At 33.3% G+C, this 72,089-nt stretch overlaps 5 protein-coding genes across 8 annotated transcripts; 4 read left to right on the top strand and 1 right to left on the bottom strand.

The window, feature by feature from the left end:
• The first annotated feature begins 10,980 nt into the window (after window positions 1–10,980).
• On the top strand, window positions 10,981–12,109 carry LOC114367132 (lectin CPL-like). The gene has a single exon (XM_028324237.1). It carries the CDS (start codon window positions 11,012–11,014, stop codon window positions 11,927–11,929), a length of 918 nt encoding a protein of 305 aa, XP_028180038.1. The 5' UTR covers window positions 10,981–11,011; the 3' UTR covers window positions 11,930–12,109.
• Window positions 12,110–32,471: 20,362 nt separating this feature from the next.
• On the top strand, window positions 32,472–35,160 carry LOC114367395 (subtilisin-like protease SBT1.3). Its single transcript, XM_028324569.1, has one exon. It carries the CDS (start codon window positions 32,604–32,606, stop codon window positions 34,947–34,949), a length of 2,346 nt encoding a protein of 781 aa, XP_028180370.1. The 5' UTR covers window positions 32,472–32,603; the 3' UTR covers window positions 34,950–35,160.
• Window positions 35,161–37,468: 2,308 nt separating this feature from the next.
• LOC114368604 (glycosyltransferase family 64 protein C4-like) lies at window positions 37,469–41,349 on the top strand. Its single transcript, XM_028325817.1, has 5 exons — window positions 37,469–37,925; window positions 38,878–39,274; window positions 40,019–40,182; window positions 40,290–40,360; window positions 40,985–41,349. The coding sequence occupies exons 1-5, from the start codon at window positions 37,660–37,662 to the stop codon at window positions 41,143–41,145; spliced, it is 1,059 nt and encodes a 352-aa protein (XP_028181618.1). The 5' UTR covers window positions 37,469–37,659; the 3' UTR covers window positions 41,146–41,349.
• A 9,281-nt stretch (window positions 41,350–50,630) lies between these two features.
• On the top strand, window positions 50,631–53,718 carry LOC114368603 (receptor-like serine/threonine-protein kinase At4g25390). 2 transcript variants are annotated; one of them, XM_028325815.1, is made up of 2 exons: window positions 50,631–52,913; window positions 53,409–53,718. In XM_028325815.1, the coding sequence occupies exons 1-2, from the start codon at window positions 50,860–50,862 to the stop codon at window positions 53,701–53,703; spliced, it is 2,349 nt and encodes a 782-aa protein (XP_028181616.1). In that variant the 5' UTR covers window positions 50,631–50,859; the 3' UTR covers window positions 53,704–53,718. The 2 variants fall into 2 exon arrangements, with proteins under 2 accessions (XP_028181616.1, XP_028181617.1); XM_028325816.1 differs by having other exon boundaries at window positions 50,633–52,913; window positions 53,395–53,652.
• Window positions 53,719–55,602: 1,884 nt separating this feature from the next.
• Window positions 55,603–60,868, bottom strand: LOC114366866 (transcription factor bHLH118-like). Of its 3 annotated transcripts, none has more exons than XR_003657063.1 (5): window positions 60,370–60,868; window positions 59,733–60,071; window positions 59,464–59,641; window positions 58,453–58,523; window positions 55,603–55,928 (listed from the first exon to the last, which is right to left on the bottom strand). XR_003657063.1 is itself a non-coding variant. In XM_028323884.1 (3 exons), the coding sequence occupies exons 1-3, from the start codon at window positions 60,766–60,768 to the stop codon at window positions 59,558–59,560; spliced, it is 822 nt and encodes a 273-aa protein (XP_028179685.1). In that variant the 5' UTR covers window positions 60,769–60,868; the 3' UTR covers window positions 58,886–59,557. The 3 variants fall into 3 exon arrangements, 1 of the variants encoding a protein (XP_028179685.1); XR_003657064.1 differs by lacking the exon at window positions 55,603–55,928 and adding an exon at window positions 56,563–56,770; XM_028323884.1 differs by lacking the exons at window positions 55,603–55,928; window positions 58,453–58,523 and having other exon boundaries at window positions 58,886–59,641.
• Window positions 60,869–72,089: the final 11,221 nt, after the last annotated feature.

Genomic DNA, 72,089 nt, shown 5'->3' with positions numbered 1-72,089 from the left:
AGATGGAGTTTTGTATATGCAATGGTGGCCGATAACCCATTTATTTTCACAATGATAGCAAATGTTGAATAATATAAACTTGATTCAGCCTATTAATCAAGTGTTAGGCCCATTAAGTTTGTACTACTACTCCAAAGAAAATTCTAGAGAAGTGTAGAAATAAGTAGAAGTAATGTTTAATTAGAAGAAGTGTGTGAAACTAAGTAGTTGGGAGAAGTGTGTAGAACTCTCCCTTAATGTATGTTGAATCTTTCTTGATGTATCTAGAATTTTCCCTTGAAGCCTATAAAATGGGAAAAGGCTGCCATTTATAAGTGAACCCAACGAAGCCAAAATAAGCCAAAGCAAAAGCATTTCTTAAGTCATAAAAACTATCTAGCCTTCTTTCAAATATTCTCTCCTCCTTCATTTCTCTCAATTACTTCCTAAAATCTTCTCCTTTCCTACAGCAAAAGCCTTTGTTGTGATGAACAACCATGTTGAGCGCTTAGTGCCCAGTCACTTACTCACGCTTAGCGTGAAATCGCGAAAACTCATATTAGGATGGCTTTTAAGTGAAAAACAAAAGGGGAAAAAGGGCACTTCTAATAGGGAGCACAAAGCATAATCCTAGAGCTCGAGGAAGAAGAAGAAAAACACCAATTGGGAGCCATTGACTACCTCCACACCCATCTACCTTCCATTCCTCCACACATTTTCATCTTTTTTTTTGTATAGTTAAGTCTCTCATGACAATGAGAGGCTAAACCACCCATTGTTGGGGAGCTTTCCACCAAACTATCTTGATGTAATGACTCTCACTATCTATTTAATGTTATTTCTAGTTCATTGTATCTTTTTGTGCTTATTAACATGTATTTGGATTGATCACCCATATATATGCCATGTTTAGGGTTTATGCAATGGAAAATGTTTTTAATCCTTAGAATGGGAAAAAACATCTAAATGCTTTATTGTTGGGGATAATATAAGGTTGTTCATCTTGTTTATGCATCTCCATTAGTCATGTGGCTCAACTAATTTAGTTCTTGAGGGATTAAGAAAGAAATTAGGGGAATTAGCCTCTCTCATGTGAGGGATCACGATTAGAGTATATTAATAGATGTAGGTGATAACTAGAGTAATATTAAATAGAGAAAAATTAATTATACCACATCAAAAGTAGTTTCAGTAAGAAAGCCCCCAACATATTTAATCTTGCATTCACTATCCTTTACTACTCACAATGTTTGTTTTTCTTACTTAATCATAGCGTAGAATAGTATAGTTTGTTTACTTTACCAAAATGACTCAAATTGCACTTCTTAAATCTATTCATTAATTGTACAAAAATTAGGTATGCATCGTCTTGAGTACAAACAAAATCCCTGTGGAAGCGATACCCGATCTTATTGTTTTAAATTACTACTTGGACGAATTGGTGCACTTGCCAATAAGTTAACAATAATATCACACTATTTTGTCTCTTTGCAAATTGTGAACTAGTGGACTTTGAAGAAGTTGCGCAAGATAAAAGATGGGGAGATGCAATGGAAGAAGAAATTAGATTTTTCAAGAAAAATGACACATTGGAACTCTTCTCCCTTCCAAAAGGAAACAAGGCTATTAGTGTCAAATAGGTGTACAAAACAAAGAAGAATTTCAAGAGAGAAATTGAAAGATAAAAGGCAAGGCTAGTTGCAAAAGGTTACAATCAAAAGACTGGGATTGATTATGATGAGGTGTTTGCTCCGGTCGCTCGCCTGGAGACCATAAGATTCTCTCTTACAGCTCAACACAAGTGGAGAATTCATTAGATGGACATGAAGTCTGCCTTCTTGAATGGAGTCCTTGAGAACGAAGTGTACATCGAGCAACCATTGGGATACAAGGTGAAAGGAGAAGAAAACAAAGTTCTGAATCTAAAGAAGGCACTTTATGGACTAAAACAAGCACCGGGAGCATGGTATAGTCACATTGGCAAGTGTTTCCAAGAAAATAACTTTACAAAGTGCCCACACGAGCATGCCCTTTATGTCAAGATCAAAGATGGAAATATCTTGATCGTGTGTGTATATGTGGATGACTTGATCTTCACAGGAAGTAATCCAAGTATGTTTAAAAAGTTCAAGAAAGCAATGCTCAAGGAGTTTGAGATGACCGATATTAGACTAATGTCATACTATCTTGGCATTGAGGTAAAGCAGAAGGAAGATGGAATCTTCATTTCACAACAAAACTACGCAAAGGAGATGCTCAAGAAATTCAAGATGGATAGTTGTAAGCCAATTGGAACACCGGTGGAGTGCAAAATGAAGTTATCAAAGTTCGACCAAGCATAAAAGGTGGATGCTACAAATTCCAAGAGTTTGGTGGTTAGTTTGCAATATTGGATGTCCACAAGACCAAACATTCTATAAGCTACTAGAGTCACCAATCAATACATGGAGACTCCAACCATTACTCATCTCAAAGCCGCAAAATAAATTCTTCGCTATATCAAAGGAACAATCGACTTTGGCTTATGGTTCTCAACAAGTAATGACTATAAGCTTGTAGGTTACAGTGGCAACGATTGGGCTGGAGATGAAGATGATAAAAAAGGTACCAGTGGGTTTGTGTTTTTCACAGGGAATACAACCTTCACTTGGATGTCAAAAAAACAACCCATAGTCACTTTTTCGACTTGTGAGGCAGAACATGTAGCAGCTACTTCATGCGTTTGTCATGTAGTCTGGCTTAGGAATTTGTTAAAAGATTTAGGCATGTCATAAGAAGAGTCGACCAAGTTCTTTGTGGATAATAATATAGCCATTACTTTACCAAATAATTTAGTGTTCCATGATCGAAAAAACATATTGATACCTATTAGCACTACATAAAGGAGTGCATGGAAAGAAAGGATGTACATGCATAATATGTGAAGTCTCAAGACCAAGTAGCTGACATCTTCACCAAGCTGCTCAAGCAAGAAGATTTTATCAAGTTAAGAAGCTTACTTGGAATGGTAAATCAAGTTTAAAGGGGTGTTGAATAATATAAACTTGATTTAGCCCATTAATCAAGTGTTAGGCCAATAAGTTTGTACTATTACTCCAAATAAAATTCTAGAGAAGTGTAGAAATAAGTAGAAGTAATATTTAATTGGAAGAAATGTATAGAACTAAGTAGTTGGAAGAAGTGTGTAGAAATCTCCCTTGAAGTGTGTGGAATCTTTCTTGATGTATTTAGAACTCTCCCTTAAAGCCTATAAAAGGGGGAAAGATTGTCATTTGTAAGTGAACCCAAAAAAGCCACACAAAAAAAAAGCCAAAACAAAAAATTTCTCAAGTCATAAAAACTAGTCTTCTTTCAAATATTCTCTCCTCTATTTCTCTCAATTACTTCCTATAACCTTCTCCTTTCCAACAGTAGAAGCCTTTGTTGCGACGAATGACCATGTCCTTCGATGAGAGGCGTTTGATAGGGATCTTAGGGTTGGAAATCACAAAGGACCCCGACAGTGGGTTTGACGGAGGGGGAAAGTGGAATTGAGCTCTAGAATGGAGACAACGGTCCAAGATATTGTCCTCTTGAAGCTTAGTCAGAGCGGTCGCCAGGGGAAGAGAAAGAAGCTGGAGAACCTAAACTTCACACCACAACTCTGGGTTCAAACTGGAGACAAACCAATTGAGAAGAAAAGGTGGAGCGAGACCTACAATTTTGTTTACGAGTCTCTCAAACTCTGTCAGGTACTGATTAATGGAGCCTCAATGAGAAAGTTTGAACAAGGCTCCCTAGGGTGTTGTCATAGAACAAGGGGGAGAACCAGGATTCCAAAGCTTAGAGCATCGTCGACCAAGACGCGAGAAAACCATTCCTCGACATCCATTGATACCAATAGAGGGCAGGTCCTTCCTAGTAGTCAAAGAACTGAGATATTTTAAATATCTTGCCCATGGGGTCCTGGCCATCGAAGCGTGGTACCTCCAGCTTCATGTGAAGGCATGATAGTGTGGGAAAGGTGGGTGTTTGTGGAGATTTTGGTGAAGAGAGGGTAACTGGCAAAGCAGGTAATCATTCCAGAATGGAATCAATCTTGTTGTTCATGGTCATTTGGGCTTGCGTGAGAGCGGTGTGGTTCTATGCCAAGGTGATTTGGCTTTGCGTGAGGCGGTCAGTGGTGGTTTGGCGGGTATTGTGGTCGAGCATGGCAGGTCAGATCAATTGATAGGTAAGCTTCTATACCAAATTTAACTAAGTAAATATGAGGGAAGTTTCTCTACTCATTTCATTGCTTATTATGGTATTTATAATGGATACAGGTGAAGGATGATATTGCCAATCATTGGCCAACAGGGGAATTCATAATAAAGCATAAAATAGCAGAGTGATAACAAAATTGGAGGATTAGAAATCTAAATTGGTTATAACAATATAATAGAATTGTTAACATTGCAATGAGTAAATATCCGACAACCTTTGTCCTTTTCTGAGCCTGAACTACATGAAGTCATTGAGGTAATTGGACCTCTTATGTTTCCTTTTGGGCCTAGTAGAAGTTGGAGTGTTGCTATCGCTCAATCTGCAACATTTGTAGCTTTGTCTTATGCTCCTAAAGGTAAATTTTGTACCAAGTTTTGTTTCAAATCAATAATATTTTTTTTCTTATAAAAAAAATTACATCATTTGATTCCTTATTAGAATTCCTTTCATCTTTTTTTTTATATTTTAATCTTTAACAGGCGAAAAAATTATATTATGTTACCTTAGTGAAAGATATATAATATGTTATCAAAAAATATTTATACATCATAATGGGTGTAATACAACAGGCAACACACACTAAGTTTGTGAGGAGAAAACTTGAATTCAATACTCGTAAAATACACTTTTGGGGAGGAACGAAAAAACTTTAAGTGTACTAATGATTAATTTCATAGCCGGTCCAAAGGACCAAAACTTGTAGGAATACTTTAACGCATCACTAGGAGTCTATAATCTTAATTACGAAACTACTAAATCAAAAAATCAAAAAATATTTATTATAATACTGTTCATGACACTAAAGAAAAGAACATAAATTACAAGGCAATTAAAAATGTGGTACTAATTTTGTTTAAATAAATTCCAGCAATAGCACAACATGTAGACCATGCATGCTTCCAATGTCCATTGTCAATTGCACACACTATAAATACAAGTTCCAACTTCCAAACTTCAACCAATAGCACATCCACCTCTCTTCTTTGCTTCCTATACAACATAAATTGGTTCTCCAAACTTCATCTCTAGATTTTACTGTAAGGAGAAACCCACAGAACTAGTAGCCCCAGCAAACCCCACTCCACGTGAGCTTAAGCTGCTATCAGGCATAGATGACCAACATGGCCTGCGTTACCAACTTCCATTTGTTCAATTCTATCGTTACCAACCTGCAATGACAGGTAAAGACCCTGTTCAAGTCATTAGAAAAGCATTAGCCAAAACACTTGTGTTTTATTATCGTTTTGCTGGAAGACTTAGGGAGGGTCCTAATGGAAAACTAACGGTGGATTGTGATGAGGAAGGTGTCTTGTTCATTGAGGCAGATGCAGATGTGGCAATTGAACAATTTGGTGACAATTTTATGCCCCCATTTCCTTTCTTCGATGAACTACTTTACAATGTTCCTGGTTCTGATGGAATCATTGAATGTCCACTCGTGCTTATTCAGGTTATCTCACGTACATTCTTGTTTATATTGAAATATATTTTCATGAGTTTTATTTTTAATTTCATAAACAGGTTTTATTATTTTTTTTAAAATATAAATAATCTAATCTAAACCGAAAATTAATATATCACGTAAATTGTTAACACTGGGCTAGAAAAATCCTATCTATATCTTTCATTCGGAACTTTAACTGCGTACGTGTACGTACGTAGATATATTCTGTATATGACAAGAATTTTATTACTCTCTTGTATTGAAGACTCGATCACTTAATTATTTAAGATGGGATGGTTTTTTAGAATTTAGGATTGATCCAGGAATGTAATTTATGATTTATTACAATAATGATTTTTTTTTAATTTTTACTGTAATAAAAAGATGCCTAATAACTAATCGTGATAAAAAAACAAAACAAAAATTTTTTTTTTTCTACTTTTCTCTATTAGTTGACTGATTTCATTAAAAAAAATATTCGGAACATTAACATTATAACCCTTTTATTTAGTACAATATGAGGAAACAAGTCGTTCTACCCAGCCAATTTTTAATCATGAAAACATATTATTTTTATTTTGATTTAATTACTTATTTCGTTACTATATTTATAAGACTTTCATTTTATGCCCCTATATTCTAAAAAACATTTATTTTAGTTCTTACATGGACCATTTTTATTCTATTTTAGTTTTTATATATATCATTTTTAATCACTTTTAGTCTATACAACAAGGATTAAAGGTATTAAAAATAATATGTGTAGGGAATTTAAGGGGATGTTTTTAAATATAAGAAACAATTTTTATCTGAATAAAGTAGAGTACCCACTGTTGATAGAAAATTATAAGAAAATAATTGGTGGCTACCCAATTTAAAAGGACAACTAAGGAGATAAAGAGTGAGAATAAAGATAAATATAAATAAATATAATTGATAATAATATGATGTGATAAAATTAAAAGAAAGAGATAGAAAGAAATTATAAAAGAGATGGAAAGAAATTATAACTACTAATGAAATATTTGGAATTGTTTAGGTGTTCAAATATCACTATTCAAGATTATGATGCTTTTCAGTGGGTGATTTTGGTCCCTTAAATTAACAGTTATTGTGTCCTAAGTAGTAATTAATCTCATTTCTTATTCTTTTATCCCATTATAGACCAATTTTATTTTTTTTCTGTTCTTATAAAACTGCATGTGGGATAAACGGATTATAAAATTTTTTAATTTATTGTTGGAATGACATAAAAAAATGTTAACGTGGTGTAAAGTAATAAAAAAGATATGATAATTAATACCAAACGTTGTGGAAATTATTTAAAACAACTTTTGAGTTTTGAAAATAACTTGGATTTACTAATTAGTGGTTGGGCTATGCATACAACTTTGTTGATTCATGTCTGTAGAGAAACAAAAAGAAAAGAAAAAAAGTTTTAAGAATCACTCACAATATACAAGATTCTGATTCAAGCTAGCAAAACAGCTTGCTTACAAATTAAACGTGTATGAATGGCAAGTGACACGCCTCAAGTGTGGTGTTTTCACCTTATGGCTACTAAAGAAAGATCTTGCTATCCTAGGTTAGGGTCTTCTATCGTGTCAGATCTTACAAAGGCTGGGATTATAGACGTGAACTTTGGGTGGGGCAAGGCTTTGTATATTTGAATAGAAAAAGGTGGTTTTGGGGCCATGCCTGAAGTGAGCTTCTATAATCCATACACTAACTCTAAAGGAGAACAAGGTAGGGTGGTTCTGATTTGCTTGCCAGAATATGCCATGGAGAGGCTTGAGAAAGAGTTGGACATTATGCACACTCATGTTATTAATGTCCAATATCTGAAGGATGGTAATAATTAAGCAAATACCAATTAGCATGCCTTGTGTGATGGTAAATAAAATATGTAATGTCTACCTTAATAATTAAGCCTGCTCTATGGTTTAGATTATACAACTTGTAGTTCAGCAAAACAAATACTAATAACAATAATATGATGATGATATATGAATTTATAAAATATATATACCTAGTTTTGATTGGAAAGTTAGCACTTTCCTTCGAGAGCATTCTCTCTTTGAATTTAAATCTCATTTTCACTTTATTATATTCATTGTTTCTTTTCTTTTTGTTACAATAATTGGAAAGAAAAACCAATTAAACAAAAAAAAATTAAGGACTAAGTAAGGCTGAAGATGGAGAGATTATTAAATAGTTCAAGAACACCACATGTAAATGGTGCCAACCAATAACTATAGGAGGACATCCGTGTATTCAGGTTTTTTAGTTTATGAGGAAAAAAAATTAATAACATTTGATTATGTGTATTGCAAAGAGAACTAGAGATTATTCTGGATTTTGTTGCAAGGACCACATGATAATTTATTCTGACACCTGTCACATCCGGGAGCAACAGAAAGGCCATCTCTGAGGGGGTTGTATCCAAAAAATCATCAGATGTTCATTACACCTGGTTCCTATCTTAGTTAATCTGGATGGCATAGTGGTTTCCTTCTTGAAAAGTGTGAGCTAAATGACAGTACAATCATTCGGGGTGAAAATAGCTTTTAAGGATGGATATTATAGTGTGGTTTCAGTCCTCTTTAATTTGGATATAAGACACCTGGACCATTGTCGACTGTTTTTCATTGGATATACGTGGGCTGCTGATGAAAAATGAACAAAATTTCAAAGAATTGGTGACAATGGTCTGTTGGGAAAATTGGAAGGATAAAATGCGAGTGTTCAGCAATTCCAGTCACTGTAGGAACTGGGTTATGCTTACTGTTTTTGCATGACTGGCAGAGATTTTTTTCTGACGCCTCAGCTTTTTATAGTTGGTAACCTCAACACAGCAAGGTGCATTGAAAATTAACATTAATGATGCAAGATGATCTTGATCCAATGGTTATGGGCGGGTAATAATAACCATTCTTCATCTCGTCACTGTGTGCCTTATGTTTCCCCAAAACTAGGTTAGGATAGGGGAAGCATGACTATTATTACCTGTTCATAACCAATATATATCAATAATTAAGATTTTAAAGGAATTAAAATTAAAAAATATAAACCTACAAGAACTATAAATAAATAAATAAACTTATATGAATTGAATTTAAAAAATATTAACTTAATTATAAGAACTAAAATTAAAAAAAATAAATTTATAGGGATTTAAAATTAAAAAAAAATGTTAATTTATGTGAACTAAAAATATATTTAAATTTAAATATGTATTAGTCGGTGAAGGTTGTAGCATTACCATTGAATTCATTTCAACGTCATGATTATGTTGAAAGAAAAATGTTTAATAGATACCCAATGAATTCAATACCTAAAGAGAATTGTAGTCATAATAAGATTTATAGTGTGATATGAAGAAAGAAATAAAAAAAAAATGAAAGGTATTGATGAAATATTTAAAGTAAAGAATGATTTTTTAGGGAAATATAAAAATGTTAGTTATGTACTTTTTTTTCATTTTTTTTCATTCTCCTTTTCTTTTCAGGAGTGATATTTACATGGAATTGATTATTGCACACCTATCTTGTTTAACATAATGTATAATTTTTATCAAATATTTTTTTTATTTGTAAGAATTGAAGATGATACTAAGAAGTTTATAATATTCATATATCATGGTGAATCAATTGAACTAGATTTATTTGTATATTTTTTAACAAATATTAAAGAACACGTTAATATTATTAATATTTAAAAAACATACACTTTTATTGAAAAATATTTAGATTATATTATATTTTTTATAATACTTTTTAACCAAAAAGTATTTAAGTCTTCGATTTAATACGCAGTAATCAATTTTCTATCAAAGTGACTCATTTAAAATAAAGTAATATTTCTATAGGTACTATAGGTTCAAGTAAAGAATTAGACTCAAATCTTTTGTTAAGAGATATAAGTATCAAATTAATATTGTGTCGATAATTTTTATTATTATTTTTCTTTAAATTATACTCATATAATACTAATATATACGTTATATGTTATATGTTAGTTTATTTTCTATAAATAAATTAAAATAGCTATATAATTTATAGAAGCTCCACTCTCTTACTCCCGTGGTATAAAAGAACCCATAGTAATGCATGTGTCTTCAGCAAATCATAGGCAAAACCATCAAAGTGTCCCGTGGTTAAAAAATTCCAACTAGCAGCAAAGTGTTATATGGATATAAAATGCAGCAAAACAGGGGATTATGAAAAATGTAAAAGGAAGTACACCGATTTCTCTGCAACTTGATAATGCATGTGACACAATTGGCACCCCTGTGAAACAATATATTACCACAAATATATTGATAGGATAATTATAACTTACTTTCTATATCTTATAGTTCACTTTTCGTATCACATGGCATATTATGTTTATTATTATTTTTCTCTATTTTTTTTCTTTCTATACGTATCCTTCCAATCCAATCCAATCCACCCAAAAATGGAAGCTTTTAACATTATTGAGATTGGTACGTACAGAAGCAACAAACTGGCTCGGCTCCCACACCATTCGTAGGAGTGGACTTTGTTGTCGAATGTTAGCATGCATAAATGATTGGAAAATAAACGAGAGAAAAGGATATTTGGAATTTCAATATTTAGGGAATGTTGAGTACTATAAGAAAAGAATTTTTTTTACCATATTCTTAAATTTATTTTGTTAATTCCAATTTAAATTCAAACTTTGATACATCATATGAAATCAATAAACATAAATATATCGATAACTGATAGAACAATATGCAAGGACAATTTTATCTATTTATTTATTTTGTAAAATCCAATTATACATTCACTATTTAATTATGTTCTGCACATAACTAAGTTAACTCAAGATCACAAGGTAATTTACATTTTAACTAGAAACTTTTTTTAAAAAAATATCGCTATAGTCACAGAACTCACGAAACTGAGATCCTCTAATTAAAAAGCTAAAACTATTGGCCATTTCATCAAGTAGAAACCTGTTTTTATAAGGTAGAATAATTTATTTAATGAAAACATATATAGTCTAAATAGCTTCATATCTTAGTATATAATTATGTTAGTCAAACTTAGGATAACATCCCAATCAAGGTTTTGAAATATTAGTTGTGGTCATGATTTTGTATATGGTGGTATATCACGGATAAATACAACCAACGTGATTTCAATTACAATTGCAAACAGTTGAAATTTTGATGTTATCCTCAAAATAATAATGGCAGACCATTTTTCAAAACCTTAATTCCAATACTGGCAATCCATGCTACCAGTATAAATACATAACAAGGTTGTAGCACTAAAAGCACCAACCACTGAATTATTATTCATTAATTTCAACACCATGGCTATATGGAAAACCAACAAATCCCTTTCTCTTCCTCTAATGGCCTTCACAATGGCAACCATGTTCCTGATGCTGCTGAACAGGGTGAACTCAGCAGATTCACTCTCCTTCAGCTTCAACAACTTCAGTGAAGACCAAGAGGACTTGATCCTCCAAGGTGATGCCACCACTGGTGCATCAAGTGAGAACGATAAGAATGTGTTACAACTTACCAAGTTAGACGATAGTGGGAAGCCAGAGTTCGGTAGTGTGGGGCGAGTTTTGTACTTTGCCCCAGTGCACCTCTGGAAAAGCTCTCAACTAGTGTCAACCTTTGAAACCACCTTCACCTTTAAGATCTCATCAGCATCACCTGACTCTGTTCCAGCTGATGGTCTTGCTTTCTTCATTGCTTCACCTGACACTACTCCTGGTGCTGGTGGCCAGGACCTTGGTCTCTTTCCTCACCTCACTTCTCTCAAAAACTCTTCCTCCTCTCATCACAGAAAAGTTACAAGAATTACTGGTGTCAAAGATCTTGCATCAGAGCCGGTGGTTGCTGTTGAATTTGACACCTTCATTAACACTGATATTGGGGATCCTGAATATCAACACATTGGAATTGATATAAACTCTATTACTTCAGTCACAACCACTAAATGGGATTGGCAAAATGGGAAAACAGTCACTGCACAAATAAGCTACAACTCAGCCTCTAAAAGACTAACTGTTGTTGCTTCTTATCCCGATTCTACTCCCGTGAGTCTCTATTATGACATTGACCTCTTTACTATCCTTCCTGAGTGGGTTAGAGTTGGATTCTCTGCCTCCACTGGTGGTGCAGCTGAAGCAAATACCCTTCTCTCTTGGTCTTTCAGCTCAAGCCTGCAAACTAATCAAATCCAGAAGGAGGACATGCATGGTATTGTGATGTAATATATATAAAGCCAAGTGGCTAAATGTTAATTTACGTGTCCCGTCTATGATATATTTGCATGCGAATAAGAAGTAATGGACAATGTATCTAGTCCTTTAGTTTATGCCTGTGCTAATATATATATATGATGTTAACTTGTTTATGTTCTATTTAGTACATGCAACATCTATATTTATATATGTTAACTTGAGCTTACTCTTTTTTAGAGTTTGATTTTTTATATATTAATAATTCAAAGATTTTTATAATATTAATTAATTAAAAAAATATAATTTCAAAAAATTTTAATTACATAATAAATTATAATGTAACAAAACCTATAATATGAATATATTATGATTAAATAGTTTGTTTTTACTGTAGGTGAATATTAATAAAAACTAACATTGAAACAAACTAATATTTATTTTATAATTGATGACTCGGTTTTTTTTTCTTTTCTTTAATATTGGCTTTTCCCGTTTCATCCCTCTTTCTGCCACCACAAACCTTCACCCGAAGCATGGCATGGCTCCCAATCTGCAACCACCGACACCATGAAGTTGTCCTTCGTGGAGACTAGATGACAAGTAAATAGCAGTTATAGAAAGCTGACAGCTAATAGAGACATTTTAAATTGCAACTAGCATGGTATAAAACAAAATTAAAGTAAAATATATTTAACAAATATCAAGGCTACTGGCTATTAAAGAACCCATCCTAGGCAAACTTAAAACTAGTTGCCGTGTTACTTCAGAATTTTGTTAGAGTTGCCAAATACATCAATACTTCATTAATTTAAGGTCACATGAGCACTGGCTAACTTCTAGTTTTGAATTTTAATTTATATATGTGCTCCACAATACTTTTAGGAGGTTGGAACTTTCATCCTGGCCCTTTGTCTTGGACTTATAGAGCTCTTAGAGAGAGAGATGACGCCTACTCCCAGCTGGATGAGTGTGCAAGATCCCTAATTTTTTTCTCTAATACTTTTTATAATGTGTGCTTGAAGTATGGCCATGGAGAGAAAGGACTCAATTGTTACGCATTTTGGACTCAGTTTTTAATCTATTAAGGTTCAATTTCAATCTTTATTATCTAAAATAAAAACATCAAAATATAATTAAATAAATAAATTTTTGAATAAAATTTAATATAATATAGAATAGATATAATATCTTTCACTCTAATATTCTAAAATTTATTTTCTTGAATTTAAAATTTAAAATAAGTGAATTAAATTAAAATGTAATAGAGAAAAATATGTATAAAGTATTTAAATAAAAAAAACCGTTTTCTTTACATTTATATATTTATTGTTTACTTTGATTTAAAAATTTTATAAATATTTTTCTTTGTAAATCTATACAAATTATCCATATATTATACTTTCATTATATTTAAATTAATTATTAGATAAAATTTTGGGATGAGAAAATTAATTTTAAAAAATTGAGAAATTATAAATACTAAATTGGATTAATTAAAACTAAATGGATTAAAAAAACACCAATTGGTGGAATAGTTTTTTTTTATGTGCCAAAAGATTGATGAGACGGTTTCAAATAATTAAAGTTTAAGTAATACGAAAGACAGAATCACATTATGAACTATATATGAAGAAAGTTGATTAGTTTTATTTAATTAAACAGTTTATAAAACCTAGACATTACATCTGATACACTAAAAATTAATTAATAGTGAAAAAATTAAACAGAGAATCAGACAACTTAAGAACTTTAATAATATTTAGTTTATTGCTAAGACTGCAAGAGAATAATAAAAAAATATTGTTATGGAAGACAATATTAACTGATTGATAAAAAAATGCAGTTTTTTTTTTGGGAAATTGATTGATACATGCAAAATTACACCAACTTAATGTTTATAATTTCCTTGACTTGTGCTTTTGTTTCTTTGTTTATACTTTTTCTGCTCTTATACTTCCATTGGTACCTTAGTGGTTTTGATTTAATGTTAAGGTTGGTGACAATGAGGGAGATTGTGCTGCTCGAGGTGTCGATCTTTTTGAAAGTATTGCAACTGAAATAATCAGTTCCATGAGCACAATGCTGTAAAATTGCAGGCAAGTACCTGAATTACACCATTTTGTCCCTTTCTTGCTTACTTTTTGGAAGAAGAAAAAAAAGTCACCCATTGTAATCACTTTTGAAAAGTGTGACCTTTTAAGAAGTATAATAAGTTTGGTGATGTCTTTGATTTCTTGTGTGGCTTGTGTTTCTGAGTTTCATTTTGTCGATTATGTGGCATAATTTATGGTACTTCTTTGTCAATATGTGCTCTGATTCGCTCTATGCTTTTTTTTGAAGTCATGGTAATATAATATTATATTCACCCAAGTTATTGTTTGATCCTTTGTAAGACTTTCTGAGAACAAAGGCAGGTCTTTATGTGCGAGATATGTTGTCTAAAGTTGTACCTGCAACATTTTACACAATAAGTTCTTTTTCTAAGTTGATATGGCGGAGTGAACAGTCATCTCCAAAGAAATCACCAATTTACTCGAGGTAGGAGTAACACCAATTTCGGTCCTTTCTACGCATTTTGATTCTAATACTGTTTCTTCTGCATTAAGTGACAGCCAGGAGCAGCACACCTCCTGGGAAATTCACTCTGGTGTCAACTCCTGTAACTCTTTGCAGGAAAGCATGTTGTCTTGCATGGTATCAGAAAGAGCAGATTAAAATTTTTTATACAAAAAATTGTTGGAGGTGAATTGAAGGAAGAGGCTGCTCTTGGGTCAGAGGAAAGACAGGAAAAAAAGTCAAGTTTGTCTTTAGCTGACTTAACAGATTTGATCCTTTAAGCTCAACCTATTTCTTGATCATTTTTTTATCACTAATTGAAATTGATTGATTTAAACCTTAAGGTTTTGATTTCAGCCTATAATATACTTTTGTTGGTTAAGTTGATAACTTCCCAATGCAATGACTATATATGTTTTTCATCATCTTATCTTTCGGTTCTCATGTTTAATGTGGGAAGAACATGTTATTTCGTACTTTTTCAATATTCTGAACTTGTGAAGCATCTTGAGAGTTGAGACCTTAGTTAAAGTCTTGGTTTGGGGAAAAATAAAGGAGCTTCTTGCTTGATGTTTATTCATATATAATCATAATCTTGAGGACAAAATTGAATAGAAGTGAGATTGTTGCACGCCAAGTTCCAAAAGAACTTTAACCCTTTTGTGTGATTGTTAAATTTTTTTCAACACTAGAGTTCTTTTTTTCTTGATCAAGTATATTTCTAGATACTTTGACATTTTTTGTTTAAGTATGCATGGCTTCGAAAAAATGATCTGAATCACTAACATTTCATGTGTTAGATGGATCTGGCCAAATCAATCAGGCAGGAATTGATCATTAATTATAATAAACTCATCAACGCGTTACTAGCCAAAGGTAACTCTCATTATCCATGTGCAGCTGTTACATTTCTATAATTTAGTTGTGAATACATAATAAAAGTTGCATTCCATCAACAAATGTTGTCTACATCTTGAGAGTTCAGAGTTATAGTAACATTTATGATTGCTTGATCCCTACATTTTGTAGGAATTGAATCATATGTGACTCTATCACTGGGACCTACCTCAAACCTTGGAAAACAAGTATAAGGGATGGCTAAACACTTCGATCATGTATGAAATATACTTCTTCGTTTTAAACATGATTTTTTACATTACTCTCAATTCTGGTAACAAGAAAATATGCTTATAGCTATGAGATTCTTGTAAGCTACAGAAAGTACTTTGCAACTTATGTCGAGACATGCTTTCAGAAATTTGGGGATAGGGTGAAGCATTGGATCACATTCAATGAGCCACATACATTTTCCACCCAAGGATATGATGTTGGCCTACAAGCGCCTGGTGGATCTCCATTCTCCTTCACTTGTTCTGCTTCTAAACCTTACATTGTTGCTCACAATGTCCTACTCTCTCATGCAACAGTAGCATATATATTTATAGGAAAAATATACAAGTACAGATGTGCTCCAAGTGAAATTATAGGGAGGATCACTAGGGGTAGCTTTTGATGTCATTTGGTATGAGCCACTAACAAATACCAAAGAAAACAATATTGATGCAGCTCAAAAAGCACAACATTTTCAGCTGGGCTGGTAAGTCTTTCACAAATTCATAAAACCATTATCATTCACCACTTTATAACTAGATTGATATCTCAAGTAGTCAATGGTTCCTTCTTCATAATTCATAAATAAGTTCATCACACTTGTCTGTAGAAGCAAGTTTCATGATAATGAATCAAGTAGTTTTGATGATGACAAAAAGTCCAAAAGAATGATTCCAAAATTGAGTCAACAAGTTCAAGGTCAAGATTAATTTCAAGATTCATTAGAAGAAATCAAGAAGATTCAAGATTCAAGAGAAGATGAATTCAAGATTCAAGAGAAGAAATCAAGAAGACTTCACAAGAGAAGTATTGAAAAGGATTTTTCAAAAAAAAAACATAGCACAATTTTTGTTTTACAAAAGAGTTTTTTCAAAATTTTCTAAGTTACCAGAGTATTTACTCTCTGGTAATCGATTACCAGTTTCCTGTAATCGATTACTAGTGACAAAGTTTGATTTCAAAAGCTTTTAACTGAATTTGCAACGTTCCAAATGATTTTTAAAATGGTGTAATCGATTACAATACATTGGTAATCGATTACCAATATATCTGAACGTTGAAATTCAAATTCAATTGTGAAAAGTCACATCTTTTCTTAAAATACATTGTGTAATCGATTACATGATTATGGTAATCGATTACCAGTGACAAGTTTTGAATAAAAGGTCAAGAGATGTAACTCTTGACATGATTTTCTCAAGGTTATAACTCTTCCAATGATTTTCTTGACCAGACATGAAGAGTCTATAAAAGCAAGACCTTGACTTGCATTCAAACGATCTTTTTAAACAACTTCTTGAACAACTTTTGAGAAACCTTTAAACCTTTACAATTCTTTCCTACTCATCTTTCTTCTTCTTCTTCCTTTGTCAAAAAGCTTTCTAAGTTTCTTTTTCAAACCTTATTCTTCTGCAAGTGAAAATTCTGCAGAAAACAAAAGTGTGCTATATCTTTTCATTCTCTTCTCCCTTTGCCAAAAAGAATTCAACAATGACTAATAGCCTGAATTCTTTTTGTGTCTCTCTTCTCCCTTTTCCAAAAGAACAAAGGACCAACCGCCTGAATTCTTTTGTGTCTCCCTTCTCCCTTTCCAAGAGATTTCTCTTGATTCTTCCCTTTCCCTTAAACAAAAGATTTCAAAGGACTAACCGCCTGAGATATCTTTTGTTTCTCCTTACAAAGATTCAAAGGACTAACCGTCTGAGAATTCTTTGTCTCAAAAAATTGGAGGGTACATCCTTTGTGGTACAAGTAGAGGATACATCTACTTGGGTTGTTGTAACTGAGAACAAGAGAGGGTACATCTCTTGTGGATCAGTTCAAGTGGAGGGTACATCCACTTGGTTGTTCAAAGAGAACAAGGGTACATCCCTTGTGGATCTTTGCTTGTAAAGGTTTTTACAAGGTTGAAAGAAATCTCAAGAACCGGTGGTTGCTTGGGGACTGGATGTAGGCACAGGTTGATGCCAAACCAGTATAAAATTATTGTGTTTGTTTTCTTCTTCCCTACACTTTTTAATTTCCGCTGTGCACTTTACTTTTGTTTAAGTTACATAACTTAGTAGTAAAGCCTAATTGAATCTAGTAACATTAAGAAGGATAAGTTTTAATTAGTCAAGGTACATTAATAATTAGTTCAACCCCCCCCCCCCCCCATTCTTAATTATTTCGAGGCCACTTGATCCAACAAGTGGTATCAGAGCCAGGTTTCTTGAGAAAAGTTTCAAAACTTCAAGATTCATGGCCTCTTTAAATTCTTTGTTTTTGAAAAGTAATTTCAGGAATAGGTCATTCCAAGATCATGATGAAGACCAAGTAAACTTGTGTCTCATGACAAAATCTCATGAAAACAACAAAGAAGAATTAGTAAGGAAGAAGTGGTACATCGACAGTGGATGTTCCAAACATATAACGGGAGATGTATCCAAATTTACAACCATTTCCCCCAAGAAAAGTGGACACGTTATATATGGCGACAATAACAAAGGCAAAATCATTGGAGTTTGTAAAATAGGTACGAGTTCCTCTACTCCTATTGAAAATGTGTTACTTGTAGAAGGTTTAAAGCATAGCCTATTAAGTGTTAGTCAATTATGTGATAGAGGATATAAAGTATCTTTTGATTCTGAAAAATGTGTTATCAAGCATGAGCATGAAAAAGATATTGAGCATATAGGTTTCAGAGAAAATAATGTTTACATGATTGATTTAAAACAAAAATCTGAAAATGATAAATGCTTTCTAAGTAAAGATAATGATCCTTGGTTATGGCATAAGAGAATTGCTCACATTAACATGGATAATCTAAATAGATTAATCTCAAAAGACCTAGTTGTTGGTTTACCAAAATTAAAGTTTGAAAAAGATAAATTATGTGATGCATGCCAGAAAGGTAAACAAACAAAAGCATCTTTTAAATCTAAAAATATTGTCTCTACCACTCAACCATTACAATTATTACACATGGATTTGTTTGGACCCTCTAGGGTCATGAATTTTGGTGGAAGTTACTATGCATTAGTAATTGTTGATGATTATTCTAGGTATACTTGGACTTTATTTCTTACTCACAAAAATGATGCATTTCATGCATTTATAAGACTTGCCAAAGTCATCCAAAACAAGAAAAGTCTCAAAATTATCTCTATTATAAGTGATCATGGAGGTGAATTTGAAAACAAGGATTTTGAAATTTTTGTGATGAACATGGCATAGAACACAATTTTTCTGCACCTAGGACACCCCAACAAAATGGTGTAGTAGAAAGGAAAAATAGATCTCTAGAAGAAATAGCTAGAACTCTCTTAAATGACACTCCACTTCCAAAAATATTTTTGGGCTGAAGCTGTCAACACCACATGTTATATTATGAATAGAGCCTTAATTAGACCCATTCTTAAGAAAACCCCATGTGAATTATTTAACAATAGAAAACCAAACATTGCTCATTTTCATATTTTTGGATGTAAATGTTTTGTCCTAAACAATGGTAAAGAAAGCCTAGGTAAATTTGATGCTAAAGCATATGAAGGCATCTTCCTTGGTTACTCCCTACATAGCAAAGCCTTTAGGATATACAACAAAAGAACCATGACTATTGAGGAATCAATACATGTTTCTTTTGATGAAACTAATATTACCTCTTCGAGAGAGGAGTTTCCTGATGATATTACATATTCTTTGGAAGATATGCACTATCAAGAAAGAGATCTAAAAAGGAAGAGAAATGGAGAAAACAAGGATGCTCAAGATAACATAATCCAAGAAAATGATGATCTTCCCAAAGAATGGAGAACCTCAAGAAATCATCATCTTGACAATATCATCGGAGATATCTCAAAAGGGATAACCACTAGACTTTCTCTTAAAGACTTATGCAATAATATGACTTTTGTTTCGTTAATAGAACCTAAAAACCTTAAGGAAGCCATTATAGATGATCATTGGATAGTAGCTATGTAAGAGGAATTAAATCAATTTGAAAGAAATGATGTATGGGAATTAGTAGAAAAACCTTCAAACTATCCAATCATAGGAACTAAGTGGGTATTCATAAACAAATTGGATGAAAATGGTATAGTAATTAGAAATAAAGCTAGACTGGTAGCAAAAGGATATAACCAAGAAGAAGGTATAGACTATGAAGAAACCTTTGCACCCGTAGCCAGATTAGAAGCCATTAGGATGCTTTTAGCCTATGCATCTATTATGAACTTTAAACTATATCAAATGGATGTCAAGAGTGCCTTCTTAAATGGTCTAATTCAAGAGGAGGTATATGTAGAACAACCTCCTGGGTTTAAAGACTCACAAAAATTAGACCATGTTTATAGATTAAAGAAAGCACTTTATGGATTAAAACAAACACCTAGGGCTTGGTATGAAAGATTAAGTAAATTTCTATTAGAAAAGAATTTCACTCGAGGGAAGGTAGATACCACCTTATTCATAAAAAGGAAGGGTAATGATATCTTATTGGTACAAATTTATGTTGATGATATAATTTTTGGATCTACTAATGAATCTATGTGCAAGGAGTTTTCTATTGATATGCAAAGTGAGTTTGAGATGTTCATGATGGGTGAGTTAAATTACTTTCTTGGACTACAAATCAAACAAACAAATGATGGGATCTTTGTCAACCAAGCAAAATATTGCAAGGAACTCATTAAGAGATTTGGAATGGAAAAATCAAAACACTTGGCTACTCCTATGAGCACCAGTTGTTACCTTGACCAAGATGAATCTGATCAACCCGTTGATGCAAAGCAATACAGAGGTATGATTGGATCTCTACTCTACTTATTTGCAAGTAGGCCTGATATTATGTTTAGTGTGTGCATGTGTGCAAGATTCCAATCAAATCCAAAGTTTTCACATCTAATGGCAGTAAAAAGAATCATAAAATATCTATTAGGAACAGTTAACTTAGAATTATGGTACCCTAAAAATTCTTTATGCAATTTAATAGGATACTCAGATTCAGATTTTGCTGGATCAAAAACAGATAGGAAAAGCACTAGTGGCACATGTCAATTCATAGGGTCTGCTCTTGTTTCTTGGAATAGCAAGAAGCAAAATAGTGTAGCATTATCCACAACAGAAGAAGAATACATTTCTGCTGGTAGTTGTTATGCACAAATTTTGTGGATGAAACAACAACTATCTAAATATGGAATTGTATTAGATCACATTCCCATAAAATGTGATAACACAAGTGCCATAAACATATCTAAAAATCCAGTCCTTCACTCTAGAACCAAGCATATAGAAATTGGGCATCATTTTATTAGAGATCATGTTCTAAAAGGTGACTATGTTTTAGAATTTGTAGATACTAAAAGTCAACTTGCAGACATCTTCACAAAACCACTAAACAAAGATTATTTCTACACCATTAGAAGAGAATTAGGACTGCTAGATGCTAGTGACTTAACCAAATGATTTATATTTTTATGACATTTGAATACTTAGTATTTCTTTTAATATTTGATTAGTATAACTGAACATGATTATATTTACTTACTCTTAATTGTTATGAGTTTTAAACTTAATTATTTTGATGATATATGTCTAGTGATATGTGCTTACATTTGGTATTATGCTTTATAATCATTTATGTATGGTTTTATATTTCTTACGCACTTTGGCTTTTTGTTGATGCCAAAGGGGGAGAGAAAATAGGGATTAAATCAAGAACTCATATAATTAAATAACTTAATTTCAAGTGATGCTTAAACTCAAAAACAAAGTGGGAGAATATGGAAAATTAAGTGATTGTTCACTATTACAACCAAGAAGCTATCCGCTTTTTACACAGAATTCTCAGACGGTTAGTTCTTTGAATTTAGTGTTTGGACAAAGAATTCTTAGACGGTTAGTTCTTTGAATTCTTTTGGCAAGAGGGAGAAGGAAAGAAGAAGAAGAGAAAAACAGAAGGATAGTACAGTTTTTATTTTTGCAGAATTTTCCTTTCTTCAAGGAAAGATTGAACAAAAACTTAGAATGAATTTGGCAAAGATTTTGCAAGAGAAAAAATAGTGGAAAGTTTTGTGTAATCAGATGTGTTTTTCTGTGTTATTGTATATTTAAAATGTGTGCCAAGGTCTTATATTTATAGAACCTTGATACCTTTTGAGAAAATCACGTTAAGAGTTATAACTCTTAACATTTCCTTCAAAAACATTCACTGGTAATCGATTACCATAATGGTGTAATCGATTACACAATGTATTTTATGAAAAGTTGTGACTCTTCATAATTGGATTTGAATTCCAACGTTCAGATTCACTTGTAATCGATTACTAATATAGTGTAATCGATTACACTATTTGAAAATCATTTTGGAACGTTGCAAAGCATTGAAACCAGTTTGAAAACCATCCTGGTCGCTGGTAATTGATTACTACCAAATGGTAATCGATTACCAGAGAGTAAAAACTCTGGTAACTTAGAAGATTTCAGAAAATCCTTTTTCAAACAAAAAGTGTGCTATTTGATGTTTTTGAAAAATACTTTTTACTATCTACTTTGACTTGGCTTGATGCTTCTTGATTTCTTCATTTGATTCTTGAATCTTTGAGTGGAATCTTGAATGCTTGATTCTTTAATCTTGAAACAACTCTTTGAACTTTGGCATCATCAAAACATCTTGGTGAATCATCATGGTAGCTTTGCTTCCACAAATCCATCGTGGTTTTGTTGTGCCTAGGTTAAATAATTTTCATGAAACTCTTCATCTTAGTCTCGAAGCTTTGCTGTCGTCTCCCACGCTCTTTGCACGCCTTGTTTCGCCTTCTCCCCCCATGTTCTTTAGCGTCTCCCCCACAGATGTTGCCACCTCCTTGGTCTTCTCAGCCCCCTTCCTAATCTTGTCCGCCATCGTTCATGCCACATCCTTGGCACTCTCTTTTGTGTCGTAAGCATACTCTTTGGTCTTATTTGTCGCACTCTCCACCAAGTCCCTCATCGACCCCGCAACGTCCTTCGACTTCTCCTTTGCGTCATATACGAAATCCACAGAGGATCAATTTGCTCTTGATTTGACTATCAAAGAGCTTGTTCACCTTGACATGCAAAGGTATTGAATCGCCGCAAGCTTCTTCTTCGTTTTAATTGTTTCATTTCATAACATTTTGAATTAATCGATTCATTTTCTCTTTTTTAGGGTTTGATAAAAGTTGAGAGAATAGACATGGACCTTTACTTTGTTAGTTACACTAAAAGATTCACAACTACAATTATAAAGAAGACAAAAGAAATTAAAGAATGAAAGTTGTTTTGTTTTGATGTGTTTCTGAGCTGCATTTCTTTTTCTTTGCTAAAGAGATTTGTGATTTTAAGTTATTTGATGTGAGAAGTGTTGAAATGGGGCATAGAAGTTCCATGACTGTGCTATTTGTTGCAATTGGTTTTGGTTGTTTTCTTTACCCTGATGGTTAACCTAAAAATTGATTTGTTCAGTAAACAGGTTCAAGTTCTTAAGGATCAGGTTTCAGAGAAGGTTTTGAGTTCTAACCTTGTTGATACCATTGTACACATTAAAAGACCTGTGATTTTAAATTATTGGCAAGGTTCCAGTTCTACACTCTAGAAGGCAAACAAAATATGATGCTTATCATGTTATTACTAAATGCTTGCATTTAGTGATTAGCTTATCTTCTTTATAAACTATTTCAAGTGTGTGTTGATGGATTGACAAGTGCACCAATTCGTCTCAAGTAGTAAAGTTAAAACAGAAGTCCCAATATCGTATCCATAAGGACTTTGTTTGCACTTAGGTAGATGAATATTTAATTAAAAAAAGATTTGGAAAAGGTAATAAAAAAATAAATAAATTTATGAAAATTAAATCAAACAAGAAAAAGAATTAAACATAAATTTAAATTAATTAATTAAAGACAAAAAAGATGAAAAAATTCAATAATATTGTAAAAGGAAATTCAGAAGATGAGAATATTGAAAACTTTGCCTACCAGAGCTACTCTTTGATGTAATATTAATGATTTTTCTCTATTTATAATTATTCCAACCTACTAGTATACTCTAACTTTGGTCTCCCACACGAAAGAGCCTAATTTATCTATTTTCTCTCCCAAATCGCTTTGCAGAGCTAAAATATTAAATTGCATTTAGTATAGAGATGTATAACAGGCTAAACAAATATCAACATATACTTAGCGATGACTTTATTTAGATACTTTTTCCCAGTTCTATTAGAAAATAACATTTCCCAACGCTACCCCTAAAACTTACCATGCAAATGGGTGATCAAGCCACAAGCAATAATATTAAGCACAAGAAAAAATAATTCAAAAGTAATATTCATAAATAGATAGGAAGATAAATTACATCAAAAATAGTTGACTGTCAAGTTCCCAACAAAGGGGTTTACCCTTTCATTATCATGGAGGCTTTACAATTGTAAGAGAGAAATATTTAGTAAAGGGAGAAAAGATAAGAAAGAGAATGGAGGGAATGAATGACTCTCATTGCTTGTTTCTCCTTCTTCTAGCCTTTGCCTTCTATAAGGAATTGTATTCGGTTGAAATTTTTGGTCTTTTCCTTCTTTTCTCTTCTTCTTTTATAGGTGCAGATTAGTGGGCTTCTTGCACTAAGTCTGTCTTTAGTTCCTTAATTAATCATGTTTTTTCTTAATTATTCTTATTTCCTTAATTAACTTGTTTTCGTCAATTAATCTTTTTTCCTTAATTAGCCCTATTTTCCTCAAATAACCATTCTTTCCTCAATTAATTTGTTTTCCTTAATTAGCTCTAATTTCCTCAATTAGTCATTCTTTCCTCAATTAGCTTTCCTTAATTAGCTTTGATTTCCTTAATTATTCCTATTTTTCTAGGCTTTATTTTACTCACTAAGCTTCATAAATCCATTACTTTTAAATATTCTTTGCACAAAAACGTTCATAACATATAGTAGGAAAATAGTAACGAATTGGGGGGGGGGGGTTGTTTGCTTTTGTAAATTAAACAGCGAATAGATGTGAATTAGAAAATATCAAAATTAAAACACGTTGCTTCCCCTTGATTCACAAGCAAGTCTCTTATCCTAGGTTACGAGAGTTTATCCTTTATTGAGGAAAGAATAGCTAATTGAGAAAATCATAGCTAATTAAGGAAAGTAAGCTAATTGAGGAAAGCGGGGTTGATCGATGTCGTACCCAAATCAAATAAACATTAAAATGCAGTAACTAGGAAGTGATCCTAGGTCGTCTCCCAACGAGCAATGGTCAGCCAAACGTTCATAACAGATAGTAGGAAAATAGTAACGAATTGGGGGGGGGGGTTGTTTGCTTTTGTAAATTAAACAGCGAATAGATGTGAATTAGAAAATATCAGAATTAAAACACGTTGCTTCCCCTTGATTCATAAGTAAGTCTCTTATCCTAGGTTACGAGAGTTTATCCTTTATCAGTTCAACCTCTTAATCCAACCCTAAATTAAATTACTAAGCGAAATTTAACATAAGGCATTCATTATATGATTAAGCAACACATACACCAATTAATCATGAACGATCATTAAGCATGAACGTAAATTAAGCGCAGAGACAATTAATCAAGCACTAAGCATGCATGAATTAATAGTAACAAATACAGAGTAATTGGTGAAGAGGAAAAACTGATCAGAATTTAATAGTAATAATAGAACCTCAAAGAAAACTGTGCTTGATCCTCAAGAGAAAACAATGATGGAGACTTAACCTTTCATTAATCAATAGAGAACGAAATTATAGATTGAAGCAAGAACGAAATTTTATTGCTAAAACGAAAAGTGACTAAAACGAAACAGAGAGTAGCACTCTAAAACTAAAATGAAAAAGAAAGAGAGGGGAGGAGAGAGAGAGAATAGAGAAGAAGACTCAACTAGAACCATGGTGTTGTTATATAGTTTTCAGCCCCAAAACTTACAAATCTGTTTTAAATCCAAGCCCATAAATAAAATCTAGATAAGATAAGATCTAGATGAGATAATATCTAGATGATTTTACTCACTAAGTTTTATAAATCCATCACTTTTAATATTCTTTGCACAAAAACTTAAATGATGTTAATTTAATAATTATTTGCTCAAAAAGAAAAAATTAGGAGAGAAAAATTATAAATTCCTCTATAATTTAACCCCCAAAATAAACTCATAATTAGCAGTTATCAGTGTGTTATGGTGCTAAAATTACCATTATTTCCTTTCCTTGTGACTTGGTGCATTGATAATTTGCATATGCTGATAGATGGGGATGACTAATGGACTAGAAAGAATTTGTGGATAGGCTTATGGAGCTCAACAATATCAAAGAATTGGGATGCAAACATACACTGCTATATTCTTTCTCATATTGGTTTCTATTTCGATGTCTCTCCTTTGGATCAACATGGAAACCATACTAGTTTTCATAGGTCAGGACCCTCTAATTTCCCTTTAATTCAACTGTAAGCCATATGGATGCCTACCTCTTATTTTATCGTAGATTAATTAATCATATCTTCATTGTTTATGACTTGATGACCTATAGGGCTACAAGGTTAAGTTTGTATTTTCTATGCAAGAACTTACTAGCTTATATAAGAAATCTAGAAAAGTAATTTCTAGCTATCTCCTAATTAGTGAACTTATATAAGAATATTATGCCTCTGAATTTGGTTTCCTCTCCTTATTATTCATTTTGGCATTAATAAATTATTCTAATATGCATTGAAGGATGGATATCTGGGAAGATGATGATTCAATATCTGAGTCATGAAGCACTTATCTTTTTTATTTATGCATTAGAGAATTTAGGTGAAAATTAATCATTTCAAATCCTTTCTTATTTCTTAAATTTTAAGCTAAAAAAATTACATATTTATTATTTTTCTCTGAACTACCTGCAATTGTTCAAATGCTTCTTCCATTATGCAACATTAACCGGTTACTAATACAACTATGAATTATGTTTTATTAAAAGTGTTTATTGTTTCATAAGTAGGTAGCTTTACTCTAGCCATTCTTGATATTAAATTGTTGCTTGTCATTAGTAAATATTGGAAGAATGTTGAACCTCGTCTGTATCTAGATATTCTGGTTGATACTCATAGTAGCCGTCACTACTAAAAAAAGTGTTTTTTACTATGGTTCTGATTGATTTTTTATGATAGCTTTCAACCGTCATGGAAAATCAAGACTTTCCATGAGGGTTTTCAAATCGTTGTAGAAGAGTACAATGTCTAAGACTGTTTTGTCTCATAACTGTCTTAGAATGTTATTTTAAAAAAAAAAATTGAGAATTCTAAGACAGTTTTCTCAAAAATTATCTTAGAATGTCTTTTTTAAAAAAAATAAAAAAAATATTATTTTCTTTATATTTTCAAAACAAGAAATAAAATAAAAATAAGATGATATTTGTAATTATAAGAAAAAATAAAAAGTGCTTCCATTTATTAAACATATCCTTAAATTCATGTTTATGCGAAACTAAAAAAAAGCAAGCAAAAATAACTATGCAATGTTACAAGGAGAATTTAAATAAGGAGAAATCTAAACAATGGACAAATCTCAATTGACCCAATATATGTGGCACCAATTGCATCAAGCTAATAAGTGCCATAAACCCTTCCTGCCATAGACCTTCAAGAATAACCTAAGCAATTTATAGAGTCAATAGTGGTAAGTAATCATAAATTGAAGAGTGAAAGAATTTGATCACGAGTGCCATAAATCAAATTCGTTGAGAATTGTAAAAGTAACATCCAAGGTGAAATAAAGGCTATAATTCTAAAAGACAATGTTGGATCAAGTGGCCTCGAAATAATTAAGAAGGGGGGGTTTGAATTAATTATTAATGTACCTTGACTAATTAAAACTTATCCTTCTTAATGTTACTAGATTCAATTAGGCTTTACTACTAAGTTATGTAACTTAAACAAAAGTAAAGCGTAAAAGTAAAGTGCATAGTGAAAATTAAAAAGTGCAGGAAAGAAGAAAACAAACACAAGAATTTTATACTGGTTCGGCAACAAACCGTGCCTACATCCAGTCCCCAAGCAACCACCGATTCTTGAGATTTCTTTCAATCTTGTAAAAACCTTTACAAGCAAAGATCCACAAGGGATGTACCCTCCCTTGTTCTCTTTGAACAACCAAGTGGATGTACCCTCCACTTGAACTGATCCACAAGAGATGTACCCTCTCTTGTTCTCAGTTACAACAACCCAAGTATATGTATCCTCTACTTGTACCACAAAGGATGTACCCTCCAATGTGTTGAGACAAAGAATTCTCAGGCGGTTAGTCCTTTGAATCTTTGTAAGGAGAAACAAAAGATATTTCAAACAGTTAGTCTTTTAAAATCTTTTGTTTAAGGGAAAGGGAAGAATCAAGAGAAATCTCTTGGAAAGGGAGAAGGGAGACACAAAAGAATTCAGGCGGTTAGTCCTTTGTTCTTTTGGAAAAGGGAGAAGAGAGACATAAAAAGAATTCAGGTTATTAGTCCTTGTTGAATTCTTTTTGGCAAAGGGAGAAGAGAATGAAAAGATATAGCACACTTTTGTTTTCTGCAGAATTTTCACTTGCAGAAGAACAAGGTTTGAAAAAGAAACTTAGAAAGCTTTTTGGCAAAGGAAGAAGAAGAAGAAAGATGAGTAGGAAAGAATTGTAAAGGTTTAAAGGTTTCTCAAAAGTTGTTCAAGAAGTTGTTTAAAAAGATCGTTTGAATGCAAGTCAAGGTCTTGCTTTATAGACTCTTCATGTCTGGTCAAGAAAATCATTGGAAGAGTTATAACCTTGAGAAAATCATGTCAAGAGTTACATCTCTTGACCTTTTATTCAAAACTTGTCACTGGTAATCGATTACCATAATCATGTAATCGATTACACAATGTATTTTAAGAAAAGATGTGACTTTTCACAATTGAAATTGAATTTCAACGTTGAGATATACTGGTAATCGATTACCAATGTATTGTAATCGATTACACCATTTTAAAAATCATTTGGAACGTTGCAAATTCAGTTAAAAGTTTTTGAAATCAAATTTTATCACTGGTAATCGATTACAGGAAACTGGTAATTGATTACCAGAGAGTAAATACTCTGGTAACTTAGAAAATTTTGAAAAAACTCTTGTAAAACAAAAACTGTGCTATGTTTGATTTTTGAAAAATCCTTTTCAATACTTCCCTTGTGAAGTCTTCTTGATTTCTTCTCTTGAATCTTGAAATCAACTTCTCTTGAATCTTGAAATCAATTTCTCTTGAATCTTGAATCTTCTTTATTTCTTCTAATGAATCTTGAAATTAATCTTGATCTTGAACTTGTTGATTCAATCTTGAAATCATTCTTTTGGGCTTTTTATCATCATCAAAACTACTTGATTCATACTTGATTCATTATCATGAAGCTTGCTTCTACAATCTCTCCCTTTTTTATGATGACAACCCTGAAATCAAGAAACACATACACATTCTTTTTCCTAGTTCAATTGCCCCTTCTTAATTATTCCGAGATCACTTGTTCCAACAGGTTTTAGAAAAACCATCATTGGCCAACGAGTCTCAAAAATAGTTTTCCAAAAACCTTGGTAGACTAACTAATGTTAACAAGTCCAAACGACAGTTTTTCCAAAACCGTTGTAGCTTCACTAATCTTAACAATGGTTTTTCCAAAATTATCATTGCTCTTTTTTAAAGACGGTTTTTGTATAACCGTCGTAGACCCCTCATCGTGGAATACGTTTTTTTTAGTAGTGATTGCACCAATGATAGTTGATAACGAAGGCCATTTATGTCAGATAATAGCTTAATTTCATGGGGAGTGGGGTTAGTTGGGGCTACTAGCTCTGGTGGGTGCCTCCTCACTATAAACCCTAGAGACAAAGTTTGGAGAACCATTTTGTATGGGAAGGAATAATAAAAGGAGAAAGAGTAGGTAGTGTAGTAGATAGTGTACTAGGTTTGAGTGGAAGAACAATAGTTGAGTTTGGAACTTATATTTATAGTGGGAACAGTGGACAAAGGACGTTGCAAGTGCAATTAGTTCTTTTGCTGGGATTTATTTTACATACAAAATAGAACCAGTATTTGGCATGTGATTGATTATATGCCCTTTTTCTGGTGTTTTGATGAGAGTTTGGATATGTTTTTCCTTTTACGTTGAAAATCTAACTCTGTCGATCGTGAACATTATAATACTCAAATGTTAGTGATTACATGTGCTATATTACATCAGCTGGAAAGTTTAGTAAATAACCTGGCTATTATTTATGTTAATTAATTAATGAAAGTTCATTAATAACAAGATTTATGTATATTAATTAAATAATCGTAAATACGTTACCCTTAAGTATAATATACACAAGCTGTTCTGCATAGGGATACGTAGTTAAGGTAAAGTATATAGACAAATAAAAGGATAATAATTTAATATTGTTTTCAAGCAGTTTATAGAAACATAGGAAATGGGAACAATACTTCATTTTGGTTTGATAAATGGGTAGGTAAGACAAGTCAAAGATTAATTGCTTTAATTAGGAGCCTTTTTCAAACTTCAGCAAATAATTAAGGAAGCTAAGTGATATGGAGTCTTGGAAGAATGGAGTAGGGGAATGGAAGTTATGTTGGCGCAAAAATTATATTCAAGTTAACCTTAAAAAGAACTAAGCAAAAACTGCACATTGCAGCGTAAAATAAGTCTCAAACTGAATTCGCAACTATAACATTTGCACTGACATTTTTAAATCATGTTCATTCTGGATCGATTCGACTCGGATAACGTTGTAAAAAAAAATTATACGAATGCATAACAAAAATAATTACGTAAAATAATATATTGTTGCATTGCATGAGTGTATATAAAGTATATATACTACTAACATTATTAAGTAGAGCCCAGTGAAAGTGAAAGAATTCAATTTAGTTACCTCACCTGCTACTTGGGTCCCATAAATCCTGTTGGTTAGTGATTTACACTTACACGCAAGAGACCATACATACTGGCAGCAAATTTTCTTTTGAATACCGATAAACTTTCATATATAGGGTAATATAGATACCCAATATTTTATATCAAGATACAGGGTTGTGTGTTACGTAGGCGTGTTAATTTTTCAAAGGAAAGCATTAATGGTAATGAAATATAAAAAAATTATAGAGATGATTATTATTTTTACTTCAAAATTTATTGTATGTGTAAATTTGGTTAAATAGTTTTTAGAATATACATTATTTTATATGGTTGGTTAATATAACTTTACTTAAATTTGATGCTTTCAACTCTTTTTTTCTTTGTTTTTATTTTTTCTAAACTTGTTTAATTATCACAGGTATGCAAGAATGTGCGAACATATATAATTAATGTTGCTATCTCAATAAGTTAAGTCACTATGAGACTTACTGTTTCTAGTTTATTTAATTAATCAAATATGTGTTTTAATATTTTGAGCAATTAATAAATTTTCAAGGTCTCTATTAGCTGGCTACTAAGTTACATTACAAATTTTAGTAAGGTAAAATTTCTCACATCATGTCCAGGTGCACTGAAAATAAAATTAATATTAATATTGAATTAGCATTTTTTTAAACATTTTAAAAAGTATGCGATTTTATCGGTTAATTTTAACATTTCACGACTTGATCCAATGACTATGATTTACTATTCTCACCCTCTCTTAATAAAATTCCTCCACTTATATGCTTCTTATATATAATTAAGGGACATATCAAATAAGAGGAGTGTTTCATTAGAAGCTAGGATGCATCGAGTAAAACTGAATTATACAACCATACATAAATTATAAATTAATTATTAAAATTAAAAGTATTTTTTTCAATGGTGACAAATAGGATAAAATTTAAGTCCTCGTGCAAATTATTCAACCCTGTCATAGGCCGACTCAGTGATTACAGTAAAAATGACGTATAACATCTTTTTTTTTTTTTTTAACAAAAGTCATGTATAACAATTCTATATCTAGTGTATAACCACTTCTTTTTATTTGAAACTTTGCATGGGCTACCTTTTTTTATTTAATTTTTTTTTATTTTTGATTGATATATTCGTTTCTTCTTTATTATTGTTAACAATAACATAACAATCACATTTAAATTCCCTTCTATAACTCATCTTAATTTAAAGTGATTGATCCAATTCAACTCATGTATATTTAGTTATTTACGTGACAAAGCTGGTAAGTTTTATAATATTTAAAGGGAAAATAGGATTACAAAAAGGTTGATATGAACATCCACTCTTATATGATAGATTTGAATCTTTATTCTTGTCTCTTGAGAGTAATAGTCTTCGTACATTCTCGATCTTTTTTAGTCATAAGTGTTCATTATTTTGAGTCGAGGAGTGTGCTTTCAATTTTAATGAAAAACAAGTTTAGGTGTTTAACCGTTAGAAGTTTAACTTAAAACTCTATAAGTTCAACTTGTGTTCTCAAAATTTTCCATGAGTTTCGTGGGTGCATCCTTTCATTGTTAGAGTAAGGAAAAAGCATGAAGTTCACTACTCTCCTTGATTATAAAATTATAGTATCAAAACAAATTCAATTGATTTCACCATACACAACTACCATTACTATTGCAATTTATATAATCCTCCCTTACTATTGTGTGACTACCAAGCTAGCACAAACTATACACGAAGCTGCCTGTGAACTTGTCCATAAGCAATGATTAAAAGAATTATGCAGGAGCAGAAAAAGCAAACATCAATCAAGTAGTGTTGCAAAGATGTCAGAGGACCTTAACCATGCAGTAACTTCTACCACCGGTCACTGGCCACTAGGTGGAGAAATTATCATAACCCTTTCATAACTCCCCCCATTCATATTGGTCAGTCACAAAACAACCACCTACCTTTATGCTGGGACACATAAAAGGTCACCATCTCTCCCCATTCTAGCATTTAACATTCCAACATCAAGAAGACAGAAAGATTAATGAAGCACAAACCCCTTTAAAATCTCTTCACACTCCCTCACTTTTAACCCAACAACACCTTTCTTCAAACACTCTACTTTTCTCCTTTTCTTGGCATGAAACATGGCCAAGACCCTAATGGGAAACGTGGCTTTCTTCCTAACAACCTATCTTCTACTTTTCACAATGTTGTTCCCGGCAAATGCTCAATTTGCTAAGAAGACTTATCTCATTCAAATGGATAAGTCAGCAATGCCAAAAGCCTTCCCCAACCACCTTGAATGGTATTCATCAAAGGTGAAATCAGCACTGTCCACATCTCCAGAAGCTGATATGGACAATGAGGAGAGAATAATCTACACTTACCAGAATGCTTTTCATGGAGTTGCAGCCAAGTTGACTGAAGAAGAAGCTGAGAAGCTAGAGGCTGAAGAAGGTGTTGTGACCATATTCCCTGAAAAAAAGTATGAGCTACACACCACAAGAAGTCCAACATTCCTTGGTCTTGAACCAGAAAAAAGCACTAATATGTGGTCAGAAAAGCTAGCTGGCCATGATGTAATAGTGGGAGTGTTAGACACTGGGATTTGGCCAGAGAGTGAAAGCTTCAAAGATGTAGGCTTGAGACCGGTACCTTCTCATTGGAAAGGTACATGTGAGATTGGAACAGGCTTCACAAATAGTCACTGCAATAAAAAGGTTGTGGGGGCAAGAGTGTTCTACCATGGATATGAAGCAGCAATTGGTAGAATTAATGAGCAAAAAGAGTATAAGTCACCAAGAGATCAAGATGGTCATGGCACTCACACAGCAGCTACAGTTGGTGGCTCTCCTGTGCATGGAGCTAACCTTCTTGGTTATGCTAATGGCACAGCCAGAGGAATGGCACCAGGTACAAGGATTGCAGCTTACAAAGTGTGTTGGATTGGTGGCTGCTTCAGCTCAGACATTGTATCAGCTATTGATAAAGCTGTGGCTGATGGTGTGAATGTTCTTTCCATCTCTTTAGGTGGTGGAGTCTCCTCTTACTACAGGGATAGTTTATCTGTGGCTGCATTTGGAGCAATGGAGAGGGGTGTTTTTGTTTCATGTTCTGCTGGAAATTCAGGACCTGACCCTGCTAGCCTCACAAATGTGTCACCTTGGATCACCACAGTTGGAGCCAGCACAATGGATAGGGATTTTCCTTCAGATGTTAAGCTTGGGAATGGCAAAAAAATTATTGGAGTTTCACTCTATAAAGGGAAAAATGTGCTATCAATTAAGAAACAATACCCTTTGGTGTACTTGGGGAGCAACTCTAGTAGGGTTGATCCAAGATCTATGTGCTTGGAAGGGACTTTGGATCCTAAAGTGGTGTCAGGAAAGATAGTAATTTGTGATAGAGGCCTTAGTCCTAGAGTGCTGAAGGGTCATGTGGTGAGAAGTGCAGGAGGGGTGGGAATGATTCTCACTAACACTGAAGCCAATGGGGAAGAACTGGTTGCAGATTCTCACCTCCTTCCAGCAGTAGCGATAGGAGAGAAAGAAGGAAAAGAACTCAAAAGTTATGTCCTATCAAGTAAAACTGCTACTGCAGCTCTAGCTTTTAAAGGTACAATATTAGGAATAAAACCATCTCCTGTAGTGGCAGCATTTTCATCAAGAGGGCCTAATTTTCTCAGCCTTGAAATTCTGAAGCCTGACTTAGTGGCTCCTGGGGTGAACATTCTTGCTGCATGGAGTGAGGCCATTGGTCCATCAGGTTTGAAAATAGACAACAGAAGAGTGAAGTTCAATATAGTCTCTGGCACCTCAATGTCATGCCCTCATGTGAGTGGCGTAGCAGCTTTGGTCAAGTCTAGGCACCCTGAGTGGAGTCCTGCAGCTATAAAATCTGCTTTGATGACAACATCTTATGTTCTTGACAACACCAAGAAAACACTCAGAGATTCCTCAACTGCCAAACCATCAAGTCCTTATGATCATGGTGCTGGACACATTGACCCTATTAGAGCTCTTGACCCTGGTTTGGTCTATGACATGGTGCCACAGGACTACTTTGAATTTCTGTGCACACAGAATCTGACTCCAACACAGCTAAAAGTTTTTGCCAAATATTCAAACAGATCTTGTAGACACTCTCTTGCAAGTTCAGGGGACTTGAACTACCCAGCCATATCATCGGTGTTTACTCAGAAAACAACCACTTCATTCCCTAGTCCAGTGATTCTTCACAGAATTGTCACCAATGTTGGCCCTCCTGATTCCAAATACCATGTTGTGGTGTCACCATTCAAAGGTGCTTCTATCAAAGTTGAGCCAGAAACCTTGAATTTTACCAGAAAACACCAGAAGCTGTCTTACAAGATTACCTTCAAGCCAAAGGTTCGGCAAACCTCGCCCGAATTCGGAAGTCTAGTATGGAAGGATGGTTTCCACACTGTGAGAAGCCCCATTGTGATAACATGGCTGCCACCACCAATGTGAATTTCGACGGGACTGCTTACAAGTTCAGTAGTATTTCTTTGTTGCAATAAGAAAATCTTCTGTACTAGGAACTAGAAGTCCACCACCTTTTGCATTACAAGAGAAGTTATTATCTTAGTATTCAATCCTATGTGCCTCTTCCTACATCTTAGAACTCATCCAACATCATTCACGTATAATTCATAGATATAAAGTTAAAATTGCCAACAAATGGAACTTATTGCTGATTCTCAATTTTTGTGGTTACATTAGCTACCTCTTGTTCCACCACTGTTATAGATTATATACTAATGCTTTCCGAATATTCCTATTTGGTATCTGTAGTTTCTTTGGCCTGTGGAATTAAACAATGAGAAGACAATAATATATATATATATATATATATATATATATATATATATATATATGCTCATCCAATCTTTTGTTTGTGCTTAAAATATCTAATTGGCACTTTGGCAGATCAGATATAACATGGAGTCTAATAAAACTTGGATGCCACTAGTGAGGATTTCACTGTCACAAATGAGTATGACACTATTCAGGAGTTAATTTTCCTTGTGTAGGTAAGCAACACTCGTCATTTATGATATTTGAGTCTTGACAAACCGTTTTGACCATTTGAAACAGTCAATTTAATTGATTACAGAAGGATGGACAAAAGCATTTACTAATTTTAATTTTGTTTTCCCTACATGTATCTTCATGGGAAGACAATCCTTTCAGACACTATGAGACATTATATGTGTGGGCACCTCTCCTAACTGAAACTCGAACCTTGATTCTTCATGTTTGGTTAATCATTCAAAAAATACTTTTGAGTGCTAAACGTACTTTGGGAGTGTTAACTAAGTTTCATGACATATTTGGTTATCCTCGAAAGTATGTTTTCATCTTAAAATTTTGTCTGAAAACTTAGTTTTGTAGAAGTAAGACTTGAGTTGCTTTTACAAGCATAAGTTTAGCTCAAACTTAAGAATACAAACTTTAATCTAATCATGTACTTTGGTGAAGCATTCACTAATTGAGAACTCCACAGTTCTTTTCCAGCTATTTCATTGTTTCTTCATCGTTCCCTCTGCTCTACATGCAAATTTATTTCAGTTGAAGACAACATGCTCGTTGCATGTGCATCTCAACTGCTAAATAGCTGGCCTCATAAGAATTTGTGGTCCAAAGTACTTCTACAGAGTCAGACAGCGATTCATTAGTACGTGATATAATGCATTAAACAATTCACCTGCATGCGCAGGTCCTATAAAGCCATTAATTTTCAATGTTTTCTGATCAAAGGTAGGAGCATATATGGTGTGTGCATGGTACAAGACAAATATGAGTGTAATTCATAGGTATGTCTTCTCGACGCACTCTTTTTTATTAAGTGAAATTTACATAAATCTTATTAAATATGCTAGTCTCATTAGTCATTACAAAATTAGTGAAACTTATATAAATTCAAATAATAAAAAAGAATTGAAAAGAGAGTGTTGAAAGCACTGTGCGGCAGTATTTACTGGGGCAATTCATTTGAGTTGTTTGATTCTGACACGGTATCGTATTCTTCATAAAGAAGTGGTGAGGACTCGGAGAGTATGATCCAGGCATCTTATTCTTTAAACAAAAGTTGAATTCCTTTTGTATGCAAATCCACCACGTTTGAAATTGAAGTTCAAATTATTCTTAAATAACAAGGGGTGTTATGAATATAAATCTTCCATTACCTTTATGCAGGAACAATTTAATTGTTTTAGTTGGATTTAGATCATAGATCATTTAAATTAAAGAAGAAAAAAACATTTTAGAGATCTGAAAAAGACATATTAATTCCCTTAAGATGTAAGCAGGCCAGTATTGAAAGTAATATTAAGGAATATTTGAAAAACGATATTTTGACATCTCAAAGTTCTAAAGAGATTTTTTTTTCTTCTTTGGTAGAATAGAGGACTGAAATATTTACAAAGAAAAAATTTTGAACGTAATTTTTATAGGAGTATTAAAAAATATTCGTAAATAAAAATAAGAGTTATTGTGTAAGCTAAGCGATAGAAGGAACCCACTAAAAATAAGTTGAGAACTTAAGATGTATTCTACAAATTAAAATAAAATTTATTCGTAAAATTGATAAATATTTCATATTAATGTTAATGGTGGAAAAAAAATTATATGACATGGAGTGAACAATTTTTATTGAACTTTTGTGAATTTTATGACAGAGGAAAAAATGCTTTTAAGATATCCAAATTACTAATTTTTGCATTATAGATGCATCAAAGTGCTTAGTATGTTTTATGTTTTTATCTAAATATTAATCATCAAACAAGATTATTACAGCAGTTGTCAAGAAAAAAATCAATAGTAAAAAATAAGTATGATCTATATCAAAAAAATATATTAAATAGTATTAAGTAAGTTCCTTAAAGTAAATGACTTACATTAGATTAAAAGAATTTATATTAGATGAAAAAATAATCATTAATCATTAATAGTATGTATATACATACAACAAATGATACGTGTTAAAATCGTTTCATGTGTCGTTTTGTGGTTCTATGACCAACAAGCCACACGTCGTTTTGAAGCAGTGACCGACCGTGCATCCCTTTGTAGTTTGAAGCGCTCAACACGCGCAACGACGATGATGCAAACCAACATCACCACCACAATCCTCATCGCGTTCTCTTCGGTCAATTCCTCGAATGTTCTACCTTGAGCCATGTCCAACCCCGTTCAGATTCGCGTCGCCGCCGACGCAGGCGACGGCTTCGACTCTCCGGCGAAGCAGAAAGCCGCCAACCGCAGCGCCTACAGCATTCGCCCCTTTCTCTACCTCCGCCGCGCCAAACAGTTCCTCGGCGCCGCCAAGTTCAAGCTCTTCTTAGTTCTATTTGCTCTCTCCGTCATCGTTTTCGTCTCCTCCAGACTCAGTTCGTGGATGGGATGGAACCCTCACCAATCCTCTTCGGTTTCTTCCACTTCAAGGTATATACTAAAAAATGGATCTGTTTTCTTCTGCAATTTCACTTTTTTTTTATGGATCTGTTTTTGCTTAGTCGATGTCTTTTTTTTTTTTTTTCGGGTTTTGTGGATTTGCACCTTTTGGCTTTCTGTTTCAAGAAATTCCATTTTTATTTATTTATCAAATTAACCATTTTTTTCACCACAAATCATGTCTAGCTTGAGCAGAATTGCCTTCCCCGGAGAATACACGTGATCTGTAAATAAAAATAAAAAATTCCCTTTCCTTTTTTCTTTAAAGTGATGATTTTTGTTTGAACGATTTTTAGCAGAAATATTGAGAATTCTGTGCATTGAGAAATTCTCAAAACGAAAGATAGATTTGATGTGCTAGGTTGTTTAATTCAGCATGATGTGTGCAAGCAAAGAACTTTTAGATTACTATCTATGGATAGTCATAATGTTAGATTCCCTATTTTCTAATTGTTTTTGGCAAACAATTATTTACGGCCTGTTTGACTTCGTTCTCCCCATTTGGTAGTAAAAACTATTTTCTAAAATAATTTCATACTACTCAGCAATGAATTTCTCTTCTAAAATCTATTGAGTTTTAAAAATTATTTTCAAAACAAGTGTTTAAAAAACCTAAAAACAGAAACAATTAGGAGATATTTCTCTCCATCCTCTTCTATTTCATAGTTCTAACTCAAGGGTGTGAGTCATCTGGAGTTGTGCTGCATATCGTGAGGCAGCTTGGTTTGAATATTTGTTGTCTTTGTTTCTTGAAAACTAAAGGCAGTTTTTGAAAATAGAAATCAAACATGCCCCTATATTTTCTTCTAGTGGTTTTTTCTTGCATGTAATGACATTCAATGTGGTTCTTGCTCCCAGTAGGATTAATTTTAGAGTTTTATTTTGTTATGTTTTATAATTTGTGCTTGATCTGCTGATACAACTGATTTAATCCATGATTCAGGGGTGGTTATACTGTGCTTATAAACACTTGGAGGCAAAAATCTCTTCTGAAGCAAACTGTTGCTCATTATTCATCATGTCAAAGTGTGGATGCAATACATTTGGTGTGGAGTGAAAGTGAACAACCATCCGAGAAGCTGAAAACATATCTGAATAAGATTGTGGTTTTGAAGTCTCAGAAAGCTCACAAGCCAAACTTTAGATTTGACATCAATGCAGATGGTGAGCCAAACAGCAGGTTTAAGCCAATAAAGGACCTCAAGACAGACGCAATTTTCTCAGTTGATGATGATGTGGTTGTTCCATGTTCTACTCTAGATTTTGCTTTCTCTGTCTGGCAAAGTGCACCATTTACGATGGTTGGATTTGTTCCTCGAATGCACTGGCTGGATAAGGAGGTTAGTTATTAGTAAACTACTACTTTTCTTATTCAATTACTTTAATTTGAACTGCTTAAATTTTACTCTCTCTAATTTCTCAAAGGTGGAATATTACTTTAGGTTTGCGATAATTCTTGCAAGTAGGATGCTGAAACCTGAAGTATTTTATAGGATTAGCTATACGGTCATATGGTCGAGTTCAACTATATACAGAGCTTGACATTGAGCTTTGATTGATTATATGATGAAGATGAACACTTCATTAATGCTTTGCCCATGAATGGTGCAAGTGAAACTGCCACTTACGGGGTTGAGGGTGGGGGCAGAAGGAGAAAAAATCAAACTAATATAGACAAGGCTCTTCTAAATTGATACTAATCTCTAAAGTAAGCAAGTAAGGGTGCATGCGTCCTCATTTTAGTTTAAAGTGTATTGTGTTTTAACCACTAAAGTTTACTAGTAGATACACCATTGCACCTTTGCACACTTCAGACAGACTAGACTCACTTCAGAGATGCTTTTTCTGAACTAATATATTTTTCAGAATGATGGGAAATGACTTATTGATAGGAAAAACACACGTTACTACTATATTTTTAATTAAAAAAGAAAGGAAAAATAAGAGAAATGTGCAGATGTCCACTGTATTCATGGCAACTTGCTTGATGGTAAACATAATGGAACTCTGATTTACCCTTATTGAATATAACTTTTCATGTTAGTTTGCATATTGTATCTGACTGAATTCTCTGTATACTGCAGCAAAATAATGCTGCATATTACAGGTATGGAGGATGGTGGTCTGTTTGGTGGATGGGCACTTATAGCATGGTTCTCTCAAAGGCTGCATTCTTTCACAGGAAATACTTGGATTTATATACTCATGAGATGTCTCCATCAATTCAGGACTATGTTTCCAGGGAGAGGTAATATATATGATTAATCCTCTCAAGAATTTTAAATTTATTCTCATTACTTATTCTTTTCCATGCCCTTGATATTTTTTTAATTTCAACTTTGTTTCCTTCAACAGAACTTGTGAAGACATTGCAATGTCCCTTTATGTTGCTAATGCTACAAGTGGTCCTCCAATATGGGTGAAAGGTGCATTTTGTTCTTTACTTTTAAGGATAGGATTCAGTTTGCCGTGTGTGGTCTACAGTAATAACTTAAATTTAGAAGAAATTATTTGTTGAAGTTTCGGTGCATGTATTTTTCCAAGTAAACTAATTTTTTGCATATGCTATCGAGCTACAGATTTTGTTCAATGTTAGGAAATTGTGCAAACATCGTCACTTTTAAACAGGCATAGACATGTGATTTAAACATTATTAAACATGGACTTAGCAATTAGCAATGTAGCAAAGCGCAAAATATTAGGATGCAATCTGTGCATTTCAATTAGATATGAAGTTATTCTGATGAAATTTCTTAGTGTTGAATACTAAATTTTAATTTTAACTTCCTTAGTACATTTTAAAGACGCTGGGTTGTCATATTTACTAATTAGTATCACTTTCTCCATTTCCAAAAATGTGTTGCTTTCTTTGCCCTAAAAAGGAAGAAAAAAAAATAATGCAGTCCTTTTTCCTTTTGGGTGGAGACTTACTTGTATGGTCTGGGAAAGCTAGATAAGGATCACTTGATCTCTGTGTCTTGTCTAATCCTTTATATCTATCACTCAGCTTGAAGGTAATGAAATATCAAACTTATGCATGAAATTTGCAGGCAAAATCTATGAGATTGGTGCATCGGGTATTAGCAGTCTGAGAGGGCATAGCAACAGGAGAAACAAATGTCTCAATGACTTGATATCACTATACGGAACTCTTCCACTTGTGTCAACTAATGTGAAAGCAGTTAGTGCTAGAAAAGAATGGTTATGGTAGTGTTGTTATTTCATTAATCAGGAACCGATCCATTCCTCTCACCTAGGAAAAATATGAACAGAACTTAATTGCCTGCATATGTGTTGTATATATAACACTTCTACTAAAGTGACTCACTAGGTTTTGATTCATTGATGTCTGACGCAAAACATGATGTATACAATCAACATTCATATTTTGAAACACATACAGTATAACAAACAACCCATTTCTGTCACACAAAAGGGGGGACGTGGGACTGCAAGTGTCATCTGCAATTACAACTTGTCCATGAGTGCGCGAGTGCGGTTATCACTAAAGCTTTATGGTAAGACAGAGCAGGTTTAGGGTCAAAACGGACAATGCGTAGTTAAATTAAAAAATTAATATAATAATTCAATTATTTGTATAATAAAAAGCAGTATCAAATCTCACCCGTTCATATATTTTAAAATATATCCAACGGCTTTCAAACTTTAAAACACTTTTTATATGTTACTTCACGGGTGAACCACAACACATATTTGCTGGTTCACCCTAGAATTTTCCATGCATGTGACTATTATAAGCTCTAGCCATTCTCCTTGTAAAATGTGCGAAACTTTCAATATAAAATTAAAACTGAAACAGCACGAGTAGGGTCTGACGTAATCATCACAATAAGTTAAATACTGAAACTGCCAATTAAAGCATTCAATATGTGTGGCAAGTATCCAATTGTTCTTAAAACCTGGTCGAGCATTGAATCTATGAAGGTATTTGTCTCACGGTTCATTGGTCTACCTATGATTTTTATTTTTTTTTTGTTACATTGGTCTACCCATGAATGAATCATGATCAAATTGATGGTAATGAAATGTCTTTTAAGATTTTATAATAAATGAAAGACAGGAACAAATAACAATAATATTTTAAGTGGGTTAGGGAATACCCAATTTTTTACCTAGATAAAAAAAAACTTTGTAAAATGATGCATTTAATAGTTTGTTTACCATAATTTTTATTAATTGCATATTTGAATTTGGTGTTTTTACAAAGTATATTAAATCTAAAAAGAATTAGACCATTTCAAAAGTAATTCATATTTCATTGTTCTATTTTAATATATGGTATATTGTGTAAAATACAAGTATAAATATATTATGTGATTCGGTAGTTTAATCGATAAAATTATTTTAAATAAATATAATTATAAATGTTTTTTATAAAGTTGAACGCCTCGTTTCCATTAATTTTGTGATGATACTACTAAAGTGTATATCAATAATCATCAATCCATATCAATTGTGCATTGCTCTCAATTGATAGGACTTATTAGGACCGTACATGTGTTGTTGGATTAGCACTTTGATAATTATTATGCATACGTAATTTGTTTATTTAAATCACATAATAATTATTTAATTTTTTATCTTTTATTGTTTCTTTCGTGTCAAAGCATTAGGAATTTAATTTTTTCTAAGTTTTTATTCATTAGATGCTAAAGTTAGTAAATTTATAGTGTTCTTGGTTATATACTTTTTATAGAGATATAACAGAAGACATGAAAGAAGATCAAAGAACTAGCCTCTTTGGACAGCCTCACTCAGCACGTTAAGACCATTTAGCCCAAGAAATTTGCTTAGCACAGGAAGTCATTTTTGAAGCCAATTGCCATGTGCAAGTACACTAAGTGCGCACCATATGGCTTATTGTGTGGTCACTTAAGCAGTTGGACATGTGTGCACCACGCTCAGCACACCTGTCTTGCTTAGGGCAAAGTCAATGTTAAAAAATATGATTGTGTTGTGTTTTAAAGAGAAAAAAAGAGGAGGGAAGGGGGATTATTATTGAGCAGCAGAGAGTGAGAGCTAGGGCACGACCCATTGGGGGAAACCACTCATTTGGAGCACCTCATCTCCATTCATCTCCATTTTCCTCCATTCCTTTTGCCTTTTTTTTGTATTTGTAAGTCTCTCATGATAATGAGGTTAAACCACCCATTGTTGGGAGCTCAACAACCAAACACTCTTCATGTAATGATTCTAATTATCTATTTAATGTTATTTTGATATTATTGTCTCTTTTTTGTGCTTATTATCATGCTTATGGTTTGATCACCCATGCTCATGTAATGTTATAGGTTTAGGCATTAGAAAATGTTTATTTCCTAAGAACTTGAAAAGAACATTTAGGTAATTCATCTGTAAGGATAGAATGATGTTGTTTAACCTAAATTATGCATCTTTGCTTGTAATGCAAGTTATCTTATGTAGCTCTTAAGGGATTAGGAGTAAAATTAGGTAATATAGTCTCTCTCACGTGAGGTATCATAACTAGAGTAGGTTAGTGGATGTAGGTAATAATTGGAATAACATTAAATAAATAAAAATCATTAATATTACATCAAGAGTAGTTCTGGTAGGCTGAGTCCCCAACAAGTTTGTGATTATGCATCAACTGCCATTTCACTGCTTCGAATATTTGTTTTCTCATCCTTGCACAGGCTTTGCTTTGTAGTTTAATTTATGTCGACTTTATATTTGTGCATTGTCACTCCATAAATATTCAATTAAATTCATTAATTATTTAAAATTGACCATATACAAACTTTGAATACAGTTAAAATCTCTATGGACTTGATACTTGATCTTACCGTTTTAAAATATTATTTAGACAAATTAATACACTTGTCAAGGAATTAACACTCATTCTCTCCCCTCACTCATCCTCTCTATAATCATGGCATTGAAAACAAATTTTAAGAAAGGTTCAGATAATACTTTATTCAAGACTCAAGTGGCTGCTATAATTTTTGAAGTGTGCTATAATCTTTTACTTACCATCTCATTTTCTTCATTAATAATTATAAGCATATAGTTGTATATCCTTTCCTTTTTCCTTAATCAAACAAGTAACACTTGTTTTTCTTCCCATTCAATTAAATCAAATACTCAAACTAAACTAAATAAGTTTCATTTTTCTTTTTCTCTTCTCTTCCTTTCCCTCTCCATTAATATCCCTCAGCTCCTTTAAATTAAACATAATGTTATTAAACTTATAAAGACGGTAAGAAAACTTTTATCTGTCCAATTTGTACTTGCATTTTTTTTTATATTTAAAAGTATCTTTCACTGAAACTAATTTTAGTTGAGTTAAGTAAGATTACTAAGTAACAAAAGTCTCTTTCTGATTTATTTTAGAATAATTTTTGTTAGTTTCTGTATATCAAGAAAGAATATGTATTCTTGATTATTTAACTTTAAAAAAGTTGTGTTTCTTCTTGGTTAATATGATTCTACTAATAATTACAAAGATATAACTATTTTATTTTATTTTCTTTAAAAGAATTGAAATATAGATAAAAAAAATTTATTTTAGGATAAAAAAATATAGAATGAGATCATCTTACATTCACATATAAGAGAACAATCTATATAACAAAATGATTTATGTTTAATTTATTTTGTGTGTAAAATTTTTTTAGATCAATGAAATCTAATAGATTGGAGAATATTTGTGGTCTCTCACTCAAAATCAAAATAATGTAAGATTTATAGAATTATAAATAAAAAGTATGAGACACAATTATTCTATCTAGTTCCAAAATCCAACAGGAATAACTTCGGTCAAAGATATATCTAATTTATACAAACTAAACTCAGTTTAAAGAAGGTTTTATATGGAAAAGATTTTCAATATGGACTGTGCAAGATATTTAACTGTATAATAAACCATTAATAATTCGGTTAGAAAATTACAAACTGGTTTATAGAAACTGTGAACAATAAGTAATTTATTAATCAAATCAAATCAACTGGCTGTGGAATCCGAATTAAAAATACTTTCTACGAAAAAATCAAATCCATTGTGCTACCTTATTATAGTTCCTTGAAATTCTATTATATGCTGACTTCATTTCGGTCGATCACCAATATTCCATTCGCGACATGTGAACACCAACTTTTAACAATCGTTCTCCTTGACTTCATGGATCAACACTATGCATATTTATACTTGCTGGTATAAGAAGTTGGACTTCAAAAACCAATTGAAAGAAAAAGGAAAGGAGAAGTAAGCTGTGAAGTTAATTTGAAGCTATAAAAAAGAAAGACTATATTTAGTTAGAGTGATACAACGATCCTGTCCTGTTGTAATGTTGTTTTGGAATTCTTTTAGTAATACTAATTGGATAAAGATCGTAACTAAAATTACTGCACTCGATAAAAACCTACCAATGAAAATGTGACAAGTCCGGTTAAGTTTTACCTTTAAAAAATTTAATTACAAACATTAATTCTTTTAAAATGCATAATGGAGATATATGGATAGAGAATTTATTTTCCCCGGATAAAATTAGATATAAGTTTGAGTTACCAAAATGGAACATTATTCCCTAGTTCAGAAAACTCTAACTGAGTTGTTCCAAGTTTAATTGTGTTGACACATATGATACAGTTGCATGGATCGACCTAGTATTTAAGTAACCTATATGACACAAGTTTATTATTAAAATATTTTAAATTAACCTTTGTGTGGTATTATTATAGCTGAAAAATTTCCCTCTTTAGCATGACAGCATATGTCCCAACACTATTCAAGCAATTAATATGGGCCAAACACCTGTTTTATGGTTGGATTTAACATATAGTCAGCAACATTATTTTATGATCCGTTTAAACCTTGATAAAAATCTAGAAGACATTTGTACTATATATTTCGCCTAATTTTTCAAGATTTTTTTAATTATAAGAATAATACTAAATTGATTTTTTGAATTCATTTTAATTATATAATTGTTATACTTTTTAAATAATTTTTTCTTAAAAAAATTAAACAATCTTCCATAATTTAAAATTAACCCTAAGGTGTTGATCGGGTGAAAGAAGATAAAGTCTCATCTCAAACATTACATGTTCAAATCTCAAATATTCTTTGAGCTCAAAAGACTTTTCTTGTCTTGTTTTGGATCGGGATGCCATCTCGTTCTCTTAAAGTTTACCTAAAAAAAAAAATCAAATTCATAGTGGTAAAATTTGGAGTTGAAATTTAGAAATTTGGGTTAGGAAAACTTGACTATATGTTGCCATAGATTGCGGGAAACTGTTGAACTCTTGGCTTGATAGGTGCGTCCAATCCAACTCAAAACACACGTACCATGCATTTACCAAGCTGGGAGCGGAATTTGTGGGGGTTTCAGTTCAAACAATGAATATTGTTGGGTCATGCATGCCTTAGTCTCACATGGTTGTATCCTTTTATGGATAAGGGTACCCTACAAGTACAACTACCATCCTGTTCCTGTGTGGATATGTCTTCTTAGATCAATCGCTTTCTTCTCTGATTCTAGTCGATGTGTGCGTATCTAATATTTTTTTTTTTTATAAAGTTAGAGTAAAGTACTCGACCAAAAAGTAGTCAAATAGTAGTTTTGTATAGAAGGGCAAGAGCAAGACTGTATAGAAATGAATGAATTAATAAGATTTTGAGGGTAAAATTAAGAAGTTATTTGCATTCAGAAAATCAAAGTTCGGTACATTTGTTAGGAGTGAAAAAAATTCCTAGGTGACATTTAATAAGAAAGTGGATACATCTTTCAAAGAAAAAAAAAAAGAAGCAAATCTATGTCAAATTATCAGAAAATAAAAATAAAGCAGAAATTAAAAAATGTATTTCTTCCAAAGTTTACACAAGTTCATTGTGAACTGCGCCCAACCAAACAGGCAGTGAATTCATCATAAATTTTATTTTCATTACTTGCCAAAACACAATTGTTGCAATAATGTAAATATTAAAATTCAGTTTAATCTTCTCTTAAAATTAAAAAAATAAGCCTTATGTGTAATTTTGTATATAATTATTTTAGAAAAATAACGTTTTCTTAAAATTTTTCAGTTATTTTAAAACAAAATTAAATCACATCAAACCTATCTAAAGAAAGCAAAAAATGTTTGTCATTCAAAGTGACAAGAAGATTGATTCATCTTGACTTTAGATCTCGAGTTTAAAATATGTGTAGGAAGAAAAATAAAAATTAGGAAGTTTTCGCTTCCTTAAGTGAATTTGTTTGAATTAATAAGAATTTCAATTAACTTTTAAATATCGAAAATTCAAGAATAAGAAATACTACTATCAAAAGAAAGCTTTGTTGTAAAAGCTGCAAACTGTCTCATAAATGAGCAAAAGATAGTTATGGGCAATGACCCGTCTCACTTCATGATTTTTAATTTTACGACGATGAGTCGATGAGGATAATAAAGAACTATCATTGGCATGCGACTTTCGACAATAAAGGCACTCACACGTGACATGAAGAAGGAAATTAAATGATGCTTTAAATTGATGTCTAAAGATGGATATGTCTTTCTTTTTTTGGTACATCTGAAGATAGATATTTTATATGTGAATATAAAGTTTTATTTAAAAAATAGCGATTTTTTTCTTATAGATTTAAAGGAATTTAGATGTGTCTATTCTATCTCTTGACCAATACAATATCCTTTTCTGTGAATAGAAATTTTTAATTCATCTTTTCTTTCTGATAGAAAGCAGACGAAGTTTATTAAACAAAATTTCTAAATTAAGTGGTGTATTACACATTTATACAGTAATTTATTTATTTTTCTTTCCCATGTTACTCATTTTATTTATACTTTTTTTTTGGTACATGATGGAAGAAGAAGAAAATAAGAAACAACAGTGAAAAAAATTATACTTTTTTTTTCTTCTATAATTATAAAAAATAGTTATAAAAATAATTATAAGAATAAATTGTTTTCCATTAAAATGCCTATCTTCATTGGGAGCCCGTAAATGACCTTTCCCATTTCATGATAAATCTATGGCCCAATATAGGCCGTGCATAATTAATTTTACTTTACGATATAATTAACATATCTACTAAGCTAGGTAATACAGAGAAGGACTCAAGTAGCCCATGTATTCAATCTTAAGTTTAAGTAATAAAGTGTTATTAAATTTAGAATCCTGCTAACTAATAATGTCTTTAGATAGATTAATTACTAGTTAAGGAGTTAATAATTAATATATTTTCATTAAAAAGTAAGTTAAAAACATATTAAAAATCAGATAAACAGTTTATTAATAATAACATTTTTTTATTCTTTATTTTTATTATTGATTCACTAATTAATATGTACTTCATATTTTTCTTCCCAGTAAAGCTTTGATTTATATAAAGACAACAATGAAAAGGAATGAATCTTTTTCCTATATATATGATCCCAAACAGACCAATATTATGACAGATTATTAATGCCTATTTGTCACTATCACCATACGACAAACTTGCAATTAGTAGATTACAAAGTCAAAATCTACCAAAACAGAAACATCAAGGGCGTTTTGGTGATCTTCATTCTACTATTACCACCACCAAGTGTGGGTCATGACCTCATGGGTAATCATGACTAAACAAAGCACGAGGGTTGGTTTGAAGTAGGAAATTGGAAAGTTTGAAGAAGCATAAAAGGTTAAAACGAAAATTACCTACTCCCCACTTGTCATGCCAAGCTTTTAAACTCTACTTTTCACATCTTCTCTTCATGTTTAATAATTGATGATATTTTATGTAAACCCTTTATATATAGTAGTTAATTAGCATGCCATTACAAAAGTAGTAGGTTTCACATTAGCCCTACCTTAGGCAAACATTTTTTTACTACTACAAATTAATCAATTAATTAACTAAGTACTAGTACCAGCTGTTTTAGCTAACCATCAAAATTAATTCCGCATAACATACATTAAGTGTAAAATTTAAGGCTGACAGTAATTTTAACATAACCCTAGTCATGCATGTAACACAACTCAAAATCATTTATATCAAAATTAATTTTATTAAAATATAAAGTAAACAGAAAGTAAATCCCTGAGATATAGAATCCTTAAAATAAATATAAAACGCTACATAGATTCAATAATATTACAAGGAGAAGCCAGCAAGTGTTTTCAAGACAATAAAAAGTGAAAGGAAAGCATTACAAATGTATTATTATTACCATTTATTTTTATAAAATATATTTGATTTATTAATTTCTTATTCGGTATACTTAAGGCATTTCTTGGCTAGACTCTATTCCAACGTACTACTGTATAGTTTTAATAATTGGTCTTTTCCTTTGCCTTGCATTTAAAGAAAAGAGGCAAATAAACTAATGAGTATATAAAAGAAGATAATATGATATTTGGGCACTGATTTTTTTGTCATAATGTACACATGCATGGACAGAAAAATGATAACAACCGGAAAAGTGCTTTTTACAGATATATTTTGAGACAAAGTCAATTGAGTAACATCAATGCCCAGCCTGTGGAGCAATTGAAGCTGTGCACATAATTGACATAAACACAAGCAAACTAGAAAACAAGAAACAGAGTAGTAATAGAAAAATAAATAAATTCCCAGCCTGTGTAGCTGTGCACATTAACAGAAGCAAACTAGAAAACAAGAAACAGATTAATAGAAAATTTCATAAATAAGTAATAAAAGGAGTACTACTAGCCCCACAAGCCACAAGGATTAGATACAGTTGTAGAAAGGATCTTATATATAGGGTACGTCAGAAGTTTGAGTGTTAAGACACATGCTTATACGAAACGTCTAAATTAGAAGAAGGTTAGATGTACACATCAAACTTGATACAAATTAAATACTAAGTATATTTATACATAAATTTTGCAAAATATAATTCAAAAATATACATATAACCTTTTACTATATTACAAATTTAACTCTATTTTTTTAATGCGAAGAAATTCACTCATTTTGTGACATATAATTTTATCATTATTTAATTTATACTTTTAAAAAATTTAAACTATGATTTGTTTTCAAAATCTTTTATACATCTGACTAAATACCTTGCTAGTCAATGTTTTCAATTTAGTAAAGGATATTTGTTCTGTTTCAATAAATATTTGTACTTTTACTTTCTTAATCAACATTCTTAACGCATTGATTAGGTTTTTTTTATACCAAAAACACATTGATTAGTATTTCACCTAACACAATTTTCTGGATATTCTATTGTATTTCATTCAACTTAACATTAAAAATCTAAGCATAATCTCAAGAAAAGGATAAATAGAATTAAAATAAAAATTACTTAATAAAAGACCACTAATTATATTAATTAAAAACATAACTTTCTTCAATATTGACTTCTAAAATAGTTAAAATATTTAATAAAGAATGCTAACTATCCGTTGACTAGCATCATTGAAAATTTTGCCAACAATATTCAATAAGACATTTTATTTGTTCTTTAAATCATCACTTCAAAAATTTGTATACCCTAAACTAATATAGAACGTATATTCAATATAACTTTTAAAGATAATAAATTTTTTACAATATAAATGTTTTTTTTCAATCTACAATATGAATATTCTATTTATTGATATAATAACAAAATAAATAATAGTAGTACCAAAAACGTACTTGTCCAAACAAACAAACAAGCTCATGAAAAGTCCAGCAAGAAACAGTCATCTCACGAATTACACACACTGACACACATGACTTGACACATGCCATACTCAATCTTCCAAAGTCTTGCATAGATACAATACAAAACCAAAGACAGAGAAAATTCCCTCCACTCCCTTCTATGTTTCTTTCTTCCTTCCATCCATTGTTTACTCTCTTCTTCTTCTTCTTCCCATCACTCAAAAACATCACAACAAAACCATGACCAACCCTTTAACCACTTAACATCGAACATCTCAAACAACATGCCATCCCGACAATTATCCACGTCACCAGACATACCCGACCCGTACCCGTTTCCGCAGCCACCGCCACGTCATCACCACCACCATCACTTTCTCACTCCTCTCCTTGCCGCCACCGTCTCAACATGCTCCCTTCTCCTCCTCCTCATCCTCTTCTGCCACCGCACCCTCACCCGCAAACGCGCCACCACCCACCTCCCTTCTCCGGCCGCCACCTCCCCACCGCACCGCCTCTCCTTCTCCGTCCTCCGTCGCGCCACCAACTCCTTCTCCACGCGCCTCGGCCACGGCGGCTTCGGCCCCGTCTTCGCTGGCACCCTTGCCGGCGCCCCCGTCGCCGTCAAGCTCATGGATTCCAACACCAATCACCAACAGGGCGAGCGCGAGTTCCACAACGAACTCTTCTTCGCCTCGAAGCTCCTCTCCCGCCACGTCATCACCGCCACGCACTTCTCCTCCGACCCTAAACGACGCCATTTCCTCTTGGTCTACGAGCTCATGCAAAACGGCAACCTCCAAGACGCGCTTTTGCACCGCAAGTGCCCCGAACTCTTAAACTGGAACACGCGCTTCTCAATTATCCTCAACGTAGGGAAAGGTATTCACTTTCTTCACTCCTATGACCCCCCTGTAATTCATGGAGACATAAAACCGAGTAACGTTTTGCTTGATCGCGATTTCTGGCCGAGGATTGGGGACTTTGGGCTTGCGAGGTTGAGCTCGGATACTCCGAGGTTTGAAGTTGAGGTTCTGGAATGTGGGAGTGTTGATAATGATGAAGAGAAGATGAAGACGAAGAAGAAGAAGGAGGAGGAGGAGGTTGTTGTTGTTGATGATTGTGGATCGGTGGAGAGTGCTCATAGTGTTTTTATGGAGGAGGGTGACATGGGGGTGGAGCAATCGCCTTCGCCGGAGATGGCGGCGATGACTTCGCCAGAGACCAATTTGGCAGTGGCGGAGGCCTCGCCCGGGTTTGAGAAGGGTAGTGCGCAGAGTGAGAAGGAGGGTGTGAAGAAGATTAATGAGAAAGGGTTGAAGAGTAATTCTGTGAGGGATTGGTGGTGGAAGCATGAGGATGAGGTTGGGGTTGGGGAGGGTAAAAAGGTTAAGGATTATGTGATGGAATGGATTGGTAGGGATGTGAATAAGGAAAGGGTGAAGAGTGGAATTGAGTTGGAAAATGTGGAGATAGGGAAGGAAGAGAAAAATAAGAAGGAGAAGAAGAGAAGGAAGAAGGAATTGGAATGGTGGGAATCAATGGAAGAGGAAAAGTTTGATGGTGTTGTGAAGGGGAAGAGAAGGACGGTGAGGGAATGGTGGAAGGAGGAGTGTTTTGAGGAGAATGCGAATGCGAAGACGACAAAGAAGAAGAAGAAGGAGAAGAAAAAGAGGAAGGGTGGGAGTGTGAAGAGTGATGATGATGAGAATTGTGGTGATGATTGGTGGATGAGTGATGATGCAATGGATAAGAGGAAGGGCAAGAGTAGGAGTAGGAACAACCGTGGGAACATGGATTGCTGGATGGATGGGTTGAGTGGTGAGTTATGGAGAGGGAGGAGGAATAATAGCTTTGATTCTGCTAGTGGGGAGATTCCAAAGAGTGGTGGTGTGAGTAGTACTCCTAGTATTAGGGGAACTGTGTGTTATGTTGCTCCTGAGTGTGGCTATGGTGGGGAAGTGTCTGAGAAGTGTGATGTGTATAGCTTTGGGGTGTTGTTGCTTGTGATCATTTCTGGGCGGCGCCCACTTCAGGTCAGCGGTTCACCCTTGTCCGAGTTTCAAAGGGCAAATCTCCTGTCATGGGCGCGCCATTGTGCGCGAAATGGGAAGCTTGTTGAGCTTGTTGATGAGTCTATTGAATTGTTGGATAAGGAGCAGGCTCTTCTCTGCATCAGGGTGGCTTTGCTTTGCTTGCTGAAGTCACCTGCTCGTCGTCCTTCAATGAAGGAGGTTGTAGGAATGCTCAGTGGAGAATTGGAGCCTCCCCAATTGCCTGTTGAATACTCTCCTTCAACCCCTTCTAGGTTCCCTTTCAAGTCTAGGAGAAAAGGCAGGTGAGTATCTAGTTCTAATATCTGATAACACAATTTCATAATTAGATGTTAAACTAGTATACTGGCAGTGGAAGTTTGCCTTCGACAGAAAAAAATGTATAGGGATTTTAGGAGGGGAAAGCTATGCTCTCACCATTTGAGTTTGCTCACTCTCTTTTATCATCATTTTTTAAATTGTTGTTAACCACTTGTGTTTTGATACCATTGTGGATCAGTAGTGTTTGATCTATGTACATTAGATTCACCTACTTCAGGTATTTTTTTCAAGCTGACTTATAGGCATACCTTTAGTGATGTTCATCTTTTGGAAATTTTGGCCCATTTTCTTGTGGTGAGGACTGAGGCCATCTTTGTAGTTTGCTCTTACTTTTGGAAGTGAAATAACAGCATACCATACCTTTTGTTTACTACAGAAGTTATTCTTTTGTTGTGGTCCATTACTGTTTACACTGCTTTTTTAGAATTTGACTAGCCTTTACAGTTTGTATGGATCAGTTTTGTTCCTAGGTGGAAGAGCCATGTTGGTGATACCAGTTGCAACAGAACATTGGAATTTGAAATGGTTAAATTCTTTGAAGCAGAATCTATCTATAAGCTTTTCTCATGTAATTATGTGTTAATGACTGCAATAGTGAAACCAGGCATACTTCCTTGTATGCAGTTACATGTGATCTCAAAGATTGTATATTTTGGTAAGTACTATAAAGGAAATATTATACTACAACGGTATTTCTTAAAATCCTCAAATTGCATGCTAAATTATCATGTATCAACTGCAGCGATGAACTAAAAAGGTGATAGGAAATTGGCCCCATATATAACTCAATTTGCTTCAACCTGAAATAAATTGTCTTTTAAACTGTGGTGGGGATTGCTTGACTTCAGGACTAGAATAAGGTCATCTTCATACCTCATTTGTGTTGTGGTTAGGTTCACCCATGCAGAACTTCAATAACTTGTGTAAATACTAGTTTTATCATCTGCTTTAAGATTTATTGCTATAGTTCAATCATCATTCTTAGGACTCAAACTTGTCTACAAGCTGCTGATCTGAGACACTGTAAAAGCTATGATGTCTCCCCCTGCCACCTCTAAAATTTAATTTGTATTGAAAATGGGTATTATTTTGACTTGCATGCCACGTCTAGCTCAATTAATAGCAAATGAGATGGAATAGCTTCCCGAACGCAAGACTAGTCCTAATGGATATCGAACCCAACGACAATGAACATCCTTCATATTCAATCATGTGTTTAGATTATAATTTGCATCTTCCAAATCGTGCTTTGTGTGCAGAATTGCGTTTCATCAATAAAACATATGCCTGGTAAAGAACACAGTGTTGATGTCAGATCATGATTTGAGAGGAAAGAAAAAAGTTTACGTTTCAAACTAGTATAATCTAAACATCCTCCTATAGGACTTTAAAGCACACGAGATTTAGAAAATTGAAATTCGTACATTTTTCCGGTAACAGTTGAATATGGACTAATTTAGTTGGTGTTAGGAGAATTGAACAAAAGAATCTGTCTACTAATCGAGGCACCTTAATGTTTTCCTTTTTCTTTTTCATTTTTTCTGTGTATGGTGCGTATATTACTTGGGTATTTACATTGTTGGTTTGAATTGTACACACTAGCTTACCATATAATATTAGAGGGGAATTTGACTGAATAACTACTTTTATCACTCTGTCAAAAAAACAACTACTTTTTTTTATCACAAAATGAATTGAAAACACCATCTATCTTTTGTTTGGGCCTAAAATTACCCCCAAGCTTTTGACAGTGAATTCTCTCTTTTAGTGTGTTCAAATAAGCATTCATTTTCTAATATAGGTTTACAACGTCAACGATTATATTTTGCAATGACTCTTAAGTAATTTGGTTAAGGTATGCTTTATTACTATCATAATTTGGTTTCTGGAATAGGTATATATTATTCTAGAAATACATTTCCAGAAGAGAAAAAGAAAGTTTAAAGGTGCAACACTTTAAGAAAAAAAGGGTATAATGGGTAACAAATATAAAAAGAGTGTGCTCAGGTGTAATTAGTAAAAATTGGAAGTGTAAATAGTACGTATCATCTTTAAATCTGAGCCACTCAAACTTATTGGGCCGCATATAAATGAATAAGGAGGCTAAAACTTCCTTTACTCCCCACACACGTGTATATATATATATATATATATATATATATATATATATATATATATATATATATATGTGTGTGTGTGTGTGTATGTGTGTACCACCACTATTTTAAATTACTGAGGGTCATGAAATAATTGAATACCAAATTAGGTAATTGTATTTTTTATGATTGTTTTTCTTAATAATTTTTCTCATCTTTTTTATGATGTATAGGATACTTCACACCCACTACATTTGTTAGGGAAATTGAATTGATAGAAGAATTGCGTATATGAAATTATGTGATAAAAAATTAGAAAGGGAATAAAGAAAGTGCGACATATAAGATAATTAATGTGATTGAATGTTTTTTTTTTGCCACCTTTCTCCATTTCACCTTTTCTTTCTCAAAACTACAATCTTGTATTTTCTTTTTCACCTTTCTTCATCTCACTTTTCCGTCTTAAAACTTCAATCCTCTACTTTTTAGAGCCACTCTCTTCTGCCCCATTTTCTCGTCAAAATTTTAACTCTCATTTTTCCCATCTAAAAACTTCAATCCTCTATTCTTTGCAGCTACTCTCCTCTGCTCCATTTTGTCAAATCAAAATTTTATCTGTCATTTTTTCCAGCTAGCCTCTTCCGCCCTAATATGTTATTGCCAAATCATAGTTTTAAAATTTTGATCGCCAATCAAAGGTCTGATTGGAACAAACTATCTATCAAATAAGTCATGTAATCAGTTTGGTGTGATCCTATGCAAATTGGCCGGTTCGTGATTAAATTGGTAACCCTGTTGACCCAGTGTGTATTGTGTATTCCTTGAGTCTCGTGCTTAGCTTTCTTCTAACCGTTCTTGTAAACAGGAATCCGATCCCTGAACCTGTAGTTGAGGAGAAAATCATTGGACCAATGCACCATATAAGTTTCTTTGTAAAGATGTCGCAAATATAATATATAGGAAATATTTAATTATTTACATTGATAACATTGATTTTGATTCACATGAACTATCTTTAAAAGACTTGCTACCACTGAGCTAGCGTTATGCACATGATGATACTCATAAATATATATTATTTTTATAATAGAATTTTAAAAATTAATATATACTTGCTTTATTTGTGTAGAACCTCATTTATGGATTTTAATAAATTTTAACTAATGAACTTGTAGGATATATTAATTAATTTGACGCGTTATTTTTTTTTTATAGGTAATGTATAAATTTTTTAATAAAGATACCGATTAATTAATGATTCACTTATTTGATCACTGATTCAATAATTCAGTATTTTAATAAGATTGATTATCAGTTTAATTTTTAAGACTATGGGCCAAATAAAATGCAGTTGTACTGAAAATATATTTTGGAACCTTAGATTTATTTCCGTTGTTTTTTTGTGTGCAACTTAAGAATATTTCCTAACGGATAAATATGATGGAGAGATTAGCAGATCCTATATATTGTATAAGTATTAAATTCTGAGATCTATCGTGGTTTTGCTTCTCAAATGTAGGCTTACTTGTTATTTTTTTATTTAAATTGTCCAACATCATTTGTCTCTTGCTTTAAATAATTGGCTTCAGCCGCGAGAGAAATCTAAACGACAGAAGCAAAAGTATAAAGCATAATTATGTAGGACTAGGGTTATTGATCTTAATTCCACTTTATAGCTTTTATCTTTCATCTCTCGGCTCTGGCATTAGCAGAGATCTGGGGACCTGCATCAGTATCATGTAAATGAAATACCAGACCAAAAAAGTAAACATGATAAACCTTAAGAAATTTTGTATTATATTCATAATTAAGTCCGATATTCTCGATCATAGTAGGGCTTTAAACTTTGCCTTTCAAAGAATGCGGGCCTTTAAAACTTGAATTTCTGACCATTTAATCATATTCAGATATTCTCATTTAAGCCAATATCTCAAATGGTATCAATCCTAATATGGGTAAGTAAATTATCGACCACCAAAATAATATTGGTATATTCATCAACCAAATTTGAGAACAAATATATATTCTACAATAGCTAGTTGCACTCAATCTTTTCTCAAGTTAGATGCATTCTGTAACTACGTACCACACCACAGAATACAATGTTTGCGACTTCTGCTTGAAGTCTAGAGCGTTAGTTCTTTCTCAAGACTCAAGTATTCAACTGGCCACTCATGATTCGTGCATGTTGGAAATTTATTAAACTCGTTACATTCAATTGATTGACCATAGTTTATGCATTCACCTAGGGAAACTAGCTCGATCCTCTCTAGCCCTTCTCTCTTTAAAAGCCAAAACAAATAAAAGGAGAAGGACAGGAACATTAGAGAGAGGAAGCCAAATGACAGAGAGATAAAGAATAATTAGAGAGAAATAGAGAGACTTCATAGAAGAAAGCAATAGAGGGTCCTGACCTATTGTATTTTCAGGGGTATATATATATTGTTTTTTTTATCTTCATAAATTTTAATTTTTTAAAGTAACCCATATCATCATTTAATTATTAATGATGTGACACATATCTGGTTATATCATATTAATTATTATTTTGAAGTAAGATGTAACATATATATTGAAATGTACGTGTATGTATACTATACGCTCATCAACAAACGTGATGATGCAGACGGTTTAAAAATAAAATAAAATTTATGAAAAAAATCAACAAATTTCTTTATTGAAAGATTAAATCTTAAATTTGACTATATTCTACAGGAATTTTAAGCACATTTTAGCAAAAGCTATATAAGAGGATTACTATAAGATATTTCCAAGCATGATATCTATCACAACGGAATATATATTAACATATGTAAGAACTATCCTAAAAAAAACATATGTAAGAATTTATTTACCTAATGTGTACTAATTCTTAATGGAAAACTGTCATAACAGCACAAATCATTGTTTGGGGTGCAAACTCACCGACAAAATGAAGATTGTCACAGGAAGCATACAAAGTTATAACATCTTAAATATTTTTTTCCTTCTTTTTGAAATGTTATACCTATCATCAGTGTCACATACTAATGAGAAACATGTGTTATACGTGTTAAAATTAATTCTTTTAATATGATTTTGCTTACTAAAAATTAGACTGTACGTTAGTATAAAAGTTGTGGAGTTATTTCGATTTTTAAATTATCAAAACTATATGTTAGTATGATGTACATCATATTGTCAATGTAAAGCCACAATGTCCTCACTAATCGTTTTCTAATGAATAAAAATTATTGAGGTAAATGAGTATTTCAATTTTTTTTAAGTGGACATTTCTCCGAACATAATTGATTTCACTTCACTTAAGATGAAAAGCAAGCATATTAATGAATTTCTAAAGCTAAAGATTCAAAGTACCAGCCTAATAGAAAAAAGTTACATATGATTTTGAAATGCGGAGCATCACCTGAAATCTGCGACCGCCAATTTTACAGTTGCAGTGATTTCCGCAGCTACAATTGTTGTCCATTGCTGAAACTGTTTATGTTTAAAAGGGAGCGTAGCATAAGCTTCAGACAAATCAATTTCATAATTAACCTTTTTGTTTATCAGTCTTTCGTTTCCCCCAGTTTAGACATAATCTTCGTTAAAGCAGTAATTTCAGATGTTAGAGTGATTTTACTAAGTAAGCTAAGATATAAATCAAACTGAAATCTCCTCTAAAAAGATATGTTTAACTTTTATAGTTATATATACACTTGTTTTTCCTCTAACATCTAAATTTAAATCAAAATTCAAGCATAAGACAACAGTTTAGAAGCTATACTCAATATCACACAACTCTTCTAACAATATACGCCGTTTCAAAGTGGTGGCATAATTCAAGTAAGAGTGAAGGGTGAAAACTGAATGCTAGATTGATTATATGTCTTAAAAATATCAAATACACACATATGATGTATAAGAGATTCTCGAGGTAAAATAATCCCATAAACTCTACGTTCAATTACAAGGTAACTAAAACTTGCAAGTAAACAATTAACGCACATCTGTAAATTTTGAAAGGAAAAAAAAAAGACAGAAACTGAATCCATTTTATTGCAGAAAAGCTACAAAAGGAATTGGGATAGAGTTCATTTTTGAGTTGTACGATTTTACTGTCTTCTTCCCTCATTCTTCACAAAGAAAGCAGCAGAGTCCAAATCAAAGAGAAAAAAGGGGACAGTTGCCAATGTAAAATTTGCAAGCAAACTCATCCAAACAAAGTCTATCAAGTTAGAAAAGTCTAAAAGAGAAATTCTATGGTAGCCTGAGAAATTTAAGGTTTTAGTACTGATATTTTTTTTACCAATAGTTAAACGAGCTTCCATTTAATGAATCTCTCTTTCTCCCTCTCTCTTTTTCACTTCTCAAACTCATTCAACTATTAATCCAAAAAAATAACAATACTAAAACTCTTAGATTTTTTCTATAGTACCATAGTTAGAGTAGCTCTCCGTTTAAAATGCATGCTATGGGTAAATTTCCTGTTATTAGCCAGATTGTGAGGCTAGCTAGCTTCAACGACAAAATCAATCAGAGCATCTAAAGGTTGAAAATGCTTTGGAAACTTTCTTTCTCAGCTCAGATGGATCTACACTGTTGGAATGGTTCACCTGTGAATAAAGTTCAATATGGAAAATACAGAACATTAGAGTAAATAAATTTTTAGAATAAAGTTAAAAACAAACCCTGAATACTTCTTACCTCACACTGCACACTGTGGAGCAATCTGCCATTGACTTCTGTTGAAAAGAAACTAACAACTTCAAGTCCTTCTTCAGTCAAAAACTGTAGTAACTTTGAAATTTTAGGCTTTTCCTCTCTGAAGACACTGGTGATTTCTATTCCCATAATACCATTTTTCTCGTGGACAGTGAAGTTGCAAGATGTATGCAAGCCCTCATGGTTATTTTCCATATTATTGGAATGATTGGAGAGTTTCTTCAGTTCATCTCTCTTGGCACCAAGCTCTTTGATATGTTTCTGCATGTGCTTTATGTAATTCACTGCCTCGTTCATGTGGTCAGATATTGAACGCTTTCCCTGAAAAAACCCATCACAATAACCCTAAACAACCCAGAAAACTTTTTACCATAACAAATAACCAAAAAAAAAAAAACAGAAAACAGCAGTTATTGAGTGGATCACAGAAATATAGGAGATTCAATATTTAGATTCTTATAAAAAAAAAAAGATGGAGTAACCTGATTTTCAAAAGGGTATCAACTAAAATTGAAATAATTGAGTGATTTTAGTCAAGGAGTTCAAAAAGTAGTTATTATCAGACAGTGTATAGAAAAAGTTAAAAAAAAAATAACAAAAGGAACAAAGGATTTTTCACCTTGATGAACTCAAGAGGGAGAAGGGATCTAAGAGAGGCATAGAAGGTAGCCATTTCTTGTCTCCTTTGCCTCTCAATCTCCTTATGAATCATCTTCTTCTTATGTTCGTTAGAGTAGTCATGATTCTTTTTATTTGCCCCATAGAAAAGTTTCTTTGTTGGTTGGCTGATGCTACTAGTGCTGAATTTTTGGTTGGAATCATTGGCATCCAGAGAAGCATAATCATCCAGAATCAGATCTTGGGACATTTTGTGTTGCAGGTGATGGTGGGGGCTATTAGAAAACTGGATAACCAGCTCATTGCCTCGTTGTAAAGGAAACATGGTACTCTCAAAACTCAATGAATGCTCTAAACTGTCATCAACTTTGGATATGGGGGCTGAAGGAAGCAGATTCATTTCATTTGGGCAAGCTTCCCCACAGGCATCTCACATCCCAAAGATTCCTCTAGATATTCTCAGACAAATGTTAATGACACTTTCTTTTGACAATTTTTTTGTTAACACACTCTTTGTTTCTATAAAAAGTAGTATTAATCAATTAGTTATATATTAAAAAATTATTAAATTTATTGTCAAATTAAAACTTACATAAAATTAATCTAGTGATAAAAATACGTTGAAGAAAGAAAAATTGCATAATTACAGGCCTTTGAAAACGAATGATATTATTTAAAAACACATTCTCACAACATAATTTATATTAAGGAGTGATACACGGGAAGAAAACGTATTATATAATGGGTGATATGACAAAGAAAGATAGAGAAAAAAATAAATTATAAAAAATGTTATAGAAATTTTAAGTGAGGGCCATATGATTATTGAAAAATTAAAATCTATTTAGTGCAATAACTAAAGAGATAAAAATTATTTAATTTTTTTCTCAAAAAATATAATTACAGGATATATTAAATAGTTTTTAAACCAATTCATCGTTCTGTCAAAAAAAATAATTCCAACGTTAATTACGGTACCCTTTTTCGTATCGTTACGGGCAAACTGTACGTAAGAAGTGACCTCATTCGCAGTTTTACATCATAATTATTTGAGAACACTGTTCATAAATGCGACTCCTACACCTTCCATTAACGTTCACATCGCGTATAGATTATAGATTACAAGTTTATAATAATTAGTCAAAGTTAGTTTATAGCAGAAGAGGTTAGTTTTACACTAAGTAATATGAATGAAGAATTAATTTTTTTTGAAAGCAGCAGAGATGTAATTAGTTAGCAATTTTCATAAAGTATTAGTGAAAAGGTTATAAGATAGCTTTTAAAAAGAGATATAACATTAAGAATGTGAAGTAATTTTTTTTGCTTTAGTACGTAACACTAAATTATTGAACCATCGCGATCAGCCAATTGCTTATAGTAATTCATTTGACATGTACTTCGACCTAATTTATGTTAGATAGATGATGTGGTTTTGTGTTTTTCGAGAAAATAAATTTTGCTTTATGCGCCGTGTGACTTTAGGTAGAATATTAAAAGGAACATCAAACGTATAGAAGAAGGGACCTTGAGATAGCATTTAATTGGGTGTTTCTTCATGTCCTACAAACCAAAGCCTTTTTATTTAAAATATAGTAGTATCCTTTGAAATGTTATTGATTTACTCCCTAACCCACTGTTCTTTTCTCCTCATCCCTCTCTTTACATTCATGCTTACCATATAATCATTCTATTTCTAGTTTAATCCTACTTAGCTCAGACTTCGATGACAAATACTTGCAGATGGAGAAACAAGAGTTTGAGGAGGGAAAATGCTAACATTAATTATATATATAATAATTGAATAATAGTTGAAAAAGTTGTGTGGACATTTAATTTTAATTAACAGTAAAGCATATAAGCCAGATTGATGAGATAAAAATATATATTGAGAAAATTATATATGATTTTTCTAATATTACTTGTCTTATTACAGAGGTTTAATTTCTTTCTTTTTATCTTATCTCTTTCCTCCTTTATTCAAAATATTTCACAAAAATATTATTCTGCTAACATTTTTCTTTCATATTTGTATCTCCCACCTAAAAACATCATCGAGAAATATTCCTATCATCAAAGGGACCTTTGGTAGTTATGTAAAAGGAAAAAAAATCACTCGGAGAATGTGTGAGAGAATGCATGAACACCATATACTTTCTCGATCGTCAATTTTATTTCTTTTAAGTGAAGATCGTGTGTTCTCTAATATATATTCGTTCATGTGGGTTTTGATACCAAATAAAAACAAGTGAACAACTAATATAAGAACACTATATTAGTGGTGGCAACGGCTTTACAAATTAAAGTATGGAACAGTATCAACGGGATGATTTCTCTGACGTCAGGAATATTTTTTTTCCTCAACCTTCTTATGTGACTAAGCTGGCAAATTTAAAGCTATATATTTTTTTTTTCGATATAAAAGCTATATATGTTTTTTAAGTCGACATATATACATCATGTGTATATACCCAGATATGCATATTAATTGTTTATTTAGTTAGATAACAATGCTTACTAATAGGGAAGCAGCTTAACTGCTTCTGATCATCCGTCTATAGACAATTATGGGAATATTACTAAAATAGTTAATAGTAGTTATATATAGGAGAACTTGGGATCATGTTCATTGCTAACATATATATTTTGTTCAAACATTGTGACTCATTACAATAAAATACGGAAATTTAAATTAAATTACCCTCTCGTGGTATGTGAGTTTGCTGAGAGTGTATGGTCAGGTCAAACTTACATTAAGTATATATTAATTCATATTACTTTATTAAATAACTTAAGTCAGGATTGTTTAGAGAAAAAAATAATTAAAAAGTTTTTCTATCACCATCAGCTTTGCTGAATCAGCTAAACTGTGAAATGACCCATTTATCATGATTAAATAATGTGCTAAAGGATTAGAACACGTGGTGTTTTCAAGAAAATATACAATCCTTTTATTCGTCTTTTTGTCTATTATATATCGAAACAATAATAAACGTCTAAATCTCTAGTTTTTTAAATTGACTTAAAAGAAGATAAATAGTGAAATTTATTATTTAAAGTGTAAAATATAAAGTTAGTTTCAATGTAAAAGTGTAATAATTAGTCATGTCGATATATTAAATGTGTGATGATATTTTGTTATTAAATTATAATGTTTAAAGATTAATTTAATAATAAATTATATTTTTCGATAGAAAAGAAGAATTATGCCCAGTGTAAAATTTTTTAAATAGTCATTCAATCACAACTTATTGTATATGATAAATTTATTAATTTTTAAAATTATCTTAAAGTAATTCAAATGATGATTTATAATTACATAACGTGTAAAATTATTTTACACTATTAGTACATAAACATTAAACTTTTTTCGATAATTAATTTGACATTCAATTACAAAAGTGCTACAAATAGCAAAAAGTAAATTAAAAAAAAATAGTACTAGGAACACCAATAATGGTCACCGTGGACCTTGGATAATAATTTGGCGTTTGCACGCATGTCACAACTAGACTGTTAGATCAAATTACAAGTCCATTATTAATTCAATAAAATGATTTTTTTTCGGGTATATTTTTTAAATGATTTAAAGTATGACAAAAATTATTTTATTATATTTACTCAATTAAAAACTATTAAGAATAAAAGTACTGCTTATTGCACTTGATGCCCTTTCATTTTGGATATTACTTTTAATTTCATATCCAAACCCAGCTTCTTTTACGTCATAAATAAAAAAGAAAGAGAAAACTTAATTTATCTTTTTTGATAAACCAAATTTCCCCTTCTCATTAAATATTGCCATATTAGATTTAGGAGTGGGTTATTTTTATCTTGTTTTAGAAAGGGTTAGTGTTAAGAATAATTCAAAGTTTAAAATAGGCTGTAAACTGTCAGTTAGTAAGAAAATTGGTTGAGTTTGTTTCTCATAACTAAAAGTAGTTACTATTCACCTACTATATAAGCAAGGTCTTTTTTGTAATTCAATATAATCATTTGATCAATATACAATTCTATTCATTCCTTCAAACTGGGAGTAATTGTTAACATGGTATTGAGAGCTTATACGAACCTAACCTGTGAAGATTAGAAAAAAAAAATAGAGTAAGTTTTTGTTGACACCAAAAACCAAGAGAAATCCTTTCTTCTTGAGAGTCTTTCTGTGAGAACTATGACCTGTGAGTGATTCTTCATTGTTTTTCACCATCATATATGTGACTGTGGTGGCTGAGTGGAGTTCTTGGTGTTCAAGAATGTGTATAGAGGAACCTCTGAGATAGCAACAATGTATAGGAAGGTGAAGAAGGATCAAGGTGCAACATGGCTGGCTAAGCAGTATCATTCAAGGATCCTTGCCTGTTTTCGATGAAAAATTGTTTGATGATTGGAAAGTCAAGATGTTGGCAGTTTTTGGCTTCCAAGATGTATTCAAAGTGGTGACAATTGGGTTTGAAGATCCTGGAAAGAATGCCACTGAAGAACAGAAATTGGCCCTCAAACAACAACAAAAACTTGATTGTAAAGCTCGATTTCTCATCTACCAATGCGTGAACTCAGATTTTCAACAAGATCTCTAAGGCATCTACCTCTAAGGAAGCATGGGAGATTTTGATTAAAACGTATGGTGATGGAGAAAAGAACAAGAAAGTGAAACTACAAACTCTAAGAAGGCAATATGAACTGCTTTGCATGGAAGAGAAAGAATCGATTGCAGATTACTTTGAGAGGATTCAAGAACTGGTCAATGCCATGAAGTCATGTAAAGACAATATCTCCGATGAACAAGTGGTAGACAAGATCTTGAGGACTTTGCCACCATGATTTGATCATGTGGCTGTTGCAATTGAAGAGTCAAGGAACTTAGACATCATGGAGATTGAAGAATTGTAGCACTCTCTTGAGGCACATGAAATGAGGATCAATGAGAGAAGATCCAATCAAGAACAGGCACTTCAGGCACGATCCACTTACAAAGGAAAAGGAAAAGGACCATGGAAAGGAAATAAGTCACGCACCAATCAGAAACACCAGGATCAAGGATCTAATGCAGGTAGTGAATCCTTTAAAGGAAAGAAAAGTGATCAACCACAGAAGCGAAATGATAGCTCCAATGGCAACAAGGAATGGAAGTTTGACAAGAGGAAAGTGAGATGTCACAACTATCAAAAGCTTGGTCATTATGCACGCGATTGCTGGCAAGGAGAATGTGCTAAGAATAAGCCCAATAATTAGGCAAACTTGGCACAAGATGAAGGATCAGATTCTGAGGTTGTAATGCTCATGGCAACCACAAGCAATGAATCCTCCAATGACACTTCATGGTACTTGGATTCTGGCTATTCTACTCATATGACAGGGAGAAAGGAATGGTTCATCAGTTTGGATGACTCATCAAAGAGCAAAGTTCGTTTTGCAGATGATAGCAGCCTCACTGCAGAAGGCATTAGCAGAGTGGCTTTCAGAGACACAAATGGAAAAGAAACAATCATTGAGGAGGTTCTATATGTGCCTGGCCTGAAGACAAACCTGTTGAGTCTTGGGAAACTACTGCAAAAAGGGATTTGTCATGAAAATGGAGGACAATTGCCTCAAGGTATTTGACAGAAATCAGAAATTTGTCATTCAAGTAAATATGTCTCAGAACAGGACGTTTCGAATTGGGATGAACATTCTAAAGCACCAGTGCTTTACAACCTTGGAGAATAAGGAGGAATGGTTGTGGCACCTCAGGTTTGGTCACCTTAACTTCAAGGACCTGCACCTACTTACAAGCCACAAAATGATTGAAGGATTACCCCAAATTATAGTCCCTAATGAGGTGTGCAAAGAGTGTATTGAATGCAAGCAGACCAGAGGAAACTTCAGCAAATTTGTTCCTACCAAAGCAACTGAGAAGCTAGGGGTCATCCATTCTGATGTTTATGGCCCTATACAGATAGAAACTCCTGGAGGAAGCAGGTATTTCATCTCATTCATTGATGATTTGACTAGGAAGATCTGGATTTATCTGATTAAAAGGAAACATGAAGTCTTAGATGTCTTTAAGAAATTCAAGTGCTTAGTCAAAAAGCAAAGTGGAAAAATGATTAAGATTCTAAGAACTGATGGTGGGGGTGAGTATGTGTCAAATGAGTTCAAGGAATTCTGCGAAAGTGAGGGGTTAATTCATGAAGTTACACCACCTTACACACCTCAACACAATGGTACAACTGAGAGAAGGAACAAAATTCTGTTGAACATGGTGAGATGCATGCTTAAAATCAAAAACCTGTCAAGTTTCTTATGGGGAGAAGCTCTATCAACCGCTGCATACATATTAAACAGATCCCCCATTAAGAGATTGCTAGATATTTCACTAGCTGAAGCATGGACTGGAGCCAAACCAAGTGTTACTCATCTAAGGATATTTGGGTCAATTTGTTACAAACATGTTCCTGATCAGTTAAGGAGGAAGCTTGATGATAAAGACATGCCACATATTCTAATTGGTTATCACTCAACTGGAGGCTACAAGCTGTATGATCCAGGAAGTGGTCAAGTGTCCATTAGCAGGGATGTTATTTGTAATGAAAATGGAAGTTGGAATTGGAATTCAACCTCTAGTGAAAGTCAGTCCAGGATACTGTTAGAAGAAGAAACACCTTCAGCTGCACCAACTGTTAACAAAGTTCCTGGCATAAGAAGATCATCAAGGACAAGTCAATTGCCATTACCTTTGAGGGACTATGAGCTGTTTCACGATTCAGAAGTCAACTCAGAGGGAGAATTAGTTCATTTTGCATTCATAGCAGAAGCTGAACCTATTGAATTTGACAAAGCAGTGACTAATAAGATGTGGCTAAAAGCTATGAAGGAAGAACTTAACTCTATAGAAAAGAATCATACCTGGGAATTGGTGGATCCTCCTTCAAATAAGAAGCCTATAGCACTAAAATGGGTCTATAAAGTGAAAGTTAACCCAAAGGGAAAAGTGGTAAAACACAAGGTCAGACTTGTAGCAAAAGGTTTTTTGCAAAAAAATAGGAATCGATTATGGTGAAGTCTATGCATCAGTAGCTAGAATTGAAATTGTCAGATTTGTTGTAGCCATTGCAATTAATGCTAACTGGTCCATGCATCAACTAGACGTGAAGTCTGCCTTCCTCAATGGTCTATTGGAAGAAGAGGTTTATGTGTTTCAGCCACAGGGATTTGTAGTTAAGGGTGAAGAAAACAAAGTGTACATGCTGAAGAAGGCTTTGTATGGCCTTAAACAGGCTCCAAGAGCTTGGAATAGGAGAATTAATAGCTTCCTGTCATAGATTGGCTTCAAGAAATGCACCTCAGAACATGGAGTTTATGTGAGATGTCTGCAAGACAATAAATCAGAAACATTGATTGTATGCCTATATGTTGATGACCTTTTGATTACTGGCAGCAATGAGGAAGCAATTGTTGTATTCCAAGGTCAAATGATGAATGAATTTGAGATGAGTGATTTGGGACTCTTCTCCTATTTCCTTGGAATGGAATTTAGAATGACTCAGTATGGTACAGTAATGCATCAGTCCAAGTATGCACAAGATCTACTGAAGAAGTTCAATATGCAGCAAAGCAATCCAGCAGGAACACCAGCAGAGGTTGGACTTGTGTTAGAGAAGGAAACAAATGAAGAACTTGTTGATCCTACTCACTACAGAAAGATAGTTGGTTGCTTGAGGTACTTATGTAACACAAGGTCTGATTTAAACTTCAGTGTTGGGCTAATCAGTAGATTCATGCAAGAACCAAGGTAGTCTCACTTGCTAGCTGCTAAGAGAATTATGAGATATGTTCAAGGGACAACCAATTTTGGAATTCTATTTCCAAAGGGTGAAGTTGACACACGACCAGAATTGATTGGATATTCTGACTCCGACTGGTGTGGAGATAAAAATGACAGAAAAAGCACTACAGGATACATATTTTTTTATGAAGGAGCCCCAGTTTCTTGGTCCTCCACCAAGGAACTAGTGGTAGCGTTGTCATCCTGTGAAGCTGAGTATATTGCAGCCTCAGAAGCTACATGCCAAGCAGTGTGGCTGGATGCCCTGATGAAGGAATTGCAACTGGAAAAATCATGTAAAGTGAAGTTGTTGGTAGACAATAAATCTGCCATTGATTTAGCAAAGCATCCAAATTCTCATGGAAGAAGTAAACACATAGAAACAAAGTTTCACTTCCTAAGAGAGCAAGTCAGCAATGAGAAACTGAAGATTGGACATTGCAGAACTGAAATTCAGCTTGCAGACATACTCACTAAGGCTTTGAAGCTAGAAAGGTTTAGATGTTTAAGAGATTCCATTGGAATTTTTTGTGTAAATGCAACTTTGAATTAAGGAGGAGTGTTAGGAATAATTCAAAGTTTAAAATAGGTTGTAAATTGTTAGTTAGTTAGAAAATTGGTTGAGTTTGTTTCTCATAACCAACAATAGTTACTATCCACTTGCTATATAAGCAAGGTCTTTTCTGTAACTCAATATAATCCTTTGATCAATATACAATTCTATTCATTCCTTCAGATTGTGAGTAATTGTTAACAGTTAGAGTTTCATTTGCAAACAAAAAGGCAATCTGGGAGATGGTGCGATAATAACAAAACGTGGGTATGAAGATTGTCGGATTTGTAGGGTGGTACACCAAACAAGAAGGGGGTTAGGGAGAGGACGGGATGCACCATTCTCTAATGACCAACACTCTGTGGGAAATTGGATTTCTCCTAGAACCTTCGAGGGATGTACGCTCCTTCGCAAATTGGATTGCTCACGAGAATCTCACAAAGTAGGACCAACATCTTGTACAACTAGATAGGGATCCTTAGAATAAGGTTCAAATTGAAAAGTGGCTCTAACATATTGTGATAGCAATAGTAGCCTAGCAAACTTACCTACAGGACTTCGTTTGAGCGCCAAAATGCACAAAGGCACTAAGTGGTTGCAGAAATCTTCATTAGTTAGTTACAACATTCTACTAGTTTGTTGATGGTGATAATTCTGTTACAACAATTTGCATTCTGTTAACATATTAGTATAAATGTGTAAATAAAGTGGAATGAAGAATGAATCAGAACAATTATCTCCATTAGTGTTCCTTCTTAGTTTCTTGGTAGTATAACGGTAGCATTAGAGTAGCGTTGTTCGTATCAATTAGTCCGACTTGCCCTTTCTTTGTCGCTTTTCCATGGCAGATGCCAATCCTTTCGCCGCCAGCCTGGACCGCCTCGAGGCCGCCATGGCCAACCTCGCCGCAGCCCAAGCTTCCATGGATTTCACTTTCCATGGATCTCAACTTCATCTTGATGTGTTCCACGCCTCCATGCTCTTCAAACTCGATCTCCTTAGCCGGAAACTAGATACCATGATTTTTCGCCAATGATCCCCATCACCTTCTTTGGTGCAGCCACCACTGCCGCCGTCGCCTCCGTTGAACGCTTATTCTTACCACCCCAGCCAGTACTCTCCTTCGTCTCAACCTCACGTGCCTCCTCCTCAGCTTTATCCTTAGGAATGGGGAAACCCAAACTGCCCAATGCCACTTGCGATATCGCACTCCCACGTTCCTCCTCCCCTTCCTATGCCGCCTGCGATTCCATGCCCCACACCCAGGCAATAAAACCCCACACCCATCCCGACTTCGTTTCCCATGGATGGACAAGGAGATGGTCCTGCTACCGGAATCGATTCTGGCACCACCTACTTCCCCGTTAGATTGTGGCAGCACCACCGTCTCGACATCAAATGCCACATCCAGCCCAACCAGCTGCTGCCTCTGCCGCTCTGCACCGACCACCACCATTACCGCAAGATCATCTACGACAACGACATCATCCTGCTCAGGGACACCGTCGTCGCGCATCAGATTCATCCGCGTTGGATTTGGGTTCTCTTTGCTACTGTGACTCAACTTTGTTTTGTTCCTCACCGGCGTTGACGCCCACCGCCACATCCACCACCACCTCCGAAGCCACCGCCTCAAGGGGATTATACTGTTGTTGCAGTAAAAATTGTGGAGGATCATTCTGACAAGAGCAAGCTCGATGCTCAACCAAATTTCTTCATTCGTCTTGTGCCCGACAAAGCCAACAAGACTTTTTCCATTATTGACCGCGACATTGGAATGACCAAAGCAGATTTGGTGAACAACTGGGGTACCATTGCGCGTTCCGGGACCAAGGCGTTCATGGAGGCATTGCAAGCTGGTGCTGAGGTAACCCTGATACGGGCAGTGACATTATCATTGTTAGGGCCCATACTAGCCCACAAACAAAGCCACTTTTCTTACATACCTTTTGTTTCCTAAACTCACCCCTGTTTCTACTTGTTTTATTGTCCAACCTTGAGGACAAGGTTGGTTTTCTAGCGGTGGGTATTGATAGCAATAGCAGCCTAGAAAACTTACCTACAGGACTTCGTTTGAGCGCCAAAATGCACAAAGGCACTAATTGGTTGCAAAAATCTACATTAGTTAGTTACAACATTCCACTAGTTTGTTGATGGTGATAATTTTGTTACAACAATTTGCATTCAATTAGCATATTAGTATAAATATGTAAATAAAGTGGAATGAAGAATGAATCAGAACAATTATCTCCATTAGTGTTCCTTCTTAGTTTCTTAGTAGTATAGCAGTAGCATTAGAGTAGCGTTATTTGTATCATAATGATTCCTTAGCTGAAACTATTTCGGTCATGGTGACATAAACATAAAGTCTCACCTTTTTCTTTGTGTGTTTTGGGATTTTTAAGGGGTATTGACGGATGCTAAAATGCTCCTTCCTTTGTAAAGTCAAACTAGATCGAAGCAAATGAAAATCCAATGCTAAGGTCGAATTAACATTCTATTTCGTCATTTAGCATTGGCTACCAATGCTAAAACGTTCTTTTCTTATAATACACCTAGTATATAATCTCATTCAATCTAATGTTATACAAACACATCCTTATTACTTTTAACCTTTATATGATATTTCTACTTACTATCAGAAAGTCATTTACGAGTCTAACTCAATCCTGTAAAACTGCCTTGTAAGGAAAAAATTGATCTCCACTTATATAAATTATCTCAACACTATCTCTAGTCAGCGTGATACTTCAACATTTCCATTTTGCTCATGGTTACCTGTCATGTGAGACTTTCAACGCACGTCCCTTCTGTCAAGGGGGTAACCATAATTTAGGTGGTTTTTTCAACATTCCTCCTCACACTCAAGTCTACATGTCTAGAACGTAACAAACACAAGACCCATCTAGGATATGCATCATCACCTTACAAGTCAGTTTTGTAGGATTAAGTTAGATTTATAACCTACTTTCTGACATGATATCAGAGTCTATTTTAAATCTATTAAATGAGTCACACGTTATATTATTCACGCACCAAACCCAAAAGTGTTGGACTTGAGAGGATGTCTTGGACAAAACTTAAGTATCACATTGCCTAGAGATAGTTCCAAGATATAAAATATGAGTAAGGGACAATCTTTACCCTATGAGCTATCCTTTGGAGTTAAATTAGACTCAAACTCACATTCTAAGACATAGTTACTTGTGTATCTTATTTTCAGAGTTTGAACTTTGGACAAAATCTACCATTACTTTGGTCAAGCCACCCATTAATAAGGATATGATAAATGCTAACCAATACTTTTAAAGCATTAATTAAAAAACTAAAAAAATATATGCGTAAAATTATATTGTTCATAATTTTT

This window comes from Glycine soja, chromosome 9 (genome assembly GCF_004193775.1).
Source record: "Glycine soja cultivar W05 chromosome 9, ASM419377v2, whole genome shotgun sequence".
In the NCBI taxonomy this organism is placed as follows: Eukaryota; Viridiplantae; Streptophyta; class Magnoliopsida; order Fabales; family Fabaceae; genus Glycine; species Glycine soja.
The sequence above is the reverse complement of the archived record's forward strand: the minus strand, read 5'-3'. Positions and strand labels throughout refer to the sequence as shown.

Coding starts and splice junctions, on each gene's coding strand:
- LOC114367395 (XM_028324569.1), top strand. CDS start 32,604: ATGGCCAAGACCCTAATGGGAAACGTGGCTTTCTTCCTAACAACCTAT.
- LOC114368603 (XM_028325815.1), top strand. CDS start 50,860: ATGCCATCCCGACAATTATCCACGTCACCAGACATACCCGACCCGTAC. Junction 52,914..53,408: donor AAGTCTAGGAGAAAAGGCAG/GTGAGTATCTAG, acceptor TGTATGGATCAG/TTTTGTTCCTAGGTGGAAGA.
- LOC114368604 (XM_028325817.1), top strand. CDS start 37,660: ATGTCCAACCCCGTTCAGATTCGCGTCGCCGCCGACGCAGGCGACGGC. Junction 37,926..38,877: donor TCGGTTTCTTCCACTTCAAG/GTATATACTAAA, acceptor TCCATGATTCAG/GGGTGGTTATACTGTGCTTA. Junction 40,361..40,984: donor TCCTCCAATATGGGTGAAAG/GTGCATTTTGTT, acceptor TGAAATTTGCAG/GCAAAATCTATGAGATTGGT.
- LOC114366866 (XM_028323884.1), bottom strand. CDS start 60,768: ATGAATCTGCTTCCTTCAGCCCCCATATCCAAAGTTGATGACAGTTTA. Junction 60,072..60,369: donor TCCCTCTTGAGTTCATCAAG/GTGAAAAATCCT, acceptor GGGTTTTTTCAG/GGAAAGCGTTCAATATCTGA. Junction 59,642..59,732: donor TCCACAGTGTGCAGTGTGAG/GTAAGAAGTATT, acceptor CTTTATTCACAG/GTGAACCATTCCAACAGTGT.
- LOC114367132 (XM_028324237.1), top strand. CDS start 11,012: ATGGCTATATGGAAAACCAACAAATCCCTTTCTCTTCCTCTAATGGCC.